This window comes from Apteryx mantelli, chromosome 2 (assembly GCF_036417845.1).
Source record: "Apteryx mantelli isolate bAptMan1 chromosome 2, bAptMan1.hap1, whole genome shotgun sequence".
In the NCBI taxonomy this organism is placed as follows: Eukaryota; Metazoa; Chordata; class Aves; order Apterygiformes; family Apterygidae; genus Apteryx; species Apteryx mantelli.
The window spans coordinates 44808778-44880866 of record NC_089979.1 but is presented as its reverse complement, the minus strand read 5'-3'; the positions used below and the strand labels follow the sequence as shown (position 1 = coordinate 44880866).

The 72089-nt window shown below is 35.1% G+C and overlaps 1 long non-coding RNA gene across 1 annotated transcript; it reads right to left on the bottom strand.

The window, feature by feature from the left end:
• Positions 1 to 30530: 30530 nt before the first annotated feature.
• On the bottom strand, positions 30531 to 42180 carry LOC106484614 (uncharacterized). Its single transcript, XR_001292596.2, has 4 exons — positions 41980 to 42180; positions 32198 to 32306; positions 31066 to 31160; positions 30531 to 30785 (listed from the first exon to the last, which is right to left on the bottom strand). It is a non-coding gene; the product is annotated as an uncharacterized lncRNA (long non-coding RNA).
• Positions 42181 to 72089: the final 29909 nt, after the last annotated feature.

The window sequence follows — 72089 nt, the reverse complement described above, 5'->3', positions numbered from 1 at the left end:
GCAAAGGATTTTGATTACCTAGGTAAACTTTTTTTATTATTATTAATGCAAGACTACAGTTAATTTGTACCTAGACTCAAAAAGAGCAGGCCAAGGAATGTAACTTTATCAGCCTGAGTCTTCTAGTCCTCTGTAAAATTGTAAATGTAGTCTGACAACAGTCTTGGAAAAAATTAAAAAAAAGGGGGGGGGGAGTGTGGGAAACAAGTTTAGGACTCAGTCAATAGAGAAGCAAGTAAGCTATCAGTAATGCCAGTCAATATTTATAGAACAAACTTAATTTCATTCTCAGAGGAGATCCTACATTCAGTTATAAAATCTGATAAAGATAAGTGCTTTTCTCTGATTTTGTTCTCTTTTAGAGAAATCTTAAGCAGATTGATAATATTTTTTCCCTTCCATGTGATTGTTCTGGAAGGGAATAATTCTTGGCTCCACTGTTATTCCTGTTACTTAATTTTTATAGAAGAACTTTTCAGATACTTGATAAGACACTAAAGAGTTTGAAGAAACCACATATTAATACAGGAAGAATTGGACAAATAACAAACCTAATAAACAAAAACCAATGGAGATATTTCTACCAGCATTTCCTTTAGGATAAATGCTAGATCTTTCATTAAGAAAGCAAATATAACATCATATGATCTGTAATGTGGTGATATAATCTATTAATAGAGCTACTGGATAAGACAGAAATCAGTGGAGGTAAAAGCTTCACTTCCCAGGGAAAGCCCTGTTTCCTACTTCTCTGATGTCATTTTGGGACCTCAGGTTTTCCCAGAAGAACATAACATCTCTCTGTCTCAATCATGCTAGCAATAGATGTTGGAGAGCAAATTCATTTTTTTAAGAGTAATGTTAGTTTAAGTTGCCTTTGCCTGACTGATCTTGCCCTTATACTACTCTCTCCATTTTGCCAATCCAAATGTTTCTATGGCCATGTAATGAACTGGATGGGAAAACTGATCTGGTTAACAAAATAACTTTCCTTCTATGATGTGGGGTTCTTATTTGGTGAACTAGCTTCCCGGTTCAAGTCCAATACAGAGGTAGCACTGAAGAGGCATGAACAAGTAGCTGAGGTCTGTGGAGGTAAGGCAAGCGGAGGAAAAAAGAAAGAGGAGGCGTAAACAAAACCCCCATCATTTGGAAAGCCAACATTTGTGGTTGTCCCTTTCTGCAGCCACATACTGAAGATCTACTTCATCAAATGATCTGGTGCGGGCCTTCTTGTTTGGCTGAAACTTGACTGAAATGTTGGCATGGAAATTATTTAGCCCACCAGTTGTATTGGTTCTCTTTCTGTCATGTTGTAAAGTTCTGCAGTGATAGGTATTGTTAAGCACAGACAAAAATAGTATAATCTGTGTTACCTGGTAATTTATCTTATTCAAGCAACCAAACATAAACGATGAGTATAGAAAGAAGTAATGCAGGTGGTGGAGGAGTTAATTTAACAGTGAAGGTAAATACGAATCAGAACAAACAAGTGCTGGATCCCCTCTCTCTTCATGTCTTCATGACAAAACCATATGCATTTCAGGATCTCAAGATTTTCATTGCCCATCAGAAGCAGAACACCAACCTATCTGTTTGTAACCATGTGCTAGTCACATAACTGTGCATACAGTAAGTATGGTCAGGGAGATCAAAGGCTTCCAGGTATTTCAAAGGCTGGTTTGATTCAAAATTTCCATATCCATATTAAAAAGTATAGGCTAAGATACTAGAGAATTGATATCTGCATTATCATTTTGAGGCACAGTTAACCAAGCTTGTACAACTCTTTACTTAAAAATTATACCTTTAGTCTGCTCTGAGAAAGGTATTTATGTTAAAAAAAAAAAAAAAGCTAAGTTTATTACCCATTGATCTGAAAGTACAGTACACTTTGTTTATGCCAGGGAGCAAAACTGGTTGAAACTAAAATGAGAAAAGAATAATAAAAAAATAGTAATAACAATAATAGAATTAGGACCAAGTAGGTCAAAATAGCATAACCAACTGGAAAAATCTGCAAGTTGTAGAAGCAGGTATTCTAGATTGGAAGCTTTGGATGGAAGTATCTACTATATTGATAAATATTATATATAATATCACATATGATAACTACTGTATCAAAAAATGAAATGGAGGCAGCTGAAAGTTGTGACATACTACAATAACACTTTGAAGATACTGAATGTATAATACAACTCTTCTACTGAATGTATCTCTCTCATAGCATAGGCAATATCTTTGTGAATTTCATCACACTTAGCAAATTAAAGCAAGATGATAGTGAGGCTTTTGAATCATTATACTGTGCCCCAATATGCAGTAATGATTTTGATATCTTAAAATATAACTATGACAACACAAACATTAATTCAGAAGCATTAAAGTTCTATTAAATCACTTCCAAAAGCCATTTGGGGAAAAAAATTGAGACTTGCTTGGTTTTAAAGTAAGTGATTTTGGCCTGTGGATGTTAATAACATATCTGAAATTCTCCTTAAACATCTACTTATTTTGTACTTAAGTTTGGCAATATCAGCTTAAGGAAAAATGTATGTGTGTTTTTTAATTGGAATGAAGAATCACAACGGAAATACCAAGCTATGTTTTACTGAACACACTTTAACCATTTTTCCTCACAAAATCTGTTATCTAGCTTTTAATATAGCCATTTTATATAGTTGATCAAAATTGTAGAAGATTATTGCTGTCAGAACAGTATAACATTACTACAATCCTTAGAAAAACAAATTTTCAAACTGTAGTTTAAAAAAAAAAGACTCTATCTTTTAGTGATTTTTAATTCCTTTTCAATACCATTTTACTTCAAAACGAAGTTTATGTATCATTATTTCTTCCCTAAATTGCTTTTTTTTTGATGAGGATTAATTTAAAGGAGATTTTATTGCTATTAAGAATATCTCTGATAGGTACATTTCTTCTCTCCCAGCACCATTTCCATTCAAACCCCTCCACAGAGTAGCAGGCTGCAATTTCTGCATCTGTGCTGTAACTCTATTGTAATTCTTGCACAGAAGCATCATAAGCCAACCCCATCCTTCCTGTGCTAGCCAACTGTCCCTTTAATACAGCAATAGAATTCAATATGAATTGAATGAATAGAATTGCAGTGAAGGGGGACAGTCAGCTACAACAGAGAGATGGGACTGATTGACATTAAAGCATCTGTGGAAGAGTTATGGAAGAATTACAGCAGAGTCACTGAAACTGCAGCCTCCACACCTCATGAGAGGGAAGGGGAACTACAAGAGATACCATTAATAAATAAATCTGCCTTCCAACTAAACCTGCATCAAAAATCTTTTTTTTGTATCCGCAACTTCATTTCACGAGCAGCTTTTATTAACTATGTGAAAATTGGTTGTGACTTCAATTCTATAATGGTTACAGTTCTAGGACAGTTTTAATTCAAAGTAATATGGCATTTTTTAAAACCAGGATGTAGCTTTCCCAGTTCATTCTTCATATTCCTCCCTATTGATACAGCTGGAAGAATATGGGACTTACACATATTGCATTTTTCCTTTTTTTTTAGTATCAGAACAAGAATATATGTAATACCATTGCAAGAGAATTTTCAATAAGCACAGTTTCTTTTTTCAGTGGTAAAAATCTACATGATTGTATAGATATGTCACTTCATATTCAAATTATCTGATTATATTTTGCTTTAATCAGAAGAAGAACATGAATAGTTTGTATTTAACTACATACTAGCTCTTTCTCTGCAGTCAATCCTGCTCCGGATTTTGCAAATAAAGACCATCATGAAGTTAAATGTAATGAATACAGACTTTAATCTTTAATTCCAGTCTGTGTATAGATTTTTAAGAAGCACTGATACAAGAGTCTTATTAAGATGACATAGTTAGGTGTGCCTTGTTAGCTTTATATTGAAGTTCTCCCAAGTTTTGCCTACAGACAAAATTCTTCCTAGTGGGACAACAAAATAAGATGCCACTAGCAATACGTGGTGAAGTTCGGAGTATGAGCATGTGTGCTTTTTTTTGTTCTCTTTTCTGTTCTTTTTTTGTTTTCAGATATATTTGTTGCCTTTGTCTTGCCTTTTCTGCCATCCCCCATCAAAACTTTCATGACGTAATCCTGTGATACATGTTACGACTCAGAAAGTTAACAGTGTTTGCGTACACATACTGTGTCTTTAAGTATTGGGTTATCAGGCCCTGAAAGGGACAAAGAAGCTCACATTTCTCTGAACTATTGTTTCAAGGTCTTTATAGACTCAGGATGACATAATGGGATGAGTTTTTCCAGAGTCAACTCTGCATTTGTAAGTTCTAGAAACATTTTTAAATTTAGCTGGCATATTTTGGAAAAAAAAAAAGTGGAATTTTGGTTGTACTATGAAGGCTGATTCCAATATCCCATCCAACTTAAGCCACATGAAGAGAATGTTTAGGTTCATTTTTATTTTTTATCATTTCTCTAATTATCTTTAATGTTAAATCTTAACAAAGTAAGTTTGAACTAATATAACATTTTGAATTATCTTACAATAAATCTAGTTAACAGTTTTGCAGTATTCAAGACAAAATAGGTACAGAAGCTGCTTTTCTGAAGTAAGATAGTATGGAAAAGGAGAAGAATAAAATCCTTCATGAGATCATACTTTATTGATCTAATCAGCTTAAAACTGTATGGATTTTTATGTGGTTATATTTCTATTTAACCAAAGCAAATGTCTAAAAATGTATGAATTATTAATGCTTAATTTTAACATTGTTTGGGTTTTTTCCTTCCAGTGATCTCAGTGAAACAAATCATCCACTTCAGACACACATATTACATAAATCAAGAGAAAAAAAAATAATTTATATGAATAATGTGACTCAAATATTTCTTTACAGTACTTAAAATAAGTTCTGTGCTGTTCTTGGTACTAATGCAAAAAGAAGTGAACCAGAAAGAGAAAAGTTAAAGTAATCTCCTGGCTTGTAGAGGAAACAGTTTGTTAGAGATCAGAAAACTACTCTCTCCTTGCTATAGTGTCCCCAGAGAGTAGGAATAAGGAAGTTCGCAAGACTGCTCCTATCTGCAATAGAAGAAGGAAGATGATGACGAAACGGCCTGCTGAAGACCAAAGATATCCTTGTGAATGGAAACTATTTCCATTGTTTTTTTCATCCAGTCAAAATGAAAACATTTAGAGCTTCAGGAGGTGGATTTATATGTTATATCTGCCTTCTCAGTCTCCAGGAACAAGAATTGCATTCTGTCCTTGACACAGAGCAGGCAAGGCATTGGCTGGTCTTCAAACTACCATACAGGTTTGCTAGAGAAAAAGATACCGAGTCGAGAAGGAGATGGAAATTACTTGTTAAGGTGAACTTCCTGGTGTAGGGATAGACAGTCATACAGCATACATTCACATCTGTGCTATGTTTGTAAGCCACATCAAGATCTTCAGGCTGAACATATAGGTGCTCTGTAGTAATCTTGTTGTAATGCTGCCTCTGTAATCCTCCCTCTCTCGGTCTCTCTCCCTTGGATAGCTTTCACCACATACAGCAGCTCTGTAAGCAAGATAAACACAAGTTAAAAATACAGTACAACTATTTATTGGCTAATAGATACATAACAAATGACTAGAACAAATACACTACCAGACTAAGCATTAAATTGCTCACCCTGTCTGATGAGACAAACAATGAATCTCTGTGACCTGGTAGTCATCTGTCAGGTGGGGAAGGATCAACCTCCATTGCTCCCAGGAATGCATTAATCACCACTATCCTGTTCTTTGAGGGGATTTTTGAGGTTTTATATTTTTCAGGTCTGTATTTTTCCTCTTGATTCCTTGAGCTGCTAATGAGCACTGTCTCAACAATTATGCTGTTGATTTTTTTTTACATCTTTTTTATCATGCACAGCTTTAGCTCACCTGTTTTCTTATACCATACCAACGTATTTTTCATTAAAACTGAGCCAAGATCCTATTGATGTGCTACACCAAAATATGTATTGAACTACAGGAACTAAACCACTGTGCTGAGGAGTTACAGCTCTTGAAGGGAAGGGGACTGAGGAGCTTTACACTGAAGCAGAAACATTGACATGGAAAGACAAAAAAATATCATTACTTAGGGCTGCTACTCCATGCACAGGTAAAACAAATGAGTCTCTCTTCAAGAAGGCAGGCCTTTGGCCTATTAGCCAAAATAAATCCTCTGTTTAAAGGCCCCATCTCAAGTCAGAAGGGACATAATCATCTCTGTGTACCGATCCCCTCTTGCGACTGGAGCAGGCTGGGGGTGGAAATAAATAAACACGTCTTTGTAAAATGCACAGAAAAATTGTTAAGTATAGACTATAGAAAATATTCTCTACATTTAAGCCTTCTAGTACAGCTTCTGCACTAATTGCTCTGCTGGAGGGTAAGGCTGCCATTCAAAAGGACCTTGACAGGCTGGAGAAATGGGCTAATTAGCCTCATGAAGTTCAGCAAAGGCAAGTGCACAGTCCTGCATCTGAGGAGGACTAATCTAGCTCAGGATAAAAAGTAGTTTTGCAGTAAAGGACCTGGAATTCCTGGTAAACAAAAAGTTGAAGATATGTCATTGTAGCAAAGAAGGCCACAGCATCAAGTTAACGACTGGCTGCGCCGCTGGTGTTGGCAACAGGGTTTTGGTTTCTACGACCATGGGACCCTGTTTGAAGATGTACAACTGATGGTGAGGGATGGGACCCACCTCACGAGGCGGGGCACGCGGGTCTTTGCCAACAGGTTGGCCAACCTGTTGGCAAGGAGGGCTTTAAACTAGGAAAGATGGGGGAAGGGGAGAGTTATAGTGCCAGGGTAGCTGGCAAAAGACAGCTCAAGTCGGGATGCCTCCAGCAGGTGAATGCAGCTGGGGAAGTGCGCGTGGGATGTGGCTATGGAGGACCCTCTTGTATCCCTCCTGGGAAATCTGCATGCTCGATCACCTCTCTGAAATGCCTGTACACCAATGCACGCAGCATGGGGAACAAACAGGAAGAGCTAGAGATCTGTGTGCGGTCACAGGGCCATGATCTCATTGCCATTACAGAGACATGGTGGGATAGCTCGCATGACTGGAGTGCTGTCATGGATGGCTACGTGCTTTTTAGGAAAGACAGGCCAGGAAAGCGAGGTGGTGGAGTTGCTCTTTATGTGAGAGAGCAACTGGAATGTACTGAGCTGTGCCTAGGGGTGGATGAAGAGCGAGTCGAGAGCTTATGGGTAAGGATTAAAGGGCAGGCTAGCATGGGTGACACTGTTGTGGGTGTTTACTACAGGCCACCTGATCAGGATGAGGAAGTCGATGAGGCCTTCTACAGACAGCTGGAAGTAGCCTCACGATCCCAGGCCCTGGTTCTCATGGGGGACTTCAACCACCCTGATATCTGCTGGAAAGACAACACAGCTAGGCACAAACAGTCCTGCAGGTTCCTGCAGAGCATTGGTGACAACTTCTTGACACAGGTGGTGGAGGAGCCAACGAGGAGAGGTGTGCTGCTGCACCTCGTACTAACAAACAGAGAAGGACTGGTTGGAGATGTGAAGGTCGGGGGCAGCCTTGGCTGCAGTGACCATGAGATGGTGGAGTTCAGGATGCTGCGAGGAGGAGGCAGGGCAATAAGCAGGATTGCAACCCTGGACTTCAGCAGAGCAAACTTTGGCCTCTTCAGGGACATACTTGGAGGAATCCCATGGGTTAGGGCCCTAGAGGGAAGGGGGTTTCAAGAGAGCTGGTTAATATTCAAACATCACCTCCTCCAGGCTCAAGAGCGGTGCATCCCTATGAGTAGGAAGTCAAGCAAAGGGGGCAGGAGACCTGTATGGATGAGCAAGGAGCTCCTGGCAAAACTCAACCAGAAGAAGGAAGTATGCAGAAAGTGGAAAGGGGGAGAGGCCACTTGGGAGGATTATAGAAACATTGTCAGAGTATGCAGGGATGTGACAAGGAAGGCTAAGGCCCGTTTGGAGTTAAATCTGGCAAGAGATGTCAAGGACAGCAAGAAGGGCTTCTTCAAATACATCAGTAGCAAGAGGAAGACTAGGGAAAATGTGGGCCCTTTGCTGAATGGGGTGGGTGCCCTGGTGATGAAGGATGCAGAGAAGGCAGAGTTCCTGAATGCCTTCTTTGCTTCAGTCTTTACTGCTCAGGCCAGCCCTCAGGAGTCCCAGACCCTGGAGGCAAGAGAGAAGGTCTGGAGAAAGGAAGACTTTCCCTTGGTGGAGGAGGAGTGGGTTAGAGATCATTTAAGCAAACTTGACACCCACAAATCCATGGGCCCTGATGGGACGCACCCACGAGTGCAGAGGGAGCTGGCGGATGTCATTGCTAAGCCACTCTCCATCATCTTTGAAAGGTCATGAAGAACAGGAGAGGTGCCTGAAGACTGGAAGAAAGCCAGTGTCACCCCAGTCTTCAAAAAGGGCAAGAAGGAGGACCCAGGGAACTACAGGCCAGTCAGCCTCACCTCCATCCCTGGAAAGATGATGGAGCAGCTCATCCTGGAGGCCATCTCCACACATGTGGAGGAAAAGAAGGTGCTCGGGAGTAGTCAGCATGGCTTCACCAGGGGGAAATCATGCTTAACCAATCTGACAGCCTTCTCTGATGGAATGACTGGCTGGGTAGATGAGGGGAGAGCAGTGGATGTTGTCTCCCTTGACTTCAGCAAGGTTTTTGACACTGTCTCCCATAACATCCTCATAGACAAGCTCAGGAAGTGTGGGTTAGATGAGTGGACAGTGAGGTGGATTGAGAACTGGCTGAATGGCAGAACTCAGAGAGTTGTGATCAGCGGCGCAGGGTCTAGTTGGAGGCCTGTAGCTAGCGGTGTCCCCCAGGGGTCAGTACTGGCTCCAGTCTTGTTCAGCTTATTCATTAGTGACCTGGATGAAGGGACAGAGTGCACCCTCAGCAAGTTTGCTGAGGACACAAAACTGGGAGGCGTGGCTGATACACCAGAGGGCTGTGCTGCCATTCAGAGAGACCTGGACAGGCTGGAGAGCTGGGTGAAGAGGAACCTCATGAAGTTCAACAAAGGCAAGTGCAGGGTCCTGCACCTGGGGAGGAATAACCCCATGCACCAGGACAGGTTGGGGGTTGATCTGGTGGAAAGCATCTCTGCGGAGAAGGACCTGGGAGTGCTGGTGGACACCAAGTTAAGCATGAGGCAGCAATGTGCCCTTGTGGCCAAGAAGGCCAATGGTATCCTGGGCTGCATCAGGAAGAGTGTTGCCAGCAGATTGAGAAAGGTGATGCTCCCCCTCTACTCAGCCCTGGTGAGGCCACATCTGGAGTACTGCGTCCAGTTCTGGGCTCCCCAGTACAAGAGGGATGTGGCACTACTGGAGCAAGTCCAGCGAAGGGCTACAAAGATGATTAGGGGACTGGAACATCTCTCTTATGAGGAAAGGCTGAGAGAGCTGGGCCTGTTTAGCCTGGAGAAGAGAAGGCTGAGAGGAGATCTTATTAATGTGTACAAATATCTGAAGGGAGGGTGTCAAGAGGATGGGACCAGACTCTTCTCAGTGGTGCCCAGCGACACGATGCGAGGCAACGGGCACAAACTGAAACACAGTTCCATCTGAACATGAGGAAATACTTTTTCACTGTGAGGGTGACAGAGCACTGGAGCAGGTTGCCCAGAGTGGTTGTGGAGTCTCCTTCTCTGGAGATATTCCAAACCCGCCTGGACACAATCCTGTGCAACGTGTGCTAGGTGACTCATGCTTGAGCAGGGGGGTTGGACTAGATGATCTCCAGAGGTCCCTTCCAACCTCAGCGATTCTGTGATTCTGTGATCCCGGGCTGTGTTAGCAAGAATGCAGCCATCAGGTACAAAGAAGTAGTTCTTCCCCTTTATTCAGCACTTGTGAAACCAATTCTAATGTACTATGCATAGTTTTGAGCTCCCCTATAAAAGAAAGACATTGCCATACTGGAGTGAGTCCAATGAAAGTTCACCAAGATGACCAGGTGTACATGACAGAATAGGATAGGCTGAGACAACCGGCATTGTTCAGACTTAAGAAGAGAAGGCTTATCAGGATGCTTCTTGCTGTCGTCTTAACACGAAGTTACAGACAAGATGGAGCCAAAAGTCTTCTTTAGGGTGCATAGTGATAGGACAATAGGCAACCGATACAAATTGCAACATAGGAAATTTAGCTTAGATGTAAGGAATTTTTTTATTTACCATGAGGATGGTCAGATACAAGAAGAGATTGACCAGAGAGGTAGTGGAATCTCCATCCATGGAGACATTCAGTGTGGGGTAGGGGACTTAGGCTTTCAAGGAGTCTTTTTCAAGGAGTCTTCTCCTCTGTGGAATTGGATGTTGGAGAAAAGTGTCCTACTGCTACCCCAGCTTTGGAAAATGTTCAGACAGAATCAATGATTCCTTCAAACAGACTGCCAGAATTCCTACCTTCCGTGGGCCAGTTTCATTATTCTCTTTGTCACTTTATTTACGTTGCTTTAATTCACTGTTGGCCTAGATTATGGCTGCTTGGGTCTTATTTACACGTGTTTAAACTGTATTAAAAACAAACAAACAGCAGCTTTCCTGGCATAAACTAAAGACATATTCTATAGAAAGAGAAGAATTTTAAGTTGCCCTCATCTCTGTATTGTATTATCCCCATTTAAAGCTAGTGGCGTTTTTGGTCACCCAGCTAAAGGACTGGTGTTTGGTCAGCTATCTAAAGGTTAGTACACATCAGTGAAGTGAAAGACCTGCATTCTATTTGTCTAGTCATGCTTCTGACACTGTATTTCTTCTGAGTTTCTTATGAGGCTGCCCAATGTAGTAAATGGTAGAGAAGAATAGCAGAGCATTAACAGCTACTGATGGTCTTTCAAGTAGGAGCCTGAAACAAGGTAAAGAGGATCAAGAAAATTACTTGCCCCAAGACTGGTACCATACAGTGCATAGGCTAGCTGGTGCTACACAGTCTTTTATAAACTTTAATATAAACCTATAAACAGCACAGACTATTGTTAGAGATAATCAGAAAACTGTTGAATAAGTCAGTCTTGAATCTAGAAACAGTACAACCATATTTGTACAGTCCAGCACCTAACTACACTGACTGAGAATCAAGTTGCGTTAGTCCAGGCACTGCACTGCATCAACACATCTATACAGTCTGTGGGAATCTGAGCTGGTGTCTCTACTCACTACTGGCTCTGGCTCTTTGCTTCAAGCTGCATTGAATTATGTGGATATATCAACATGTTCATAGCAGAACAGATAATACAGAGCTTGTAAATTCCTGTAACAAATAAGAGAATCACCATTCCCTAAAAAGATCATCAAAAAATAATTAGTCCAAAGCATATTGCAGCAAAACCCCAAAGAGTAACAACTGGTATTTTAAGAAAGCATGTATGAGCAGATATTTATTACATGGAGTTAGTAGGAGAACACTTTACCTGTCACAGAACATACTCTAAGCAAACAACAAAAAAGATCAAAAATGAAGAAAAGTCCCTACAGATCTAAGATGACATGACAGAAGAAAAACTTATTAGGGAAACAAGAGAAATAAGGGGTAGTAACCCAAATATTGTAGGCTTATAAATAAGGCATGAGAAGAAATTGGAAGAAAATCATGCACAATTCTATTTCCCAATAATATGTGGAGGTGAAGACAAAGTTCCTATGAACACAAACATCCAGACTCAGCTGAAAATATCAAAGGTATGATATTTTCAGTTTTACATTTAGGATAGCCAGTTCATTTACTATGGCATATCTTACCAATGCTTTGGCCTCCCGCTGCTACTTTCAATGTTCTAATCCTATATTCAGCTTCAAAATAGTTTGATTTGTTTTTAAAACTAGCAGTGAAGGATGTATTTTCTTCTTTTCCTCCAAAAGTATAGCACTCTCAAGAGATACTGGCCTGAAGCCCAGAAGTAATACTACAGCCCTAGACAAATAAATCATTATTAATCAGATTATTTGTATCACTGTAATAGTGTTAATTTCCTTACATCCAGAGAACTCACAGTAGTTGCTTTCAGCATTCAGGTTTTCCCAGTTTTAACTGCTGAATTCAAACTATAAATACATAAAGAAGAATCCACCATATATGCACACTCACAGAAGAAAAATTTGAAGTTCTAAGTACAGAGATTACTATTTGATTATACTTCACACTTATGGATAGCTGCATTCAAGGTAAGTAAGAGCACCCAAAACAGTACATTAAAAATGATTTTTTTATAGATGTTGTATACAAGAAAGCTGCTTCTAATCATCGTTTCTGTTTGTCGTGACATTAATAGTCCTGCATTTCAACTAATGCTGAAAACACCTTTAGACTTTACATCATCTCAGCTCCCTTCCTTTGTTTCTGTTTGTGTGCTTGTATATTTTTAAAATATTTATTGCAATTTTTGCCTTCAGAATATGTACAATGTGTTCAAATAAGTGAACTAGACAACATAAGGGTATATGAAATTGAAAAGATTATATCCTAAAATAAATCAGAATATTTTAAGAATAAAGTAATGAATCCATTTCATTATTTCTTGCAATGAGAACAGCAATCTGAACATTGGGAAGTTCAGAATGTAATGCATCATGGACTTCCATATAGAGAGCAGAAAAGCAATTCTAATAAATAGGCAGATCATATAAAAATGATTTGTATCAATATCTATCAGTCTGAACTCTGACAGTACTGCACCCACTGTTTCCCCCAAAGTAGGCAATAATGAAAAAATGTCTCTTCCATTTATGCATTAATTTCAGGACTGATTGCATCTAACCACATTGAATCTGTCCACATCCTTTTCAAGCATGGCAACTAATGATCACAATTCCTGTCATGTAGATCAGTGCTTCAACATCTGGTTGGAAATTGTCAACTCTGCATACTACATATCTATGTTCTGTCAATATTACAAATGGATAAGTAGGCAGGTGCCATTTCAGAACTTCTCTCATACTGCTTTAAGCCACACTGAGACATTTTTTGTCAAATAAAGCTCAAAAATGTGTTTGCCTGAGCTCAAAAATATGTTTGCCTGCATTTTCTTTTTAATCATAGTATTATATTCATTCATTACTGATTCTATGCTCTGTGTAGATTAAATTCAAAGTTCTAATCATGATCTACCATGCATATAATTGGGCAGACATTTTCCTTACTTTGAAAATACCTACTCAGTCCAGCTTTATAATTTTCAGCATGCGAAAAATTTTAGGTATTATGTTCCAAACTAAAACACTGGGAAGTCTTTTTTTTTTTCTGTACTAGCATTTCAGTTAAGCAATTCATACACATGCGAGGTCTTATGAATTTGGTCAGATCGCATTCAAAAATTGTAATAATTCTTTTTCTTACTCCTCTCATTAATGACATCTTCTAAATTCCAAAACACATTGGAGATATGGGAGTGGGAAAGAAAGTGAAAAATACAAAAAAAAATTATACACCAGGAATAATCCTGTGAGAGAAAACTGACATTTACAGCATGAGCTGTGCTTTAATCATTATAGAGTGCTTAAATACTACAATGAGGTAAAGGATGATCGATAGATTGCATAGTGTTCATCATGTCAAATAAGGGACATTATAGACAATCTAGAAAAGGTCACTGATGATTTACTTATTAATATGAAAATAATACTTGACATTAGAATGATAGCTTTTCTGAAGAAATACACATTCAAAAAGTTAGAGGAGAATGAATGCTGTCAAATTAAACAAGAAGAGCACTTACAAACTTTGAATGGCAAAGGGATAATCATGCTGACATCAAAACATGTGCATAAAATAACATCTACTGTAAAAAAAAAAAAGAAATGTAAAGAGTTTTGTTTGCAATGAATATTTTGACAGATGTGTCATACGGGTTTCACCTCTCCTCCAAATTTCCATTTCATTAACCCAAAAGAACAAATAGAATAGAAACAGTTTGCTGGTAGTATAGAAAATGCATATATATGCAAACATATTTTAAGATACACATATGCACTCAGGGTTTTATTGATGGTTAGGGAGTATGTGGTCTGGCCTTTTGAGCCTTGTTTGACTGGTTTAATTCGTTAATTTCCTACTTCTGATTTTAAGATTTCCCTTTAGGAACCTTCCATTGGATGTTCTATTTCCAAAAGAGGTGGGATATTCTTTAGTTGGATAAAAGTTGAAGATCTAAGCATCATAACCTTAGTGTGAGCAATTGTTCTTCGCAGGTCATGGATTTTTTCATGCAGAGAAGAAAGGTTTGTAAATATATATTTTCTTCCATATTGAAAAGAAGGTGTTCTAATTTCTATGCATTTTAATTTGTCGTATGATTTGCTTTAGGCTATGCCAATGGTGACACATTGCAAAAACTGTATTTAATAAACAGAACTCAATACCAATCCATTTATATATTTTATATGTATATGTATATGTGTGTATATATACCTAAAATACATGTATGTATTTATGTATATACACATATTCACTCTCAGTGCACATCCATTTAAAGTCTCATTTCATACCTCCAAATATGTGGAAAAAGACAAATTGTATCTTTCTCCATCTTTCAAACCATTGCAATTTTATAAACAGTTTTTCTTTAAATTAGAAATCTAGATCAAAAGTAAACCCAAAGATAATACCACACCAAGAAAGAGGTGCCAACTCTAATCAGCTTTCTGAAATAAACTTTGAACTCATTGGTACTGGAAAGCAGAAAAGAACCAGAAACTAGGGGAGAGGTAAGTGTACTAATAAATTTTAACAGAGTAGTAGGACAACCTGATCAAATCTTTCTGTCTAAATGAGCTTAAGATCTCTATCTGGCAGATAGAACCAATAGAACCATAACTACATGAAAACATACATATTTTGAATTATTTTATGTAAATTATACTTTTAACATGTAATTGTTTCATATACGGAGAATATATATCTTTAACAAAACCATGGTCCTGCTGGATATGGTACAGAGTGGCTGGACATTCCATGTTGAAATAAAAGGGTACATAGAGGGGTTTGCAGTAAACCTTCAGTATGGATTTGGGGGCATTTTTACACCATCTGAAGTAGTATCATTATGTATGTCTCGAGTTATGTAATCTTTCAAAAGAAATATTTCCCTTTCATTTAAATTTAACACACTCCTCTATGATTCCAGAAAGATTATAGAATAATTTGAGTAACTCATGGCGTGACCATTACATAAGAATGATCACTATATCGTACAGCATAGAACTGTGCATTTCTAGAATCATATGGGATTCACACATGTAATATCTCAGTCTTGCAATGACAGAATGGGTTTTACTGCATATTTTAATGCCAAAGCATGTAAGATATGACAAAAACTGAGCTTTCTCAACAAATCAGAGATTCATTATCTTCTATCAAATACACCCTTTTACTATACTGCAAAACCATGGTGATTCTGTCCCTTATCACCAAGGCCCACAGCTTAGCAAAGAGCTATCTCAGAAAAAACAAATAAAAAAAAGAATTTTGAGCAATATAGGTAAATGATTGAAAGAGTGATCATTAAGACTACAATACAATATCAATTTATACTTTCCCTTGTGGAAAAATAGAAGTATTCTTTTTCAAATCCCAGCTTAAGATCTATAATGCAGTTGAAGATGTCTTCTGGTGGATTTTTATGATGTAAGAAGTAGTAAATGAGTCTAGCCAGCTATTTAGGCATTTTTGAACAGACCAGATATTAGACAGTATATAAATCAAGTGGATTTTATCACTGTTTAGACTGTTATAACAATAAATATGTTGCAAAATAATAAAAGGAATAAAAAAATACAGACTGATGCAAACTCTTTAAAAACAAGAAAAAACAAGAAAAGAATATTAGAATGCCATTGTAGTCATTTGATATTTAAACCATATTTGCAGAAGGGATTCTGTAATTAAATATAACAGTTTTAAATAAAATTTTCTTTGATGACTTATTTTTCTTTCCCTCAATCCCAGGGAAAGAAAACAAAATAAAATTTCAAGAAAGAGTTCAAGATTTTGTAAGTAGGAATAAAGTAAATTATTCTATTCATGGTTCCCTCTTTTCTTGAACATATAAAAATCAAAACTTGAACCAGAGAAAACAGCTCACCTTCTTCCTCTGAAAGAAAGTAATTAAACATAATAAAACTTGTTCTGTAAACTGTCATGTAAACAAAATAATGGAAATAAGAAGCTTTCCAAGAACAGAAAAAAAGAAACAAGCTTTTCTATTATTAGAATTATATCAAAAATACATAATACACAGTACTTTTAAGTGGAAGAGTCAACATCAGTAGCAAACTTTTTCCACTCACTTTAAATCAGAATCCAAAGTCTATGTAGAAACTTAGTTATAGTGACACTTGGAAGGCCTCTGTAAATCTTTTGTGTGTCATGTGGTCCCCAGTGCACTGATTTCTGTTGTGGGAATGGAGTATGCAGCCAGCTGATTCATTGTCACAGAAGTCTGTAGCTGAGAATTCTAGTGTTATATAAAGAAAAGGGGATAAAATTTATATGTGCAAAGCGAGGAGCTGAGCTTGAGAAGAAAAGAACAAAAGCCATTTGAACATGCAGAAATTCAGGGATCTTTGTTTTACTACAGAAAAACAGATTATCTCTCTCCTTACTTACAGAGACGTTGCAGGTGGTGAAACAATAATTTCTTTGCACAGATGTGAGACATCAGCCTAACAACCAAACTTTCTTGAAACAGAACCAGAGAATTCATAACATTAATTTTTAGGTACATCAACATTACAGATAAAAGAATGTCTCTAGTGTAGCACTGAGGGACGCTTTGTTTAGTTTTACATCAAATTGTTTGGGTTCCAGTCATCGGATGGCTGTTGATGTACAAAGCACAATGCAGGTTAATTTTTTCCTTATTTTGGGCTGCTACTGGACTGAAAATACTCTGCCTAGGCTGCTCTTGGAAATGGAGTAATCTAGTTTAAATTTAACTCAGGTCTCTATATACTATACTGTAGCACTGCCATGTTTTCAGATACAGTCTCAAATACACAGTACAGTGCACATCTGTAGCAGACCTGCTGAAGAAGTAAGGAAGAGCAGGAAAACTATAATTAAGGAACTGCCATCGTACTGTACGTGTAATCGTACTGCCATTTAATTTAACTGACTACAAGGACAACCAACAGGTACATAATACATTCAGAATGGGATGAATAGGCTAAACTTCTTAACGCCTCTCCCATGTTACTCTGTGATGAGAGCAGACATGCCTGGATTCCTCAGAAAAGTTTCAGTCTGACACACTGAGCAGAATAAGGGGAGGGAGATTTTACTTGGAAAGTTGGAACAACTTGAAATCTAAAACTAAATAATCAAATAATAGAAAAACTCACAAGATCTTTTAAAAGAGAAATACAGAAAGGAACATTAATATGGAGAGAAAAAAAAGCATGGAAACTATTGAGAAAAAAAAGGAAAAGAGGTGATATTAGAGCACTAGAATTGCTGGACATATTCTCATTCAATCCAAATGGATTTTCAACTAAAGAAATCAGAATTTTTTTATTTTATCAAAAAGCTAATCATCTTCTAGTGTCCTATCCTCAAATATTTACATTTTAATAATGTAATACCATATATATTCTCCTGGTTTTTTTCCTAGTTGTTCTTTACATTGCAATAAACAAGTTATATCTGATGCAGTCAGTAGTAATTATTTCAAGTTTTTAAAACATTTCAGTTTATAACTATGTGCAACAGTTATTATGAAAAAGATCATACATGCTATGTTATGAAAAAAAATATTACCTTGTCAACATGTCCTTTGTGATTACTATCCAGTAAACTGTTCTCCCCTTTTAAATCCTGAATATTCCTTTCTGAAGATTCAAGACTCTTGGTGTTCTACGTATACTGTCTTTAGACTGGCTCCACATCTTTTGCAGCTTTGCTAATATTTTCTCATAAAACTCAACCTTTGAACAACAGTCTTTGAAGAAGAAGAAGAAAATAATCATTGCTTGCAGCAAATTGTGGTGGCAATTATCTACTCCTCTTGTAGGAAGTCAATTTATTCATTACTAGATGAGTAAAGCAAAAAACCAGCTCTCCAGAATAAAATAAACGTGAGATCATAGTCTGTAATTTCTGATCTAGTATCTTAAATTTACAATAGCTGATGGATACCTAAAGAGGTTTAAATATTACTGTGTGATGTTTCCTTCCTTTCTGATGCTTAACGGAAACAAATTTTAGAAATTTCCATTATTTTGGACATCAAACATGAATACTGATTATACATATATTTCTTTTACAACATCTTAATAATATATATATACACACATATATATATCATTATTCTGATTTCTCTTTTTAAAGATTTTTTCCTAATCCTACCCTGAATGTATTGAATTAGACAAGCTTCAGTTTCTCTCTCCATCACCAAACACTGCATGTAACCACAATGTTTCCTTGATGTAGAATATTTTCTCATCCTCTGCTCTTCCCCATCTGCAAACATGACCAAATATTCCTCCCAAAAATACAAGCACAGAAAATGAAAGACTGTCAAACTCACTGTATCTTTTATTGGGAAATATCTTCAAAGCAAGGAAATGAAAAATCAGATATATGGATTATATATTTGAACATTTAGGGCTTTTTCCCATCTAGTAAAGAGAAACTGGCTGTCTTATATATGTATATTTAATATAGTTGATAAAAATGAAATAGAAATTATATGTTTCAATTCTTTGATTTTTGCAAAGGTTGTAAAACTGCTCCAGCAGCTGTAACCTCAACAGAGTGTGATCTGTACTAAAAGTATCAGTAAAGTGGTACAGAAATGACATTGAAACAGTGAACAAACCCCAATAAAGGGAAGAAGCTACACACCTGTATGCTATTCCCCAATATAAGATGCAAGATACTATTCTTTTCAGAACAGTTTCTCTAGCACTAACATGACTTCCCACATATGAACAGACCAGAATCTTTATCAAAATATTATCTCTAAATTAGCATTACTGGATTGCACTGTTACCCTGGGTGGTGCAAAGACAGTTTAGAGACTCTAAGAGATATCTTTAGCTATATTTGATCTAGCAGACAAACATGATGAAGTGATGCATCATAAAATACATCAGTTATTCTACATCCCAGTTTATGTGAACCTAAGTCCTTATATAGGGGATAAAGTAGATAGTATGTTGGGTGGCTGTAAAATTACATAATGGCTATATTTTTAGAAATTTTATTTTGAAGCAAGGAATTTGCATGTCCCTCTCCACAGATTTCTTTAAGATAATTTGGAAAAGAAAAAGATTCTTTTGGAAAAAAGAAAATAAAGTATTAATGAAAATGTCAATATATAAAGTATTTTTAAGTATGGAAATTAAAATGTTATATAAAGGGAACTGGTAGATTAGCAACAGACACAAATTCTCAAACCCCTCATTCAGGTTGCTGCTAAGTAGTATATATCATATGGGTGCCTTGAATGTCTCATGAGATGATACCAAATTAGGGATAAATTATTCACTGGCATGCATTTTAGAGAATGATCTCACATGACTCACAAGCAATACTCCTGATTAAAGAATAATAAAGAGAAATGAAAGAAGGGGGCTTCACAGACATGACTCTCAGACTCTTTGGACTCATTTTTTGAAACTCATGTATTTTTCTTTTTTGCACTTACTCATGGGTGGCCTTATTACACCCTATTTTCTAACAGTGCTAAGGACTCAATGAAGGAAATGTGGACAACGTAGCCTTAGTTCCACTTCATATAGAAATTAATATTGACCTTATTTAAATATATTTGAATCAACAGTCAGCTTACTGGTGAAACTGAAGTATACTGTATTTTCCTTTTAAAAGACAAGCTATACTTGAAAAAGTGATGTATACAATAGCTATAGTAGTTAGAAGATGTTTAAAGCAGATACCCCTATAACAACAAAAGGGTTACAATATAATAGATATCAATGCAACAACAGTAACAGTAAACAGCAAGAAAACAACTGAAACTTGTTTTCTCAGGCATTTTCATATTGTGTATTAAAATGATATATTAACCAACAGCCAGTTTTTGTTTTGTTTTGTTTTGTTTTTTTTCACTCTGGAAAATTCAGCTCTTTATTTGACCTTTATGACTTACTGTTGTTTTTTACTGTATTGATTGCTAACAACAACCACCATACAATATGCAAAAATGCAGAAATTAAGAAGTCAAAATGAAGAGAGGTTTAACTTTGGGACAGTTAAACAATGATTACTATAACTGTCAGCTAAAGTTTTACTTACACCAGCAAAAGCCTAGGCAAATATGATTTTATAAAATTTAATATATGACACAAGTAAATGGAGTATGCCATTCAACACATCTTCTAAGCACCTGTCTCTACCTATTTTACAATAAAATGCTGAAATTGGTCACTTGTAAAACCACAAAAAGAAATAAGAAAAATGAAAGGAAATTTCATTTACATACTATTAAAGAATGAAAGCAATTTTTCAACTTCAAATTAGCAGCTATTTTTTCAAGGGAAACGAAAGCAAAAGGACCATCTGATAGATATTGTTTTTTAGACAAATCTAATCAGAACTGTTTAATATCTAACTTATGTATTAAGGTTTCTTTGAGTAACATATACACAAAGAGTTTTATTGATAGCACTACTAATAGAAAAATACATACAAGTTGGGATGAAATATGAATGTTATGAAATCCTGTTCTGACAATCACTATACCAGTTAATCACTGCTATCAGAAATATAACTAGCCATTTAAGTAATCTTACCTAATCAGAATCATTTGATAACATGATGCTGTAGATTTCTAAATCACTATGCAACAATGTTCTCAATAAATATGAGGAACAAAATCTGAACCAATGTCAGTTAAGTTATTTCAGGTTACCAGACTTCTAAACATCTAAAATTAACTTTTCAAAGACTTCCAGAAAAAGGGATTTTGAAGACTAGACTCAGAAGGGAAAAACTGAGTTTTCCTCAGACTTCAAACAGAATTGATGTATTGGAGCTGTTATGCTACTCTTATCAAAGTATCCCTGAAATTTTAAAAATTATAAATTGCATCTCCATAGATAAATATTACTAATAAAAAGTGTTTAATTCAAAAAAATCCTGGGGAATTCTATTTTGGATATCAATTTAAAACACGTAAGTATGAATTAATTTCATAACTAAAAGTTAATTGTTCTTCATATGAAAGTAATCCTGACCAAGTCATATTTTTTGGTGTAAACAACCCTAAATATTTTTTTAAGTTTTGCATAATATCTGCATACATACATACACACCCATGGTCATTGATGTACACGCACATACTAATTTGCAAATGTGCACACATACACAAGAAGTGTGTTAAAAGAGGAAAATTCCCAACATTGAAATAATGGGAACAAATTCAGTTGAGAAAAAGAATTTAAACATAAAAGTATGATGTTATCTGTAATTCATTTAATAATGTTATATTAGATTCCCTAAAAACACAAGAGAGAAAGAAATTTACAGAATAAAGAGTAACAGGAGAGTACACATTATCTTTGTTTAGGACAAAAGTTATTGCAAACATAGAAGCATAGATATATTTTAATTGACAGGCCTAGGTACCTAAGAGTTTTGAAGTGTTACTTGAAAAATTTTCTAGACCATTACTACAGTGTTTGGTTTTGGAAAACTTGAGGAGTTCTAAGATAGTAGAAATTAAAATTCTTTTAATGCTTTCCTGGGGTTAACATGATGATTTAAACAATTCAGGCAGGGCAGTTACACATCTATTCCAGTGAAACTATCAGAACAGCTGATAACACAAATCCACAGTAATTTGCATTAATTTTATTTACAGAGAACAAATGTATATTAATATAATCAATGCAAATTACTGTGGATTTATGGCAAACATGTCTTGTCAAACTATCTGCTGTCTTTGTTTTATGATATTTCAAAGGTTATTGATAAAGATGATAATATTAATATAATATACTTTTGCTGTGTATTTGACTTCATACTACAATTTGAGTAAGAAACAAAAATGATATAGAATCAACATAGTGCATGATTTTAAAAGGTAGATTATCAAGTATTGGGACACCTTGTACAAGATTGCCTTTAATTCTCTTCCACTAGATATCTAAAGTCAAGAATGGATTAAAAATATATGCTCTATTTCAACATGCTCTATTTCAATCACAATTACTGAAGTATTACTTATTTCAGTGAAGTCCTGTCGCCTGCATTGTGTCACACAGCAGACTAGATTACAGTGTTTCTTCTGGCTTTATGGTATATGAATCCATTAATATCTGCAGAATTAAGCAGTTTTATGTCCGGTAGTTGAAGATTCGCATGATGGCATTAAAGTAGGCTAAAAATGTTACCATATTTCAATGTAGAATTCTTTCTAATGAACTCTGCCTAAGTAAAGCTGATAATCTTCAGAAAGATGAAACCTTCAGTGTACTTTTCTAAGATACTTTGATTCAGAAAATGGGAAATGATTAGTTAAGAAGCTTAATGGAACCAGTTGTTCTCAGTAGCAATTTGTCTTTATTGGGGAAGAATCAACATTCATAAAGCAATCTGTGTTATGATATATTCATAATCCTATCTTTATCATGAATAACCATCGTATCCAATTGTTTGATTTTCATTGCATACTTTTTTTACATGAAATCTTTGTATACCCTTCAATCACCTTATTTATTAAAAAAAACAACAAACTTTCATACTTATTAAAGAAATTAACTATGAATTTATTAGAAATTTCTTTTTACCCTAATAACATTATATGTTAAAAGTACTGGAAGTGTAACAGTTTTTAGTCATAAAACTAAGTGAAAAATAGCATGCACCCAAATCTTGTGCAGTTTTTCTTCATTAATATAGCCAGAGGACTTTTATGCAATGAATCCTTGACAAAATAGAACTTTAGTTTATCTTCTTCAACTGGCATCTCATTTTTTTACTGAAGGTTCAAAGATATGATATGGAAACACTTTGTTACTACACAGCCCACAAGTGATAACAAATTTCAGTTGCATAAACATTTTATATTCTGTATAAGGCTCAGTCAAGCTCCAAAATTAACACAATGCTGTAGTGAAATAATACAGCAGACAATCCTGTCACCATTGGTCCCCTTCTGATTACAGTAGAGTGGGAAAGAGTATTAGTCTGAAGCTCAAGATCCCCACAGACATGGAAACGTCAGAGACTTATGCTTTAGACTAGCGATGGTGACTTCCCTTGCACAAGAAGTGGCAGAATAGGAGGCAACTCAAAACTTCCAGCTTTCACATTGTCTCTACTTTATCTTCACAAAGCACTTGGGAATATCAGTGATTCAGAAGCTGCCATAAGGGAAAGGAAAAAGAAAGCTCTGAGGTGTCCTTTACAGTCCAGACTCTGAAGCGTGTACTGGCTCTGGCTCCCACAGCAGAGAGCACTGTAGCATTGTCTGGGTATCATCAGACATCTTTGAGACACAGACTGTGGACTTATCTCATCTACATGTTGATTAATCAACTGCTCTCTCCCAGCATCTTTCAGATTCTCCAAATGTATTTTTGACAGACCTTATTCCCTCAAGTCAGTGTGCTTCTCATTTAACATTTTTAAGTACCATTTTCCTCTTTTGTATCTTTTTAGCCTTCAATTTCTATCATATTTCCTTCTCTTCAGTCATTCTCTAATTCTCATGGTTTTCCCACTTTCTCATCTACTCACATTCTCTTAGTCTTTTTTTTTCTATCAAATAAAAGAACAAAGCACCTGAAGTATAAATAATAGAAAAAAGTTAAAAAAAAAAAAAAAACACAACAAACCTACTACTCATACATAGGGGAAAACAGGTATTATTTTAACTTTTCCTTCTCTCTCCCATAACTCATTCCCTTTTTACACCTCATCTTTATGTATATTGTACATTGTTCAGAGCAAGGACCAGGCTTCTTTTTATGCCTGTAAAATACCTAGTACACTTATGAATAATAAAAATAGATAAATAAAATAATTCTGTATGAATTGTTGTAATAACTAACTCATCAGATTGAATTATTCTTACTTAAATTTCATTGTCCGTGTTTAGATGATTATGTGTGAATGCTTCAACTTCCATTATGTTCATTGGAGTTCTGGTCATATGATCATTGGAATCTGGAGAGATTTTCAGCCCATCTGAAAATAGACTCTAACATTTGATCAGCCAAATATTTATTCAGTCCTAAATTCCAGTCATGAAATTGATTAAGTCTCCAATGACTAAAATGGGAATTTAGATACCTACCTCAAATATTCCCATCTATACTGTAGACACCTAAAATTATCTAAGATGAATCCCACCACAACACCATTTTAAAAAGAAGGAATGTTTTTTTATATTGACCCTAGATATTTACAGCAGTGTTTCTGTTGTTCATATTGAAAGTGAATTTTACAGTAAATGTTATTTAAATCATATTTCTTTATCCAGTGGAAAAATCCTCTAAGAACATTCACTGTATTACTTCAAACACTAAGTTTCCATTTCATTTATTGTACCAAGGCTATTACCTGAGTACTGTGGTATTTTATCAGTTTTTCCACTGCAGCACAGTCCAGCTGGAGAATTTCGAGCTAAGACTGCTCTCCTAAAAGCTCCTCCTGTACATGGCAGTGTTTTTTCTGTGTCTGGCCAATCTCTTCTTCCAGTTTTTCTATGTGATTTTCATGCTTTTTAAGCTTAAAAAGTAAAACAGTTTAGATTACATGGTATAATTTAGATGGAAAAGCTCTCATTCCTGCCAAATCCTAGAAGTATGCAGTTTAAACAAACATTTTCTTATATTGTTCCACTGATCTTAATCCCTTTCATCCCTCCTTATTAATTGCAGGGATGAAAATTATGAGCAATCAAACTATATTATTTTTTATACAGCTGTGTCAAGTTAAAAGTAAGAATACATAAATAAATAAACAAAAGGACATTCCTTTCTCTAAATATATTTGTAAGAGAGAGAGGCTGAGACAGAACTAGTTTTCTTACAGCTTATTTGGCCTTAACAATAGAAAATGAATCTAACTCAAATTTCAGGAATGGGCAAAGAAATTATCGTGGAGTAAAACTGAATGCAAATGTTGCCAGATTGTATGTTTTTATCCCATTGTACACATGGGGTAACCTATTCCATTTTTACTGAGAAAAAATGCAACTCATTGCATTTTTTTCCCATTGACTTTCCATCCATACACACAGAGAGTTACCTCAGAGTAGCTGTCCACTGTGAGTTCACATGCTCCTTAACTGTGTATTTGGTCTTCTTCACATGCTTTTATCAAATGAATATTAATTTTTATATTTTTGCTGAAACCTAAGACAAGACTCTTCAATATCCAGTGCTTTGAAATCTCTATTAAAAAAATGCATAAAATATGTATATACACTTATATATAAAACCACAAACATATATAAAATCACAGTAATTTGTAAAATTAAATTAAATTAGATATTCTTTGTGAAATGTGAACTGTCTAAATGTAAAGTGCTAGATAAGAGTTAGATGTTACTACCACCACAATTATTATTCACACATTCTTTAAAATGTGTGGCTTTTTTTCCCCAGAAATATTGTCAGGAATTAAATACTGCAGCCGTATGTCTCAGTCCAAACTGAAGGTAAACACAAAGTCCAGTGAAAACATCATATAACGTCTTGAAGCATTACAGAATCACAGAATCACAGAATCGCTGAGGTTGGAAGGGACCTCTGGAGATCATCTAGTCCAACCCCCCTGCTCAAGCACGGTCACCTACAGCACATTGCACAGGATTGCATCCAGGCGCGTTTTGAATATCTCCAGAGAAGGAGACTCCACAACCTCTCTGGGCAACCTGTTCCAGTGCTCTGTCACCCTCACAGTGAAAAAGTTTTTCCTCATGTTCAGATGGAAGTGTCTGTGTTTCAGTTTGTGCCCGTTGCCTCGCGTCCTGTCACTCGGCACCACTGAGAAGAGTCTGGTCCCATCCTCTCGACACCCTCCCTTCAGATACTTGTACACATTGATAAGATCTCCTCTCAGCCTTCTCTTCTCCAAGTTAAACAGGCCAAGCTCTCTCAGCCTTTCCTCATAAGAGAGATGTTCCAGTCCCCTAATCATCTTTGTAGCCCTTCGCTGGACTTGCTCCAGTAGTGCCACATCCCTCTTGTACTGGGGAGCCCAGAACTGGATGCAGTACTCCAGATGTGGCCTCCCCAGGGCTGAGTAGAGGCGGAGAATAACCTCCCTCGACCTGCTGGCAACACTCTTCCTGATACACCCCAGAATTTTCTTTCTACAGACGGAAGAAAAGATAGCATAAATGAGAACGATAATTTCAAGAATGTAATTGCAAATCTCTGATAGCTTATTGTTTCCTTAACTAAAAATAATACTTCCTGTAAGTATTTTTCTTTTGGAATTTTTATATCATTGTTTTGTTTTTTTGAACATTACTAAACATTAAAAACTATTAGCATTACATACTGGGCAGACAGAGAACTTTACAGGAGTGAGGGTTTTAAAGACTAATTTGTCACATTCTTGAAGAGTTTTCTGAAAGAAAGTCTGAGTAGAATAACAATTAGGAACTTAAAAAAATTCACTTTTCTAGTTATAAATTTGTGATTTCAACATACTATCTGGTACAAATTTGAAAAGGGATGATGACAATCCCTTTTCCAGCAGTAATAAGAAAAAGATTTTTCCAGCTGTTTGTATACTATTTGTTATGCGTTATGTGATCTGGAGGGTGTATTTTATAATTATGAGTGTTGATGTCTACCATCAGTTGATTGGTATTAGAAACAATTGTTGTTATTTCCATAGAGTCATGACTAAATAAAACAAAATCTTGCTTTTTTTTTTTTTTAACTTTCCATGGAAATGTGCTGCTCTCATAGCGTCTTAAGTTCACAGATTTAGAAAACTTTTTTTTTTTATCCCCATGTTCTACTGACTTTGCATAGGATAAGAACAAGACATTAAATGATCTACTTCTTCATTAACAAAAGCTACTTCTCCACCTAAAACAGCCTTGCAGCCCAAGTAAGCAAGATAAGCAGGTCTGGATGGCCATAAAATTCAGCATGGCTTGTTGTAGAAAAACATTCTTTTTTGGACAGTATGGGGGGCATTAAAGATCTGAAGAAGAAGCTAAAAGATAAGGAATTCAATTCAGACTTATGATCCCTATAAATCTAGAGAGCTTCTCTTTAGACTTTTTAAACAAAACTTCAAGCCAGAGTCACTTCCAGGTTACTCTGGTTAGCTTCTGTAACAAAGTGCTGTTTTGGTAGTTAAATACATAGGCAAAAGACATACCATAGGACTTCAAACTTGGGTTGTATTCTGCAAGATTGTAGCTGAACACAGCTGAACTTTGTTCAGTATTTTTTTCTGACAGATTGTGTGCTCATCTCACATTTCCCATCAGCTTTGCTTTTCTGGCAAAGACTACTTCAAAATAATCTCCAAAACTTCTTCTTCCACAAGTTTAAAGGTTTACCAGTTCCTAAATGTGGGGTTCAGCATCAATTTCTTGTTCTCCCCAAACAAAGAGGGGCAGGGTAATCAGATAAAATATCTCAATTCTTCTTCTGGAAGAGTTATGTCTTCCTCATTAAACTATTTTAATAATAAAGAACTGTCTTAATCAGAGACCAGACAGTGACTGCATTTTCTTTTCTTACAGTGACATAATAAACTGCTGGTAAAAGACAACAAATATTAGGTATATGAGTGAATATTTTTAATTATTCTGTAAAATTGGATAACTACGTTTTATGATAGTTTTACTGAGGTGTTTTCTGTCTTACAATATATTGTTTTAGCTCAGTATCTGAAAATGCAAACAGAAAAGAAAAAAGGAGAAGAGAAGAGAAGAGAAGAGAAGAGAAGAGAAGAGAAGAGAAGAGAAGAGCAGAACAGAGCAGAGCAGAGCTATGGAAAGTTACTTCTCTGCAAATACTTAATAGCTATTAAACAAACATGCCTAAAGAAACAGTTACCTATTGCATAACTAATATGAGTTCCCTGACATGCTTATAGTCATGTAGATCTGGCTGTTAGAGAGCATGTATGTGCAAGCTCAGGATTATCTGACTATCAACCTGCATGTCTTTATATAACCACTCACCTCATTTCTCAGAGTATTCAGTTCCTCTTTAGAGTCCCACACACTGGACAACATCAGGTGTATTGGAATGAGAGAATAATCATTTGATCTATATGGGAAAAAGTTTCTTAAAGAAGTTATGGTAAAGAAAAGAAGCATTTCATATTCTTTGTTACTCACTGGCAACTGCCAAAGACTCTCTAGAGGGGCAGGAAAATTTTGTCAAATTATGCATTTGTTTTAGAAGCTGCTATAATGGAGTACTGATCATCATGTCTGAAAGCATTCCAAATGTCTGTTCCTAAGCATACCTGGAACAGGAACTCTTCACAAGCATGTTTCAGGGGTTGGCTGAGTCTTATTAGAATATTTCGTAGCCTCTGAAGACATAGATAATTTGTACAACTTGTAAGAACAACAATATAATTTAAAACATACTTTGGAATTCTCTAGGAAGAAATAGCATGTCTCCAAATATCACAAAGTCAACATCTACATGACAAACTGTAGTTCTGTTAAAAAGTCAGCTTTGATACCAGAAAAGGTTTAATTATTTCTCTACGAGCTGTATTAATTAGTGTAAGATACTGTGACTGTACTTCTTGTAGAACCTAGGCAACCACAGTACCTGTGTGACACACCACTCTGTAATATGGAAATACTATGTCACTTTTGGTAAACAACTGATGTAGTCTGCCTGTAAATCTGTCCTTATGAAATATGGTGAATGTAGGTTTAGCTATTATGACAAATATTGCTTACGCTGTGCAGTGATGCAATAGTCACACAAACAAAAAAAGTTGTCACAAATGGAAAGGTTGAATAGCAAACATGTTCAAACTTACATTCCATGAATAGCAAAAAATACTAGATATAGATGTCAGGAAAGAACTTCTGAATGATCATAGTGCACAGGCAAACTTTTAGAAGCACTGAAACAACATGAGGAAAATGAGGAAAAAACAAATGATCTCTGGCAGATCAATGAGATACCTGCTAGATGTGCTCTGATTAAAATAATAGTCACACTTTTTTCAGCAAAAAATATTAGAGGCATGAAGGGTGCCACAGTAAAATATGCTTCCATATTAAAAATGCTTTCCCTGAAGCAAGAGAACAGGTGAGGTAGTGACTATGAGCTATTGTGGTCTCCCTTTTCAGTGCTTGGGCAGTAAATGGGCTTTATCACTTCACAGTGAGCCACTACTACTAAAAAAACTTCTGGTAAGCATACCTAAATCTGGCAACAGGCAAAGCTGAAGGACTATGAACTGCTATTTTTTTCTCCAAGTATGAAAAAAAAGAAAATTTATTGTGATATGGGTGTATCAAGACATGGGCAATCAACGTTGTTAGCCAAGTGTCAAGAGTCCATTAGGGTGAGGGATACAGGTAAAAGGGGTTCTCATTCAGAATTGTAAGTGATAGATGAACATTGCGGCAGCAGTGGTCAAACATAATCAGAAGTGAAGAGTAATATTTTAAAATAAAAATTAAAAAAAGATATTTTTCCTTTAAGAAATCTGTCTGTCAGAATTTTTGCTTAACCAGACCTTTGGTCAGATGTAATATGGCAAATCTTATGATCTTTTCCAAAAGTATTCCAAATATAGATACACAGTGGTATAAAGGAGTATCCTTGCACAAGAAATTCTTTGGTTATAAGATCCACTGATCAACTTTTGCTTTGTAGTTGCAAAGAAGCCACTCAAATTCTATTCATACTTGGTAGGAACTGCAGACCTATTAACAGTAGTTAACAATACTGTCTACCACGGAACATTGAAGTCTCCTGAGAAATCCATAATGAAAGGGTGGACTTACTATTATCACATCCTATGATAAAAATTTCTACTCCAAACTGACTATGAAAATTTCCCTGACCTGGAAGAATCAGGAAGCCAAGTAGCTACCTACCTATATTCTGCAAAACAGGATGTTAAAACAGATCCCCAGAAATTCTGAAAATATTAAATGATAACTTCTAGTGGTTTTCAGAGGACTTAAAGCAGATGCTTGAAGGGTCCCAATGTAATCACTGGGGCTACCAGACTCAGAAACAGAACATGTATTGCCACTGTGAGTTCTGACAACTAAAATATGTAGCTTAAAGGGAACCTCAAATGAACTGAATATCAATTAACTTCAGATTGAAAATTAAAATCAAACAGAACCGTGGCCTCTTCTTAGGAAGAACCACCCTTGCAAAAACAAAACAAAACAAAAACAAATCACCCACCCACCTCCAAAAAACAAATTGAATACCTCTTGTTTTTTGACAAGAAGGTGCTGTTACAACTTTTATTGATGATAATTATAGATAACAATTTAAAGTCTTATAAATATGAGTACAATTTTCAAATAATTAAAGAACAAGATGGTTTCCATAGTTTAAAAAAAAAATCTCTTGAATTTTTCAAGCTCTTGATAACTCTTATCCTTAAAGGAGTAACATGCAATACACCACTGAAAATTACACACAAGGGAATATTAGGATTTATGTCCAGTTTAAGTTTGTTCCATCAGGATTTTACCTGTTATTTTCAAAATTTCACTTGGTGCTGTGAGCCAAAAAGCCTCTGTATATTCTCATCAGCTTCAGTGAGATGGTATCATCAAGAAATTCAGTTGCTCTGTCTTCATCTATTGGCAGGATGGTACTATCATGGTATATCATTTTGCTGCCTACCATTAAGTTTTCTATTATAAGACAGATTTCAGTTGCTTAGAACTTTGCCAAAATTCATCTGCTTGGATTGAAATTTGTCTTGCTGAGTTTTTGCTCAAGCCCAAATTGTCTAGGAAAGTTCCTATGAAAATGACATGGTCATTTCCAAGAATGAGATTAATAAATGTGTGTGTATATGTGTGTGTGCATATTTGTGAGCATGTGCATGCGTACTGAGAAAGAAAGACTGTTTACCTTGAAGTCTAATATCCATTTTATTGAAAAGTTCTGATGCCTTAGAAAAGGGTGGTGTCTTGCTATGGCGTTTAATTATCTTGTCTTTCTTCTGACTTGGGAAAAAAAAAGAAAAACAATTAAGAGAATTTTTCAGATAACCCTATGTGGTTGTAGCACACATTATCTTGGTTGGCATAAGGTGGCCAACAGGTATAGCTTGACATACACAACGAAAATGACATCCCTGCTAGTGAAGGTGACTGGTTGCCAAAACTTAATCTGCTCCTCTTCAGGTCAGACAGCATCCTACAACAAGTAAGGAATTCCTTTACAGTAGCTCTTTTTGCAAAGAGTCCTGATGAAAGGTGCTAATTCAGTTTTACTCCTTTTTGGGCTGGGTACCTCCTGAAATCTACTCAACTTGGGATCAGGCCCTGAGGCGGATTCCAGCTCTTGCGCCTAGTTTTCTTGCAGAGCAGTCCCAGCAAAAGGTGAATAGACTATGATATAAACTGGCAATGCATAATTTTTGATAACATTGATGCTGTGGTGCTTGGCACCAGACTCTCTTCTGTGTTATCTGTATTCTACTGTCAATGTTCACACAACATAGAAAAGGAAACATTTTGGTTTTTAATATACAAAGAGTGCAAGATGCTAATCTTGGGGAGCCGAGTCTCAGACTGCAAATACCTGTGTAAAACAATTGAGACTAAGAGATGGGGTGGAAGCAGTATAGTAGACTACCATAGCAGTGACTGGTTCAGAGAAACAATAGAATAACAGCCTAAAATTACCAGTTACAGGGTCTTTGCAGGAGAAGTCTTTCTATGTAAATTTTTCAGTCCTGGCTATGATCTGGGTGTTTTAATATGATTCTAGTAGGGGGATTTTCATGATGTAATGTCTCTGTTTTCTGTTTCCTTTTTTTGGGGGGGGAGGGGGTGGAAGGGGAGGAAGAAAGGAGATTACATAAAATTACTTTAAAACTATTATCATTGCAAAGTCAAACCTTCAGAATTCACAATACATCAGAATTAAGGATGCCAGGCAATCTTAATTTCTGCTTCATATATGTATTCATATTTGCATGGTTTGTAGCTATTCATTACCACTTGTTATTACCACTTTCTTAAAACATTCAACTTACTTGATGGCTGTGCCCACTTATGGAGCAAATAATTCAGTATTTTGGTTTATCATCATTGATGTTATCCTCATTTTTGTCTCAGTGTTCATAGTGCAATATTCAAGTGTTGCTGTGAATACAAAATTATTCATTATCTCATAAGCTTCTCTATGAGAGTTTCCAAACCTTTAAATTAATTCACACATAATTCATTTTAAATCCCCTAATCATCCACACTGCACACATTAGTTAGCTCCAAAACAAGAACTTGGAGCAAACTTCTAGTCCATTCAGTGGCAAAACATGGAACACAAGGAAAATTTACGTCTGAGTCTGCATCCTACAGACAATGTCAATATGAGCCAGTTCATATGATCTGAATTAAGAAACAGGGCTCTGACACAAATAAAAAGAAAGTATAAATATAGCCATTGAGTGTTAGCACTATGGTATCTGAGTGTTTCATAAATATCAGCATCCTGTGACAAGAGAAGATAGTTTTGTTAACATTTTACAGGTAGAGCATTGAAGCAAACAGAGATTTAGAGGATTGGGTTAACAGAAAGAAAATAAGGAGGCTCACATAAAGCAAAAACACAACGGGAAATCCCATTCTTCCCAGTCATCACAATGCTCACTTGGGAGTGAGCCATGAGTACATGGCTTAATTTCTCTTTCATTTTGAAGTAATTTGAATCAACATCATTCCATATTATTTTAAGATGGATTGCTCTCGCAGTCTTTCTTCCAAATTTCCACTTTGCATGGCCAATTTTAACATTTATCAAATCAAAGAGAGACAGAAAAACTCATATTTGCTCAGGGACTATTGTCCTCCCCTGAAACATGGATGACATTGGCTCAAATCCCCTGTCAGACAAATGGCAGAACTGAACCCTGTTTTCTCACATTTTGTGTTAATATTTCTTAAGACCTTAAAGATCTTCAGGTGTTCAAAGCAAATTATCATTGACTTCAGTTTTATCTGGGAAAGCTCAGACTGCTACAAATCAGATGACAGAATCTAAGACTGGGTATTCAAAAAAGTTTAGATGAGGTAGTTTGCCTGACTTCTATGGGAGACACCAGGAAAATATCTAGTTGTCCAGCTCAGTATTCAACTGTCTTCCTCACACAACCATTTTTTTTCTTAAACAAACTATACAGCTTCCTACTTCAACAACACAGGAGGAAAGAGTCCTGCAGAAAACAACCTACATCACTGTACATCCTTGACTGAGTCCTTGATCACTACCTTTCTTGAACTGCTATAGCAAGGACTCAGGTAAATCATAGCCGGTTGATGTACAAAGACACTGACATGAAGTTTAAAAAAAACTGCTGATCTGAAATGGCAAAGGGTTGGGGTTTTTTTTTTTTTTTTTTGATCTAGCAATCAGGGAGGGTGAAGAGAAAAGATTAACTTAAGAAAAAAATATTTTATTTTTAGCTATACAACAGATTGGCTGTGTAAAATTTTAGAAATGTTGTCCAAGTTAAAAAAAAAACAAAAACAAATCAAAACAAAACCTAGGCTACTTGACAGTTTGTATGAATCACACCCGCAGAACCACAGGCTTAAAAACTTTTTCAGTATTCTTAAGGCAGTCGTAACTTATTTTTTTTTCTTCATATGCTGCATCTTTTAAATATATGCTTCACTTCTTTGTCATCTGGCTCTGTCCCATGTTGGGATTGCTCCCTGTGGTTAATTAGAGGTGACTAGGATTTGATTAATCTCAAACATGTGTTATATATGCACAATATGGAAAACTGCATGCTATATTTTTCTACTTAAAACACGCTTGAATGTAATGGAAATAAGCCAAACTTTTTTTAATCACTCAGGACCTAATCTTATCACAATGAACAATATGGATATGATCAAAATAAGACATTCTAATCCATCTGAAGTGTTAAAAGTTCACAGAAGTATGCACTAATCATGTACAGTATTTCTCAATATAATACTAGCAGGATTTCAAATACATGAATGCATACCATCTGAGCATCATTGCTATGTGTAAGTCTGAAGTTCTCCACCTCTCTTTCTGTTTCCACAAAGTGTTGTCTCAGCCTGACAATTTTCCTTTGTCCCACATTTTTGGCATGGCTCCTGTTTTAACTTTTTTGAAGATACTACCCACATTTTTCAGACTTAAGGAGCTAGCAGACAACAATGACTATAACACATTTCCATTCTTTTTTATATAGCTCTTGGTCTTGAAAGGTCTTTAAGAACTAAAGTACCACTGTAATCATGTAAATAAGCTCATTTATTATTCATATGTTTAAACAAAAGTTTCAAATTAATAATCATGCATGTTATAAGAGGAAAGTTCCTTATATAAGGAAAGTTAAGCATATGATTAAATGCTTTCTGGGTTTATAAGCATTTTAAAGATCAGTCCTAGACGGAAAAGTTATGAATACTTTATGTCAGATTAATGTAAAAGCCTATGCACTTTCGTGCAAATAAAAGTATGGTGAGTCTTAACAAAAGTTCTGTAAAAGATTTCCTCAGGCCATTCAAAAGAGATTATTCTAAATAAGTTAAATATAACAATTTTAATTTGAAAAATGACAATTATTTAATTTGCTGACTCTTATTTTTTGATGTAGAACTTTGCTGTTATTACTATAATTATTATTATACAGCCTCCAGTGCTAATTGAAATATAATTCTAATTAATTTTTCCTATAGCTGTACACAAATCAATAACTGTAAGCATCCCAAAGGAAAAGCATGCTGTATAGCCCTCCAAGTTCCTAATGAATGCAAATAAGCTGACCTTTCTCTGACAACTATGAATATTATTTCACAATTTTACCATTGAAATTGCTGTAATCAGCAATTCATATTGCAAATATGGAGCCAATACTAGCTGAAAATAACTATGCATTACAAGAAAGTATATTATATAGTTACTATAGCGAACAAACTTTATGCTTTTGGGACTCAATTCCTCTAATATATGTTGCTGAATAACACCTTCAAAGAATATTTGAATGCTTTCTTATTTATCACAAAAAATATATACTATTTTGTATATCTTTGGTTTTAATTCTTCTACTTTTTATTGTTCAATATACAAATACCTTCAAACCTTGAATTATTATTTTTTGACAGTAACTCTTTTTTTTATAAATTAAGGCAATGAACCTGAAATGGAAAGATTACATTCAAAAATAAAAAAGCAGGATTCTGCTTTTTAAAAGATGCAATATGCATACAGAAATACAGTATTTCTCATGCAATGATATAATAAAACTGTGAATGAACACAACAGGTATGAAACAATGAGCTACTTTCACATAAATGCTTTTCAAATAGTGCCAGAAAAAATAAAGTATAAATGAAAGCTAGAATACACTTTTAACATCATCTTTATAATGAAAGGCCTACAAAGGTTTAGAAGGAATTGGAATTCTGAGTACTTGCAATAGATCATTCTAGTTTCTACAAAACATTAAAAATGTCTATGAAATTGTTATTTAGTACAGGTTTGCAAGAATAATACCTACACTAAACATACTAATTACAGATGCACGTTGAAGTCAGAAAAAGTACTAGGATCCAAAAAGAGATAAAACTTTCTATTTTAGCCCTTCTCTTCAACATATCTTCTTGAAATACATAATGTTGGAAAGTACCATCATCAACTGAATACTGTATTAATTAATATATTAGAAAGTCTCACTATTTGGCAGACAGAAGTTATTAAATTCCTATAAGTAATTTCCCTAATATTATTAGTTCTTTTTGTCCTATTTTCGTGTTTTACAATAACTAAATATCTGATTTAATAAGCTTTCAATGCTCAAAGAACATAACAGAATTTCAACTAATGTCATGCTAATATAATACGCATGATATTTTAAAAGAATAGTCCTTTCTTGATGACATTTCTTCAAGATCTGTAGGTTCATACTTGTAATTCTTTCATGTTCAGAGTGAATCCCTGCTACATCTCCCTCATTATTGATCTTCAAGGCATTTCTCCCAATCCTTTTCCCAGTGTGGTCACTGAACAGTATAAAAGTTCAATAGGAAGATCAGCTGCTCATCCACTTTTTGCTAAAGCAATTTGTATTATGGATTTATTTTAGCCGTCTACAGTGGCAGTTGCTGTTTTTACTATTTAAATGCTTTGATTATCTGACCTTGCTTACTTTATCTTTTTAAGTGCTGTGCATGGGCTTTAAAGTTGATCAATAAATGGGGATTCCTCCACCACATTATGTTGAAATCAATCCTGATTCAGACTATTTGTATTTTACTCTTATGAGTCAATCTGTCTTTCTTAATTTTATATTCTCTTTTCTTAAATAATTTTTCCTGCCACTGCAAATGCTTACTGTCAGGTAGATTTCCATTACAATCAATTCAGCTTTTCCCAATAGTAACTATGGTGTCTGGGAAGACACAAATGTTTTCAGGATAACATGATGACCAGGACAGTCTTCTCATACATTTTAATTATTATTTTATTAAATTATTTAATTTTGTGTCAGAAGTACTGTGAAATATGATAAATACAAATTTTCACTTACTTCTGATCTTCATTTTTCCAGTAATATTCAGAAAACTACGGGTTCATGAACATTTTTTTTTTTTCTTAACTGTAGTTTTATACAGCCATTTAGAAACAGATAAAATAATGGAGCCACCTGATCTTCAGCTATGTCATGGTAAACCTTAAAATACTCCAATGCAATTGAAGAACTAAAACTAGTCCTGAATTTGTGTAGTGTAAATAATTGCACTCTCTAAGAGACATTTCCCTCTTAGATGGCATCTTATTTATTTTAGATAAACATTTTTATTTGTTCAAGTTTTTTAACTTCTTAAAAATTGTAAAGTTTATATTGCTTAATTCATGATGAAAGTCTTATAACAGCAATAAGGAGCGTTAACATGGATATTTCAAAATAGAAAAGGAAAAGGAGACTAAATCTAACAATAAAGTTAACATACTATTCATCTAGTCCTGAGCATTTAGTGGATTATCTACCTAGAGCATATAAACTTACTGAACTACAACTTTCGACCTCATCTGAATATGTCCACAGAGATTCAGAAAAGGGAAGCCCTTTTTCCCCCTCTTTAACTAAATCACAGAAGAAAACATTTTGGGGGATTTCCACTCTGAATTAGAATACAAACAATCACTTCATGTATTTCCTGTAATGTTTAAATCATAATTCAAAAGTTCTATAAGAAAGCTTCATAGCTATAAAATAAAATAATGATCAATACTTAATATTACGACAATTGTCATCTTCTGTCTTGCAAACGTGAACATCTTTTCACAATTTCATAGTGTAATTGGCTTCACAAGACTACTGATATTCATAAATATTTGCAAGACTGTGGTCTAAAATGGCATTAAGATGTGAGGTTATTTTGCTCAGCTTACTAGATAAAAAACTATTTTTTTCCTTGCATAAAAGAAAACTTACCTACTCTTCAATTTATCTTGTTCTTCAACTGATTGAGAGTATTTCTGCCTGAAGCTTATTCCAAGTCCAGTGGACACTGGGACCTTGAGAAGCTGTTATTGTCTCTATTTCTTTGATGCTATTATCCTTACCTTAAATTTCTCTATACTTTTTCTGAATCTTTAAGAGAAAATAGGAATTTTTCTATATTAGGCTAGAACATGATATATAAGATGAACCTTTCATAATGACTGGGAGTATTTCTGCCTCAGTTGTAGCAACATGCAGTGCACACAGTGCTGACTCTGATGAGAGAGGGAGGACAAAAGCAGACATGACACAATATCTTAAATATTTATATACTTACGAGATATTAATATTAAAATAACTTAAGAAAAAATAATGTGATGAAAGAGGTTTAAATCATATTAGATCCAGTGATGATGCTGGTGAATATTCAACCTATTTTGTATAAATTACTATTAAACTTATGTTACAAGCATGGTCAAAATGAAAGTTAGCATGTAAAGTAGCTAATAATAAACATTCATTAAATGACGAGAAACAGATTAGGATTTTCATTGCAAGTGTATTAAAGTAATTGTGTATGTGTATGAAAGGGAAATGGCTTAGGCATCTAATGTAGAATGTATCCCACACTGAAAAAAACAGCAAACATGCAATAATTCTTTAGATGGGGCACAATACCATATTTTTTCTGGAAATTATTAGTTTAAGAAGTGCAAAATAATAATCTCTAAGATTTTCTTGTTTGAGACTTCAGTATATATACATGCACATTTTTTAAATAATTGCTAAATAATTGCACTGAAATCCTGGCCTCTCAGTATTTTTACAGGTAACCTTAGTTAATGCAGAATGTCACTCCTGAAAAAAAGATCATTTTTTATTGGTAATTCACTTCAGATTTTCAGTGTAATAGTTTCTTCCTTTCTTTTTAAAATTCCACTAACTTATAAAAATATCTATTTCATTATGGGGTAAATTACTTTAAGCACTTCTGGAATTTTTGGGTGTGGGGAGGGGTGTTGCTTTTGCCAAAATCTTAGCCACTTAAAAAATAAAAATAAAAATACAAAGGAGGATAAAAATTGCTAGCAACCATTACACAATAGCTTCTAGTACATGGTGGGAGGAGGGTTCAACTTATTATGTAATGCTTATTAACATTACTTCTGAAGATTTTTCATTTCATTGTGACAGCAGAGGGGAAATTTAGAAAAATTCACTGTGCCAAATACTATGCATTTCTGCAGAGCACAGCTTAAAAGAGACAAGTCCATACTGTTTCCCTCAAGTGGGTAAATGTTAAGAGAGAAGAATCCAAGTTTCATGATGCAGCAGCACAAAGCTGGGAAGTGAAAATTATGTTGCAGCAGAGTCTTGAAAATATGACTGTAAAAGTTAATCAATAAAATGTCTATTCCTGTCTATTCACTAGAGGCCCCAGCTGCATAACTTCACACAATCGATACTACAAATTATTACGATTTCCAGGTTCCCACTGGACATTCCGAACAAATCTTTCAAGTGTAACAGGCTTATATGGGGTGGAGGGGGTGTGTGGGGGGGTGGGTGTTACTTTAGGTTTATTTCATTCAGAATAAATATAAAGAAAAACAAAAGCTTTTGACTTCTTAAAACTTTCAGTTGTTTTTTCTCTGAAACATATATATTCTGGGCATCCAATGAAATTAGCAGAAAATTTTTTTACTGTTCCTTATTTTTACTCTGGTAAACTGATGAAAATAATGGACCTTTTATTATTTTTAAATCCTATTCAATCATTTCCTTTTTTTACCACTTCCAGGAAAAATAACTTTTAACGCACGTTTTTACAACAAGGAAATAAAAGCATACAGAAATGGACTTTTCCCCTCAAAGGCACCACAACAGCTATAGCAGAATATTAGCTCTCTGTGTAGTTTTAATGCACCAATTTATGCTGCACTGCATTTTTCTTCCTATGGTCCTATGCTCTCGCCTTGATACCAGCTACTTTTGCCATATTCACTAAGCAGGAAGGTAGGTAAACTCCAGGACTGCATGACTTTGAATAAGTCAGCACCGAAGGGATGCTACTTTACAAGATGTGCAGTACCCTTCATAGAGGCTGAACATAACCTCTGTGACACCCCCAGTCCCAGAGGACCCAGGGGAAAGAGAGCCATTGTTCTTGCTGTCTCCCAAGGAACAGAACGCAGGAGAAACCGACTTGAACAGCAGGGCTGTTTTTCAGGTCTACAGTAAAATTTTATTTTAACGGGGAACTTCAAAATATAAACTCTTTGAATTTTTGTTTAGTTTTTAACTTTATCAGCTTGACTTTATTATAACTATTGTTTTAACTGTAGCTTTAATTTTTCCAGATTCAACAAAAACTTCTCTGACTCTACTCCTGCCATAATGAGATATAATACTTTTTAAAAGCAATGATGTCACAAATATAAGGTTGAAATTTAACCTAAGAGTCGAGAAAAAAATTATTGAGATAATCTATAGAGCTAACAAAAGATTACTCTAAGCCAAAGCTTATTATGCTTGTGTACTAATGTAACAAACTTTTAAACTCTGAACTACTATAGAAAACAGCATAGAAAAGGGTAGGTTAGTTAATAATTAATGTTAACAGACTCGGTTCAAGTTTTGATTTGTTCACAGAATGTACAATATAAAATTGTAATAAAGTCTCCCTGAAAGTGTTCCAGTGATTATAATTTGGCCTTCTATTTTAACATTAGTAAAACTCATTTCACTCAACCGTCGAGAAATTCCTGCTCTCTCAGAAGTTGTGTTTCACCACACAGTCGATCAGACACAGCTGGGAGTTTCAATCCCCTCCTTCTACCGATATCTCACACTAAGTTACTCACAACCAGTAGTCTCAGAAGTTTGTAACCTTTTTACTCTCAAAGAAGCATCTACAGAGATTGGCATAACATGGGGTTTTGGCAACTGAGAGGAATCTCTTGAAAATGGTTAAGAAAACCTATTGTGGCAAAAGATTCAAGTTAGGTTAGGAAAGCAAATCAGTGACACTACTCTCCCTAGAGGAGTACTAGTAATGTCTTTAGAGAAATAACTACAGGTTGAAAACCACCAAGCTATTTTATTTAAAGAAATGAAGACATATTACTGAACACAATGTTTTTTCCATGGAGCTTTTCCCAGTCTTCAGCAGATAAATTAACTTAAAACATTTGAACTACAGAAAGGCTGAAGTTTGAGTGCAAAAGTCACTTACACTGAGCATACAAATTATAACATTATCATATTTTGATTTTAGAAGCATGATGTTTATTGCCTCTAAACTTAACAAACCTGCTCTCAGAGGAGATTTGTTGATACAGTCTTTGATGCTTGCCACAAATCTAAGATAAACATTTAGCTTTAAATGTTCAGTCCATCACCAAACGAACAGACTTCTTTTTGCAGCCAAGCTATCTTGCATAAAGTACTCATCTGTGTTCTGTGACATTACAAAACAGCTTGAAATTCTATCCGTATATTTAGTGACTGAGTAAAATAACTTAACTTGAGTAAGGAAAAAGTAACTGTTTACATACAATAAGGCAAAAAGAATCAACTGAAGTGAGTCATTTTTACCATACTCTAAATCTTAAAAAATAGGAATAATGAATCAGTTTGTGGCTCAATATAAAAATACGTTAAAAGTTTGCTAATTTATCTAAAAACACAGTTGTTGAAGGTTAGCACTTTTTAATTAAATTTGCAGAGTTAATATTTAATCAAATAGACACTAAATTGGTCTCATAAGAACAGAGGTACTTTTATCAGTGTAAACTTTTCTGAAGTACAGTATGCATTTTTTCTTCTAGTTTATGTTAGCAACCTCATATGTGCCTTGCTGTTGTGGCTAAAAGTTCAAACACCAAATTTCCTTTAATTTGGTAGTGTCTTGCTTAGAAGCAGCCTCTTTAACAAAAAAGAAAGACAATAAGACCCATATGTAACCTTTGGTCTCTAAAAAGAGGAAGATGAGAATACCATTAATATATAGGTAATAAATAAATTCCATATATTATTTTACTGGAACACTAGAGAATCTTTTTAATTTCTACAGTAAAATAGATCACTAATAATAGTATTTTTCCAACATCCAAAATTTTTAAGTGCTCAAAATATTTTACAGTGTACAAAAATCAATCATTTAGATTTAACAGTTTATTCACTAGAGTTATAGAACACATTTACACTATATCTACACATTTACACTATATATTACCTGAGATAATTGTTTATTACAATACATATTAAAAGGATTTACTGTTAACTTTAATGTCTTCTGTTTCTCAAATACTAAAAAAGCAGTAACTCACTTGTAATCACTAATTTCTTCTTCAGAAGCTATAATACGTTCTCTCAGGGTCTTCAGCTGTGTCTGTGATTTTCTACTGTTCTGTTCTTGGCGAACTGTTTCTGCTATTTGCTCACTTAGCTGCTCTTGAGCTGCTTTCAAGCTGGATTCCATTAGAAGAAGTTTTTCATCTTGACTGGCAAGTTCTTGGGCTGAAAGATAAAAAAAGCATTACATTTTAAACCCAAGCTGAGTGATATTTTTGTTTTAAATGTAATGCAATGCAACCCCCCTGTAAGAGCTAGACAAATACTGTTTTCAGGAGAAGAGCTTCTTTCAGTTCCCAAATCTTGACAGGAAAATATGCCACAAATATATTAACAGCTGTCTTAAGTCTCTTTCAATGTATTTTAGTAAACTTAAAGAAACTTGGGTTCAATATTGAGCGAACATTTAAACTGCTACCAAATCCTACTGTATATACAGACATTCTGTATTTAGTTCATTCTAAAACAAACACTTATTGCCTTCATATTTTGAAATGTAAGTCAATCTAAATTTAGGATCACAGTTTTGAAAAGATCTTCTAAGATGGCACAATCATAATGTATACAATTTAAACTGAAAATCTTCTATTTCATTATGATTCTTCATGAATTACAGAGTAGATGCATAGCAAAAAGCCATTCTTTTCCAAGGTCATCCAACAGATGGCAATCTTTCCTTAGACCAAGATAAACCATAACTATACGCTGCCAGCTCCCTCAGAAAAATAAGTGATTTAAGACAAAGACATTTTTCCTTTGTTCTTTGTTGACCATTTTCCTAAAAGATATATGTACATAGGTTTTAATTTAAATATTTGACCCTGAGTATGCGCATGTATGGGTGTGCACGGGTTTGTGCTTGTGTGTGCATATGCACACACACACATCCATACATATGTTGTTTTTCTACTTTTCCATAAATATATGGCTTCAGGTACATAGGCACATTTAGTTACCAATTTAAGATATCATGGAGTTAAACTGATCATTAGAACAAGTGCTTCACATGAAATGATTTATAGGAAGCATTCCCTTCACTACCTCATAGTCAAATGATTTTGAAATTTGACACCGGAGAATTTAAAAAATGAAGAAGCTTTCAAAGATAGCAGCTCAGTAAGTATCATAACAGAGGTATTCACATGATCATAAATAAAAAAGCTTTTTTTACTGTGCTGTAGTATAATATTAAATAGTGATAAGTATATCAGGCTTCAATGAAGTTTGAAATCAATATTTTCTAGATTAAATGGATAGAATCCTTTAAAGAAAAACACTTGTGCTCTGCTAAAATGATTCTGCATTTATTATCCTTAAAGTCCAACAATGTTCACCATACGCACAGTATCTAAATTCAACTATCATATCTGTATTATGTGTTCTGAACATCCAGAAGATCAGTTTCCTTAAAAAAATTGCTTTGTTCTTTTCTCATTGACAATAACAGATCCCCACTTTTCACAAAAACACGACAACAGTCACCATTTCTGTAAGTAAAAAGCGGTACATATAAGCTGTTTGAATTGGTGCCTCAGGAAGAAACACAGCTACCGTAAACAGCTGAACTTTAACTAGGAGCACATATCACCCACAGGTCATTTTACTAAAATTCAAGTGCATCTGAATCTCTGTGAATTAACGAGTTAAATGCTTAGTAATGTCAACACATGTTAAAATGACAACATAATCTAATAAACAAATTATACGAGGTTTGTTTTCACATCTAAAAATGAGCTGTAGGCTACAACAAATTTAGTATAGACAAGCTTAAGCTGCCATCATTCAGTAAGAAATACAATATATGACAAAACTCCATTTGTCAGTGTAAATCATTTTGGACCCATTTCTGTCAATATATGTGTAAGCAACTTCCCTGGTAGATGATCTCATTGAAATCAATATGACTACTTATTTGAGTAAAGTTAATTACCTATAGGTTCCTAAGACTGGGTGTGAGTTTTCAATCAAAAGAAACAAATATTTTACATGCAATACTTACCTCTTCCCTTCAAAGTTTTTCAGCTGTTGATTTACATATGTAAGAGATAAAACTTTGTATGTCAATTGAAGTTTATTCAAATTTCATAATTTATAAAGTCCCTGCCATTTTTTTTTAAATATCATCATTGCATTATTCAGAAATGCATCTTTAAAAAAGGTTTTAAAAGTTCTTAGAAGTAGTTTAGAGATGTGATCTACTGCCTGGGGACAAAAGTATTTTCCAAAATTTATTTTATTTATAACAGTCTTGATTTGTAGACATATCCAACTATGCATATTTTGTAATTGGCATCCCGATTTAAACATACAACAAGTTGTTTAGTCACAATTCTTTAATTCTTGGTTTTAATTCACAATGTCCTGGTAAAAAAGGGTTAAATTATTTTAAGTTTACCTATGCCTTGGACTTGAGCCTTGGTTGATCCCAAGCCAGAGGCGCTAGCAGCTGCATGCTTTATTTACAATCCCTTTGTCAGACTTACAACTGCCCCAGGCTATAACATAGTGTACCTAATGTTCAAACTGGCAGGTAATCTTATGTCAAACATACTTCTTTGATTTAAAGTGATCAATAGATTCTTGTAAAGAGGTAATTTCTCTGATGTTTCCACCTTGCCTTTCTTACAGGTGATTCACACAAAAGCCTGCTTATATGATGTACGAACAATAAACAGAAAGCTATAATCATGTTTTTTCAGATGTTTCCGGTGCACAACGATTTTGGATCAATACCCTGTGTAATACAATTATCTGCAATGATCTGGTTGTATTGAAAAAGAATTTGCAGCAGACCTCTAGGGGGTTTTATCCAGAAACACGTATCTGGCAATGTTGTGAATAGTGGAAGAGAAAATTAAGGGGTTGACACAGGCTGTCTATTATGTTCCAAATGACTTCATTAATATTTTATTTAGTAAAAGTAGTATATTTCAAACTTTACTATACTGTGACTTCAAAAATATAATAATGCTATTTCCTTATTGCATTTGCTTATCTGGAAAACTAGTTCCTACACAGATGTTCATTGTAAAAGCCCAGAGTACCAAGCAAAAATTATTTAAAGTTGTTTATTGGTCATAATCAAATGATTGCTTGTATTTTGTATCTTATTTTGCTTTTGTGGTTACTATTCTCTTGCAAAAAAAAAAATCTATATTCATTAGTGTGCCACTGCTAAAGCTGTTAGTTTATCTATATGTTGGGAATTAATCATACCAGTTTAAAAAGTCACCTAAAATATTAACAATGATATCAAACTTGTTAAGATCAAATTATACTGTGAATTGCCAGTGAATGAGCAGGTGTTCTGAGACAGAAATAGATGTTTTTTCCGAATTAATACAAAGACCATATAGCAGAAATAGAAATAAAAAAATCACTTGTGTTTATTTAGTTCTGACAAAGTCACAGTGTATAGCTGTAAATTTACCCTAAAGCAATACAGGGAACCTTTTATATTCATTTGATTACAGCAATCATATGTCCATATGATTGAAAATTCTATTCCATTAGACTGTGCCAAATTCACATTTCTATAATATTACTATTTTTGTACATTATTACCTGTCTTTCTGCACTGCTTATGCACACCCTGCAGTTCCTGATTTAGCTGCTGAATCTCAGTTCTCAGTATGACGGTTTTTCCCTCTGTCTGATTCTTTTCTTTCTGTGTGTCCTGGATACTTGCTTTCAGTTTCTTGACCACACTGTCAAGGTGCTCCACCTCAGCCACTTTTGCTTTGATACCTTCCCTTGCCTGCAGGAAGTCAGCTTACAACTTTCTCAGAAGGTCATCTCTTTTGCGTATTGCCTGTGAAGACAAAAAGCATTCCAATAGTGCCTTTTATGATGTACTTTTTATACTGCATCCTGCTATTTTGAGCTATAGGATACATGATATTATACAGCACCTCATTAGCAACTGGGTCAAGTACCCACATCTCCTCTAGGATCAAAAAGTTACAGGGACTTTAATTTTAAAAAGTCTGTTGAAGAAAAGATTCACTATTACAATAAATACATCATTAATCAATACTTATAAGTTCAAAGGCAAGAAGAAATATTCCATGTGATTCTGAGAGAAAAGCAGGAAATGTAGTTTGATCTAAATGAATACTTCTCCTTTAAAAAAAAAGGAAAAAGATTTGATGAATAAAAGAAAAAGGAGGGGGGATATTTAACCTCTTGGTGCCAACTGCTATGGAGCTCTTTCATTTGGCACTCAGGCATAGGAGGTAGGTTAATGTGGCCACAGGGATATCCCAGAGTCACAAGAAAAAAAGATACCATACTACTTTTTTCCTCATTGTTTAAACCTATTATCTGTACAAAACTACAATATTTAAACTTTGTTTATTATTATTTGAAGATGCCACGTATAAGCTTGACTTTTCCCTTAAGACACAGTACTGTGATTTTAAATTTTATACATATGGTTCTTAAGCACTGACTACAAGTTTATGGGTGTAAGTTTCATATCAATCACTATTGAGTATTCATGAGTGACTGTGCTCTATTGGCTTCATGCCACGCCTTGATTCTCTATCCTGCTCCATCATGCTTCTTTTAATCTGAATATTTAGCACTCTTTCATGTCTTAATTACAGCAAATTGCGCACAGTTGGCACCATTTCTTGAAATTAATCCCAGAGTACTTTGTTTCTGTCAAGCACAGTCAAAGCCTTAGAGAATAATAGTAAATGTTATTGCAGATCTAAATTTAAATGACTGTCTATGTATTTAACTTAAGCCTTTAATTATTCGTGCTGTACTGTTTTCGGTTCAAATGTTAAACATTCTTTATTGAGGATGTAAAATTGTTTCAGACAGCTTGAAACCTGCAATGTTAACATGACAACAATTATTTGTATTAACATATTTTTTCAGGTGTGTAAAACTTAATAGACAGCATATAATATCCTGCCACTGTTATATTTCCATTTCATTCAGTTGCCTCACTAAATAATAGAGAGGTTCTGATTACTAGAAACAGATTGTTGGGGTGATAATTTCTTTATGTTATTTTTTTTAGTAAAAAAAAAAAAAATATATATATATATATATTCAAACAGTTAACACTTCTTCCTCATAAGCAGATTTTTAAGTTGTCTGCAGACAGCCTATACCTTGTACAACTCTTTCTGAAACCCCCTCAGGAAATGGAGGCAGGGGGAGAAAGAGATTTGCTGGGTTTTTTTCTAGACAAAAACAATTTTAAAAGTGCAGAAACACAGAAACAGTTAGAGTATCCTAAATGTTTTCATTGCTAGATGAAACTATATATTTGTAAAGTTCCCAAATAAGTATAAATGATTTCTGTTTATTGTATAGTTTCTGCTTATTGTATAGCTTAGCACTGTGGATATTATATAATTAATAAAAACAAACCTTTTCACCTATGAATATTTTTATATAGGTAGCATTTACAGTGCAAGGTAAAAAGAGTAAATAAAAGCCCCTAGGCCTATGTACCTTTTATCCCAAGAAAAAGTACCACAAAGTAAATTTCTGCCATTGAAAATGAGTATAAATGGGATTTAGAGTTAAAACTGGCAAATTCATTTTACAAAATATCTACAAACATAACAGAAAAAGTCTTATTACTGTATTCATTTTATTTTATCAATATGCATTTTGACAGAATTGCTATCACAAACTCTAACATATCTTGAATTTAGAGACAAACACCAGAGGAATATGTACTTACAAAATTTGTGATAAAGGTTTTTTTTTTCTGAATAGAATTTATAACAAATATGTATGAAGTAGTGTATGCCCAACTCTTTCATATTCTATTTTGCAATGTGGGTTTTAAAGAGATAGCTGTTTTGCTCATTCTCATAGCAAAAGCATACCTGATCTTTTTGACTACAAAGTTTCCTGCCTTCTGTAAGGTCTCTTTCAAGCAGTGTTATCTGCTGTTGTAGATGAGCAAGTTCCACATTGTGTTTCTGCTGGGAAGCTATTACATCCACTTGCAATGACTCTAAGGTCTTGTCTAGTTTTTCAATTTCAAGAGTAGATTTTTTTTTCTGTTGGTCAAGTATATTAGCAGCTTCGTTTTTTTGTTCCTGTATGATCTGCTCACATTTTTCAACTTTGGAAGACTTTTCATGGTATTGGTTTTTCAACATCACAAACTCATGTTTAAAAGTAGAAATTATTGTATATTATACCAGAAGTCCTGATTCACTTATCTACTACTTAAGAAAAATAACATATAGCTCCATTTCCAGATTTCAGATGCTGAACATGTTGCTACTTGTGATTTGTAGATTTTCATTTAACAGAAATATTTGAAAATATTTATTAAATTTATATGTAAGAGAAAATTCTCATTTCTAATCTTAAGAAGCAAGGTTGTATTTTCATTATCTATAAACACACAATTAGATAATATTGCTGTTATTCAAGCTCAAAGTTCAGTTTCCCACAGCTTAAGACTTAAATAGATTTCAACTAGACTTAAATAGATTTCAACTAGAAATAGTCAACTACTTAAATAGATTTTTTAAGTAGTTGACTAATTCTAGTTAATTCTAGTTGAGGTAGCTAATTACTGTGATTCTGCAACATACTTATTTATCTTTTGTAAGGGTTCAAGGACATAAAACTTTACATTGCAATGTGCACAACGGGATTGATATTCTGTCAAATCAGACTGCAGCTGAAATATGACACCCTCTTTTTCAGCAGTCTTTAAGAAGAACAGAACATATTCTCATATGCATGCTATCTAAGACAAACCATTATGAAAAATTGATTAAAATCACAGTGTAGGCTTCTGATTTGCCAAATATTTACCTCATTTTGAAGACAGATAGTTTTGTACTTGAGCCCTTGAATTTTTATACATCATGTTCATAGTCTTTGGGGATTTTTCTGTTTCTTAGGGCTTTTTTAAAGATCCTTCTGTGATAAAGGCAGCTCTTCTGTTAGCTGTTCAATCATGTTTTCATGATTGTCTGGTTTTTATTTTTACTTATTCTAATGTAGTTATTTGTAACTTCAGTTCTAAGGATATAAACATTATTCACTTTTAGGGGCTGGGTTGTCAACAATATGTCCAGCCAGTGTCATATAATAGCAATATATGAAAAATACTTATGTTAGACAGAAAAGATCCTCTAAATAAGCACATATATAAGCATATTTTCGGGTCTTTCATTGTCATATTTAACCTTGCTCCTAATCAAACTCTTCAGGTAATATGAATATACATGAAACTTTTAAAGTCCAAGCTGTGGGGCTCCTTACATACGAAATAATTTTTATTTCTCTAAATGTTTGGTGATTAAATATTTAGAAGCACAAGTTTTATTTATTCTGCTTGCTTTTTGGTTTTAATATTAGTATTTTTTCTCCTTAAGATAAGCGTAAGGTTCCTGTTTTGTGTATTAAACATAGAAGCAAAAATATTAACCAAATATGTAAACATTATACCTGTGTTAAGAGTTGCTCTGTCACAACTTTATAGTTAAGACTGAGTTCCTGATAAAAAAGATGACATTAAAGGTAACTCAGCCAATCACCCATCCTAGATGGCTAACTTGTATGAAATCTAAAGAAGATAACGTGTGCAAATATCACTATAAATAACTCTCAGGGTGTCTCCCTAAATTCTGTAATGGATTTTATGGAAAATGTACAGACACTTCTACTGTGGGAGATCTCGTCAGGTCTATTCTTCAGACCTCAGCATCACAGACTTTCTAACAACGCAAAAGTACCCACGTTCTTTATGACCGCATCCTAAGACAAATATCTAGACTCTTCTAAAGCCTCTTCTGGGCTCCGCTGTTTTCTAAGTAGTTATTCAGACACTTCTCCAACAAACTGTGTCACAAACGTACCTCAACAAGCAGTTTTATTTTTTTTTTAATAGTTCCCAGGTATTTGATCATTTCTTTGAGATGTGGTTCCTCGAGTTCTTTTGAAATCTAATTGGCTGAATTCCCTTTGTTCAAAGAACACAGACAGCTCTGCTAAAGACAGTTAAAAAAATAAATAATTTTTAAGACTAATGCCCATTTATTGCTTATTCTTCAGAAGTGAAAACTTACTGTGAACTAAGACAGCACGGGGTACCCATTTACCCCTAAAGGTGATTTGAACTTGCTTTTAATAGCTTAAAAAATAACATCACTCATCACTATCTAGAAAATGTCCAGGCATGTAAGAGTAAAATGTGGTTATTCATATCAAAATCATAAACTAATATTTTTAAGGCTAGAATTCCAATCTTTCCTGTTGTCCTGCATAGAACAAGAAACAGAACAGAATTTCTTCAAATAGTTCTTCTGTCCTATATCTTCTATCTAGCTGATGTTCATGACATAGAAATACATTTAATTTAGAAGTAAATACTTGAAGTGCATCAAGAATTTATGTCCCTTCATAAGTTGTTCCACTGTTCAGTAAAATGCTGAAAATCACTGTTAAAAGAAAATGCCTGATTTCTCATATGAACTTTTCTAGCTTTCTCTTTTGACCTCATCATCGGAACTCTTAAATCTTAATTTTCTACTTTTTTATTTACCAGAGATTGTGAAAAAATACACTCTTCTTATATTTTTACTAAGACAAATGCACTCAGATTTTCTTGTGTCCTGCTATGTGTTAGGTTTCTGGCCTCAGATCTCTTCAATAATTCTTCTAAAACAATTACTGTTTGCTAAACTGATTTTCAAAGTATCAGGTAACAATATTGAAGTAGCAGCATCATCTCTCTTTATATAAAAAGCAGTAATACCTCTGTATCTCTATTCAAAATTTCCATGGTTTTAGATCAAAAAAACTTTCTGGTCCTGTATCTTAATGAAAGTACATATTAAGTTGATCTTCCAAGATGATTCCTAGGTCATTTTCCCATCATTATTTGCTAAAATTAGTCTCTCACCCTTTAAGCATGATATTTTGGAGATCTTAACACAAAACCCACTGTACTTTCCTGTAAAAAAAGAGGTGGTTCAAATACATCCACCTTTCTGTAAGATTTGAATCAGTCAGTGAAACTAACTTGAGTATGTCATTTTCCACTTCCGCATTTTTGTGTGAGCTACACACTTTATGAGCAATAATTTTGTCTTCCTCTAGACCACTGATAATGAACAAAAGCAGATCCCTTTGCAATTTCACTAGAAAAGCCCCATTAGGTTATATTTGCAAATTTATCATATTTGATCTCTCAGCTCACTGTTACTCTATTTAATGCATGCCACACTGACTATCTATAGTCTTCATTTTAATCAGAAGGCACATGGCACTAAATAGGATTCCTTACTGAAATCCATATAAATTGTCAATATAGTCACTTTAATTGACCAAAATAGTAATTCCATACAAGATAATGTAATTTTTTTGACAATAACTATTTTCCATTAAATGTTGTTGCTTGGCTTTTAATTGTTCTTCCTTAATTTAGATCATCTACTGAAAATAAGCGGGTTTTTTTTGTTTTTTTGTTTTTTGCTTTTTCTATTTGACATGTCTTAGGATTGTTGTCAAGCTAAATGATGAACAGTTTCATTGGTCATATTAAACACAACACTGGATTTCATTTAGTCATTCAGAACTTCCCCAGTGCTACTAGATTTGCTAAGTCTATTTTACATATTTAGCTTTTACTCATCAGCTGTTTGCAGTTTCCTGTCTTCTGTCGTTAATGTCCATGTTTTTCATCTCCAACCAAGGTGCCTTTTAAACTAACAAATCTTTCTTTCATGAATGTAAGAGTGTGAGTTTGGGGCACAGTAAAATCTTCTTAAACAATTCCTAGTTACTATTTACAGTACTAGTCATCCCATAACACAGAAGAATTCAGTGATCAGATAGAAAATGGAGAAAAAATGTCATTCCGGTTTCTAAAATTATTATAACCAATAGCTAATAATTATTGTGCTAAATGTAGTTTATGCTGTACACACAAACAAAACTAAAGAGGTTCTGTAATATTTCAAATTGTAGGCTCATAAGAAAGACATAAAACATGAGAAAGTGACATGCTAAATGTTGTTACATGAAAAAAGAAAGGAAAAAAAAAAGGTATCTTCTGCAGACAAAATCAAGAAAAAATCAAGAAAATTACCCTGGTTGTTTTGGTCTATTGTACAGGAGCATCTATGCTCACCATCCAAGATGAAAATCTGGTGAAGCCTAATTTTCCATGCAGACCACTAAATACAAAATCATAGGAAAAATGAAGAAATCATCTCAGCAGAATACTCAAATTAATTTCCATCTAATCTGTCTTGAACTCAAAATTAAGCTATTCTTTTAAATCCTTGCCCTATAGTTTATGTCAATGAATCAAGTTGAACTATAACTATGGTTTCTGTATACATTCAATTTTAATCAATTGTTTTTATCACTTTTTTGAAGGTGTTCCACTGGTTAATCTGAGATTGGATCTTGTGATCACTTCATTTGAAACTGAATAATAACCCTGCATTTGTAGAAGCCTAATACTTTTGGATTATTGCATCAAAATAATGGTAGTAGTTAAGCGAGAAGATTTCTAACAGACTCTGGAAAACACCTTCTCATTTTCTAGTTTTGGAGTATTTGGGGAAGAAGTTGCCATCAGACAGGTTTTATCATAAATTTTCCATAGGAAGCTTCTGCTAGGCAAATGTTCTGAAGACCTGTCTTTCCTATATGTGAGTTTTGTGCAGTGTTCTTACTTGCTTTATGCAATGTTTTCTATTCCTCATTGACAGCATCCTCAGAGGACTGCCCTAACAGATAGTAGAGAGTTCCAATTTCTAACCCTACAGAGACATAAAATATTAGGCTTGAAAGTAATGAAAAATTTTTGATATAGGAAAACTTTTATTAGTGCAGCGCTAAATCTTTCCCATTCTAGGCCTCAGGAGAGCAAGAAAACATTTCTGAAGAATGTACCATGGAATACCAAATACAAAATACTAAGGCAATAAAGGTCATAAAAATATATTTATAAATTGTATATTGATTTTTAAAAATTGTAATGATTAGAAAGTGCTGGAAAAACTGGAATATTACACTATGCCCCAGAGATGGCAATTTAGCATTCAGAATAAACACCACAGGTTTGTAGTTCTTAAACTTATTTATCAGCTCAGTGGAAATATGTTTAGTAAAAAATTCTAAGCTTATATTCTTGTAAAGAAGATGTAGATGTATAGGTACACAAATGTAAAAGCATCAAAGTGTGCACACTGCATAATAAATGACTGGACATTTATCAAACACAGCTGAGTCACCACAACCTAACAAATTACTACTATCAACCGATAAATCACAGCTACTTGTAGATATGGTCTTTGCTTGCCCCAACTGGAAGTACTATGTATTTGCTTCAGCCATCTTCACTGAAGTTAAAACATTTTAACTGACAGACAATTCCCACAACTGAGTTGAAATGCAGCAACACTTTTGGTGACATGTCCATAACATGTATGAAGGTGTGCACCTACATTTTAAATAGTACCTTCCCAGTACTGTTTAAATGTTGTGATACATAAATATATTTCTATAGTGACACAAATATACACAAATATGCATATATAAAAGAACTACTTTAATAATAATAAACCATAAGCATTTAATTCACCAATTTTGTGAGAAACACTAGCATTTTTTTGGTCTGTGAGAATTACTACACAACCAAATATTGCTGAAATATTTTGAAATTCTCACATTCTAGTCTTTCCCATGTAAATGAATAAAGAGACGGATGCTGAGTAAGAAGCAATCAACCCACTCGTTCAAAGGCTACTGTGACGGCCACCTGTGTACAGAGAGGAAGATTTACAGAAACTGAACTTAAAAATCATTGTCACAAAGTGTTCAAGCAAGTCAGAGCCCAGTCTAAAAAGGGAGTAGGTCTAACCAGCACCACCTGTTAGTAACTACCTGCCAAGTGGCAGCAGAAACCAGCAACGTCCTCACAGAAAGCTGCTGGCTGAGTTGGTGAAGACTGATACCAGGTTTAGAAATTAAGTTGCAAGATACCTGCAGTGCTACGTTCAAGTCTAAGGGACCCCATGAGGATGGACTGTATGCATTTACACCACCAGAGGATCATTTCCTACAGCAGATGAGCAGCATATATCTTCCTGAAACCATACAAACTATCAGCCACTCTGTTACGGTTCTGGGTTCTTAAGCTAAACCACCAGAGATCCTCAAACAGTTTTACAGCATCACTAGAAAAAATAAATTATTTCCTCTAGCTATATGGTCCACTGCACTAACATAGATATTTAATCTCGAAGTACCTCTCTCTTCACTGACTACTGAGTTAGGGGGTTATGGTTAGGATTATGCTGATGCTCCATTTTTTGAGTTGCTGAAATTAAGTGAAAATAATCTGATACAGGAGAATGAAATTCTCCACTGGGGCATCCGGTGAACACATTTTTCAATTGTCTTTTCCTTGAAACTCCCTAGGAGGTTTCCAAGTTCCTCTGAAAATACTTAAATGTTTCTATGTCTTTCTAGACAAAAACATTCCCTTCCACAACACTTTAGATTCTCAAGAAAAAAAATCACAGGAACTATATGGAAAAGAAATTTATCAACTATGCAAATCTTCATTCCTTCAAAGAAAATTTGAAAAGGAGAATTAACAGTAGCCAAAATGTCTTCTCTCCAAAGTCTAAAGAGCTTCATTCAGTCTCTTAACAAATTTACAAAGAAACCAATAATGCAATAAAACAGTGCTACAAAGCTTAGAAGGCTCAAAACAGGTGATATCTGGAATTTCCATTCTCTGTTACCATTTGCATTTCCTATAACAAAAATGAGAAAACTTCAGAATACTCACAAGTAAGGATCATAAAAATCAGGGATTCATTTTCTTTTTGACAAATTAAGCTGAAATGCCAGCACTGAGATTACTTCAAGTACCCTTCTCAACATCTAATTATCGAAACTGGAATCAAGTTTAATACTAAACAGACAAAGATAATGGCTGACTTTTGGAAGGTATTGTTCATCTTTTTTCTCCAGGTCTACTGGGCAGTAATTCTGCTCTTTCATTGAATCTTGACTTCCTTTTTGCAGAGTGACACAGCTCACATTTAATGGCTGTGTAGCTTACCCTCCTTCTACCCCAGTACCTCTGCAAAAAGCAACTTATCAGGGCACTATCCTAGAGTATATAACTCCAAACCCTCTTCAGGAGACCACTGAACCAGGATCTCCGATAATTTGCAAAAGTTTAGTCACTAAGATTTAACAGAAAGAAAAGCCTTCTTCTCATCCCTCCCACCATACTTCAAAAGTATGACCAGTGAAATGCCCACGAGGGATATCTATAGACCACTCCTTTTCCTAACATTCCCTATTTACCAGCTTAGACATCTTTATCTTTTATTTAGCTTGATACCAGTTGCAAACCCTGTTCTGAGGCACGTGATTCTCTCCACAGAGGATTTAGGGAAGTTGGACACCTAGTTCAAAGCTTCTACTTTGGAAGCTGGCTTCCTAAATGTTAGCTGTTACCAAAAATGAGTATCGTAATTCTAAGTGTCTGTGGATCTAATTCTCAGCATTTTGAAAAGTTTGGCAATAGTTTTTAAGTTAAGGAGCATTTTCTTTACATACAGTGTGCACAGCTATACTGGGAATCTGAGAGATCATGAGCTACTGTGTGAAAGGAAAATCCTGCCCATACCCTAATACCATACCTGCACAAGACCTACCAGCTATGCGTGTACTAGGCTCCCCCACTTTGTGCCCTTGCTTTCCATGGAAAAGAAGCATGGCAGGAGGAAGCCAGGCATGTTTGAAGCAAGAAACTGGTCTAACTTCTCAGGAAATGAGGATCTTATGGCATGACTCAGATGGGAGTCAGTTTAGTAGAACTCATTATTAACTACATTAACTAAACAAGTCCAATGTATGCAGTCAGTATGCATACAGTGGTATGCAAGTGTGACCTACTAACAGATTTCACTCGTATTCTTTTGCTGAGGCTTCCTGTCCACCTAGCTGTATTGAAAACTCACATATTCTGTGTCACAAGCAAATCACATTACACTAAAGACATGTATTGTCTCTTGCAAACAGCATTACAGTATCTTTATGAGCAAACTACGCAGAACTTTTAATAATTATATGTTTTTCCTAGAACAAAGTATTTGTGGAATTACAGACCAGTGTGCCATTCTAGAGCATCAGGAGAAAAGATTTTTGAATGTTTCAGTGTACCTATTTAGAAATAAAATATATTTCAAATTCTAACAATTGAATAACAGAACATATGCTCAGGTTTTGTTGCCAGCACTTGTTATTTCCAAGAGTTTATTTTTGCTTTGTATTTAAGATAGGTGGTTTCACGGCTAACCAAACATTTCACTAGAGTATCCCATTTCTTGATTTTTTGTCTTCTTCCTCTAGATTTTATGTTTCTTTTGTCCTTGAATTGCATCTATATGAATATGACATTTCTGTTAGAAGGTAGCAATAGTGCAGGCAAAAGCTTTTGCCAAATGGTCATCCTCCCTTAACTTTTTCTTTGAGAACCCCAACAAGCTGTTGTAAACGTACAACTTCCAAGTTTAGCTTTCTGAAAGTTTCTTCATTTTGCTCAATCTACAGGAAAACAGTATAGAGCTTAATTAGCAGACCTGCAAGGTAAGGGAGCATGCCCAATACAATAAATATCTCCTGCGGTGTTAATAAGCTATTTTTGGGGGTGGGGAGGAGGGAATCGTTGCCAATTAAACAATTTACCATGATGTGGAGGTAGGTGCTGTGTTGGAAACAACAGTTCATCTAGGACCAATTTTTCAGCAAAGATTTGGTACTTACCCTACCATAACCATGTTGTCTTCATCAGTGTGCACAATTTAATTCCTATTTCAGTACATTAAAAAAGAAAAAAAAAGGAGGGAACAGTGTTTCTGCCTCAGTTCCCCTGCAGATCAAAGCTTTGAAAGCAAGATCAATGAACATGTAACATAATCTATGCTGACAATATCTAAGAGGACTACAATTTCAGAATAAGCAGCTATTCATTCTCTTTCAAGTGGGTCAATGTAGGTCCCACTCTAAGTGCCTAGCAAGAAGTATCACATAAGAACGCTAAAACTGAGGAATATCAGTAATGATAGTAAGCTAGAGATTTGAGGACTGTTTTCTGAGTGTCTGTTCTGGTAAGTCTAATGCATAGTAACACAAAAACATGGGAAGGTTACTACAAATAGCTGCCTTTGAACAATGCCTTCTGGGAATGAGGCTGGGTAATAAGGGCACATTTACTGCAATGGCTCCCCTGGCACCTGCACAGAACCTTCCAGAGGGTTCGGGGGTGAGCACCCTCCCGGCGACAGCCAATCACCAGGCGCCGCGGGAACCGGAGCCAATCAGAACGAGGCAGCCTCTGCCAACGCTGTAACTGACCGGGTCTGGTGTCGCCAGGGCGCCCTGGCAAAGACCCGCCAGGGCTCAAGGTGGCGGCAGGGGGAATGGTGGTGGGGGGCCCTCAGCCCACACGCCACACCGCTGGGACTGCTGCACTGGCCCGCCTGGTGTCCTCCTGGGCCACGGCGTCTGTGTTCTTAATCAATGAGGAAAAACGCTTTCCACAAGGCAGAAGACATTTGTGCAGTATGTTTGTTAGATACCTACCATACTGCAAAGATGCAGAGTTTATACTTTGTGGGTTTTGAGACCTTGGGGCTTCCTTCCATCCTGTGCAGAGGATGCACCCTTCATTTCCCTATTCATTGTTTGCAGTGTCTGAGAAATGATAAAAAGAACAAATAAAAGAGAAATTCTTCTGCAGAAGAATGAATTTTGAACCCCAGTTTTTCTTTCTCCCATGTACACAAAAAGAAGCTGAGGTATGGTCATGATCCTTCTGTCCTATCTGCCTTTTCGTAGGAACATGAAAAGCACAGTATAGATGCAGGGCTCTGACCACAGAAAAATCTAAGCTCAGGTGCAAGGGGTGAGTGTGTGCGTACTGTGGCACACATACACTCCCAGATGAACACCATAATAGCAATCCCTGAAATCAATAAGATGTATGAACTCGTTGTTTTCTTAAGAGTATAGTGATACTACTGAGAGGGATAAGATATTAAATAACATTGAAAAAGGTAATAAACTACTGGGCATGAGATGCATGAATATGCCAGTTGTGCCAAAGAATGATTTTTTTTTTTTTTTTTGAGTTGTATGTCTGGCATTATTATAGTGAAAATGACATTTCTAGATGATCTGTCAATATTTGTGCGCGCACATGCTGAATACTATTCTCTCTCAGTACAGTAAATACCCTTAAAAATGTCATGTTTTTCTTAAAAAACATAGATGTTTATGTAAGTAGATTCAGAATTTCCTGTAATCAGAAAGACTGTTAGCATGGACAACAGATTTTTAAAGACCAATGAACATGTTGGCAAGACATATGCTTGATATCAAGCATGTATTATGATAAAAATGTCACATCTAAAGAAGATGAAGGATTTGGGTTGGGGTCAATGAATGTAGGATAATCCATCCTATGAATGGAGTTTCTCATCAGTGACAGACCTTTCTTATAAGAGGCCATCATCAATAACAACCCCCACAACAACACTTTTGAGTACAGAAAGCAATTATTCAAAACGGCTTTGAAGAGAGTATGTGGGTAAAATACCCCCAAACTCAGTATTGTGCAGGTATAGTTTCAAACTATAAACTAGCAGTTAATATTACTCTAAAGTGTATGGAGAACTGGAATAAAATTAGCATAATTGGTTGTGACTGTGTGGTATTTTGTATAATGCATTTCTGGGACATCCAGAAATCTGGATTTCAAGCCCATACAAGAAAAATGCTATGACAATCTGTATTCATAGTCTCTTAGGAGTGTTGAACTATATAATTTAGGTTGGAGTCATGTCTCATGAAGAAAGAATTTTGAATTTGGGGATGCCAAAATAGTGATTTTCCTTTAACATAGATTAATTTATTATACTTTTGTCCACAAACTACAGGCCTTAGCTACTAAAAGAAATTTCAGGTTAGCAGAACATTTAACAGTATCACAGGATGTTGGGGAAAAGAGTTGAATGAGTAGCATGGCTAGGAACAAGTCTTCAGCTGATTTGTTCCACTACAGCTACTGAGCTATGAAACTTTGAAGACCTGGCTCATTTGAATCAATACTTTCAGCCTTTCACATTCACAAGCATTAAAGCTTGTAAAAGAAATAATCACTCATTAACCTTTTTCTAATACTGATGTTTTTCAAAACTACAGCTTGTATGCTTAAAATTTTTAGGATCAAATACAGAGCATCTGAACTTCTTGGAAAAATCCCCAATAACTACAGAAGCTTTGGGATTGGCCTGTCTTGAATATGAAACTGAATAGTAAGTATTCAAATACAATACATACATTTAATATATATACTTAATAGATTTAATGTATATGCTTCAAGTATATCTTTTATATATATGTGTTTTATTTATCTTTTGAATATCTTTGTCTTCAAAAGAATAGATACAAAACACTCAATGTTTTATTTAGGGCAACCATTTACAGCATGAAATAACACTATTCTACCCAATACACAAGTGCTTATTTCCCCCCCCACACACACTAATTGTATTTGAAAATTAAAATACATTTTATCACAATTATACATCTGTAATATGAATAATGAAACAACCCCAACGTTTTTAGGTGAACAATATACTTCTGCTTCTTGTTCAGTAATTCCAGTTTTCAACTCATTGCAGATGTTTTTCATACTTCTGTGATGAAGGGGGCTCTTTGTTTTTGTTAGTTGTTTTGGGGCTTGGGTGTTTTGGGCTTCTCATGTTGAGGATTTTGCCTGTGTAACTTCAGAAACTGATTTTAGATTTCTTTTTTCAGAAAGCTTATTTCTTTTTGTGGAAATAATGCTTTATCATCCACCATTCTGAAGTACTGTTTTGCAAGACCCAAGTCAAAATGTAAGTCTAATATGGTTATAAATCTTAAATACAAATGTGTGTGTGTGTGCATGCATCCATATTTTAACTGAGGAATGACTACTTTTATAACTTTTCTATTCCCCTGATATTAGGTTGATAGTCCAAATTCTGTTTCCGTATCCTTAAACTCTGTAACCAATGTGTAAATCTGTGGTGGACCTCCAAGGAGCATCACTTACAACTTGGGTTTTATCATTTCTCTTCTCCAGCTGTTAACCTCTGAGATACTCATGCCAACTGTTACAAAGATGTCTTTTCATTAATAACCATGTTTTCCTTATTTGAAGTTACCTGCCTCAATGAAATGATGTCCTGTATCTCTGGGGTAGTTTGGGACAACACATAACATATTTCAAGCTGTTTCAGATGAGTTTTAATGTCTTGAAGGTTATTTTATTTTTTTTTAAGATATTAAAAAGTATAGCTGTCTTGAAAAATAAATAATGTGTGGTCACGTTTGCTTGTCTGTGAGCTAAATACTCTTGCTGCATGTTCAAATCTGTCATAGGTTTGCAACCCTCATCTTTATTTGAGCAGCTATCAGTCTGGGATATCATTTATTAGGTGCATTTATTAAAACACGCAACAGATAATTTCAGATAAATTCAATTACATGAACAGCTATGCCAGGGTTAGTATCTTCAGTATATTTTACAACAGCATTGGCAGAGCCTTTAGTTTTAACAGGCATCTAAACAACAGTATGTAGTAGTAACAAACCCTATTACAGTCTGAGCTATTTGCTCTTGAAGTACTTAAGAAGACTTTCCTGAAGGTACCAAAAAATGGGCCCAGGAACAATAATGATGCCATCAGCCACTTCCAAGTAAAGACATTGTAATGATTAAATTATTATCCAGATTTTAATACATACAATCATCAGTTTTCCGAAGATCTCTTTTCCTTTCCCTTGCGCTCCAAATGTCATTGTGCTGCAAGTAAAATTTACCTATCCATTGAAACAGAATGAAAAATGTTTGACAATTTAGGAGCAAGAAGTTCCTTCGTTAGAAGACTATGTCAATTGGGGGGAAAAAAAACAAAAAATATCCAAAATTAAACTTGGGGGCTATTCTCTTGACTCTGAAGTTTTCAAATTCTTTCTATGATAAATATAATACCTATATGTACCTTTTTATGAGGAACAAAATGTCATATATAAAGACCAAAATAAATTAGTGCAGTACTTTTGTCAACTTCAGAAAGCACTGTTTAACAATGGAAATTTTGGGCTGGTCTTTCTGATTTAAGAATATGTATCACTATGTCTTACTATGATTAAAAAAGAGTAAAAGTATTAAAATAATAATGCCTTATTGAAATATATAATACCTGTCCTGTATGGATCTCCTGTTCATGCTCTAATTGCTGGATCACTTTCTCAGCTTGATTTAGTTGATTTTCCTGTTCATTGCATTTATCATGCTGCTTATGTACCTAACATGTATCGTGTATCATGTAGTGGATTTTTCCACTTCTGGTTCAGTTTACTGACCTTTGTCTTTTTAAATATTCAGCTATTAAAAATGAATATATTTAATTAGTGAGTTCTATATGAGCAATAGGTCTATGCTTTAGAGATTTTTCATTACCCTTAAATAGCTATTCATTGAGACTCTTAATTTTTTTTCAAGGTAAAATAAATAAGTGGCATCTGAAAAAAAAAAAATTCTAATTAGAAACCTTTATGTTCCTCAGCCTTTCAATTATTTGGGAAATTTTCCCATGAAAAGAAATTTTTATATTAAGCATTTATCTGCTGCTTCCATTTGCTTAAAATACAAAGACATATTGCTAGAACACAGTGAGCTGCTTTAGAAATTACAGTGAAATAAAAATTACCTTTGGTGAGAAATAAACTACAAGAGTAAGTAGATTTTTCAGCAAATATCCTGATGTCATGCAACTGTCCTGTGTATCAGTAGTAATAGGTATTAGCGCATGTAGTTGTATACAGAAAAAAAAAATAGAAAAATAAATGTCTGTATACTTTCACAAAAGCCCCAAAGGCTATGAAAAAAGACAATGATGAGTTAATAAAAGTATATGGAAATGTAAACAGAATCAAAAAAGGTGATTCTTACAAAAGGTGAAGCAAAGATACACTTAACACAAATTTAAATAGTAGAAAATTGATTATGAGGTTTCTGAATTATGTGACTAACAATTATGTGTTTGAAAGAGCTTGTGTTGTATGTTGGAAATTCTGCCCAAACCCCGTGTTTATCAAAGGTGTAAAACCTTCTGGAGGAGCTAAGCAGAGAATCCCTAGTTTAACTGCATAATTCAACTGAAGTGTTTTGCTCAGAAACTATTTTTGTTCTTTCCAGGAATCCAGTATTTCACCAATTCTTCAAAAATTATCAAAGTTAACTGTTATCAAATCTAAGATTTCATCAGAGAGTACTTTAAGTACTCCAAGCAAGGCTAAACTCTTACTTTTTTGCATTAAAACTACTGCAATTTCCAGCATCTTTTGGTATTACTTTTCTCATTCCACTAAGTAAACTATCACCTTTCCTCTTGAACTTTTGACCATGAATAAACTTATAGTCAGGTTCCTTGTCTTTCATATCCCCTTGCTAACTTTCTTCACTGGATTTCTGATTTTGTCCTTGCTTGCTTATACTACAGTTTTATATGATTCCTTAGTAATCTGATGTTTTTTCTACTTTGTCTCTTGTGTTTGAGATCCATGATGTGTTCATGTTTTAGCGAGACTTGTCAAAACACAGAAAACTAATTTAATCTCTTTCTATGATAAGGTAAAAGGACTGGTGGTAGAGAAGAAAATGTACCTTCACCCTAGTAAGGCTTGTGACATTGCACTCCACGACATGCCTGTGTAAACACAAGTATGATAAGAATACCAAGAGGTATGGAAGGCCATTAAGGAGCAAGTAGGTAAACTAAGAGTCTTCACTTTGGTAAGGAGTGCACTGACCAGGGAGATGATGGAGACTATAATCATGGGATGCACTGAAAATAAATAAATAAATAAGAGGAAGTGATTGTTTTTGCAAGAAAAGAATTTTTGGTGAGATTTCAGTAATGAAGTCTTTGCATAAGAGTTTCTCTGTACAATTATTCATCTGCTCTAAAATTTAAATGGGTTTGCATTCTTAGTTCAACAACACCGAAGTTCAAGTTAGCAGTCATTGCATCATTGCTTTTTAGAGCCTGTGCTTCTTACTACTACCCAGCAAGTGATTTCTGTAAGAATTTATAGTACTGTGCCACTATACTTTCACAATAGTGATGCTCTTGATAATTCATGTTTTTCATATATTTAAAACTTCCTGGAAAAAATAAATCTCCAGATTGTAATTTCTTTTGTTTTAAAGTTTAAAAGATTATTTATATGGATTTTCTTTTAATCTAGAAATAGCTTTTAGCTAAAATAATCTCAATTGTTCTTGCCTTTAAGACAGTATCATAAAGAGCCCAGCAGTTTTCAGCTCTTATCCTGAAAACTTTTTGTGTCTAAAGACTGTACCACACAGTGTATAAGATGCATGAAAAATTTGATTTTCACTACTCAATCTGAGAGATAATGCTTCAAACATCACTTTTGAGAAATAACAAAGGAAATTCTTATTTTTTTAACTTTCATCTAATACAATATAAATAATGGAATTTTACAAGCAGAGAAGTGAGAAAAGACAAGGTTATTTCCTTCTGAGTCCTTACAATTAATTATTTTTGTGGAAGGAATCATCTGGGAGTTCATCTAATTATAAACCTTTAAAATGTCTTCTTGTAAACCTTACTAAAAAGTACAGCTAGTTTCTAACAATGGAAGTTTCCCTCAGTAAAGTCTAAGAGAAAATATCCCAAAGAATAATAAGTTCAGAAAATGGCTCAAGTGATTAAAAATTTTTGAAAGTGATGCCTCTAAAGATTTACACTGAAGAGTTCTGTGCAAGGTCTCATGAAACAGAACTTTGGTGAGAGTAGCAAAGTTACTAGTTTTGTAATCCCCAGACGTGAGCTGGGAAATTACGGAGCTGAGCATTTTCTGTCTGGATCTGACCATATCAAGGGGTCCTGAAAGCCTCCTTCTCTATAGCTTTTCTTACAATGATTTTTAAAGAGAGAAATTGACTATATATACATGTATACACCAATTTCAAATATTTATTCATGAGTTCAGTTTAACATTGAGGAGTGCTTTAATGATCATTAATGATCAAAATATTGTGAGAGACTTACCTCTCCCTTGGAATACAAATATTTTTCCCTTTTAAATTTTTGCATCAGCCTGAATCTGTAAAATGACTTTTTTTTTTAAATCTAAAATTAGAAATGCCATTACAGTGAAATATGCATGATAAGAAGTTAAATTATCTGTTGCATTTTTCTTTGAGACTTGACTTAAAATTGCTCGAGTGACAAAGCAGATGAATTTGAAGAACCACTGCTCAATTGCTCAGCTGATGGGTGGTAGCTCAATGGCTTCTGATTGTATGCCTAGATCCATAAATACATTTTGTTACATTTGGATTATCCAGTGTGACTTAATTAAATACCAGAAATAGTTTACTTGCACATACTCATTTTAGTTCAGGTTTGCATATACCCTGACTGAACATTGTGTGTGAATTCAGTATGTGTCGCTGGGAAAAACTGCTCAGTTCATGTAGTTTAAATCAGATCAGGATCAAAGTGGTTTATTGATTTATTAAAGACACAAAATTAACTTGCAATTGGTGAACTGTACATTCAGGATCAATATCAGCAACACAACAGATACACCACAATACTAAACACTTACAAAATGTAAATATACATGAACAAATTTCTAAACACCCTTCCATAAGTTCTGATGCCCCTACTCCCTGCACTCCAGCAGGTGCCCTTGGTGCGCCCCTGCTGACCATGGGTGAGCTGGACATCGTGCCCACACAGGCTGTGCTGCCAGGTCCAGGCAAAGCCCCGATGCCACAGGGCTGCCGCTGGCCCTGCCTCTGCTCTGCTGCCCTCTCCTTGCAACCCCACTGCACATCTTCCAGTTTCAGACAGTTTTCTTGCACAGTTTTGGGTGTCCTGCTCATGCACACTGTTACACTCACATTTCTATCTTGTCAGCTGCTGTTATCTAGGCCATTTTGTCAAGGGTAGGCAGTGCAGGCACCCCACTAGCATGCTGTGCCCCCAGGTAATAATTTTGTTGAACAGCCCACCCCAAATAGAGTAGTTTTCAGCTAAAGTTGGCAGCATATGCTGTGATTGCTAATTGCACATTTGGGCTGTAATGGTATCAGACAGCAGAATTGAAAATTAAACACTGAAGAGAAACTGCTTCTGTCTTTACTGTTTGGCACCTAGACAAAAATGAGAATGGAAACTGTCTGATTGAACACAGAGGAAAAATGAGAAGAAAGAAAATTATTAAGAATGAGAGTTAAAGTGGCTACTAATAAAACATCATTAGTGTTTCTAAAAAATATAGCTACTGCCTAATGCCATTCTAATCAAAGGTGTTTTGGCCCTCATTGCGAAAGAAAAAGACCAATTAATTTCTGAGCTGGAAACTGATGGTTACCTAAGGATCCATGATTGTTAAGCAGTTACTTTCAATATGGTAAGAGAAAAAAGAGAATCACAATGAATAATAAATATAATTAGTACTTCAAAAAGATGCATTTCTAAAAGCTATAGGACAATTGCAAATTAAAAATATGGAAAGAAAAATTAAGTTGGAAAAGTATGTGTAAAGAGTTGGAAATGAGAGTATAGACAGCCAGACATTTTTTAGGATTCCACAATCACGGAAGAGTAGAACACTGGACATACCCATGTCTGTAACTGAATGGTGTTTTTATTTGTTAAGAAATACAATAGGTAGACAGTTCTTCAGGTTAGCCAACAATGCCATTTCCAATTCTAGATGCCTTAGGCAAAAATTGATGGGGGGAAGTGGAGAACAGATAAGCTGGTAGCATATGAATTCCCTGATGACCAACTTGCTTGGTTCCCATAGCTAGAAGATTCAGACGTAAATACTCATCTGACTTAAGAGCAGGACTAGTAGATATGCTTCTATCCCTATGCAAGTTGACTGCGGGTGAGATGACTAGAAGTGATTGCTCTAAGTGAGAGGGGAGAAAAATGATTCTTGATTCTCCATTCTCAAGTGACAAAGGAAAAAATGAAGACTTGGACCCCTCACAGGGAGATCAGAGCATGAGGGTGTCTTAGAAAGCACTGTAAGAGGTTGCTCCTATGCTGCAGGAGTCTTTGCTATATGTTTTAGGAGAGCAAATATTTTTGGACATTATGTAAATTTATGCAATACTGCCTAGGATGGTGAGTAGAGAGCCAGTGTGAGAAGTGGTGAGAAAGACTAATCATAGATGCAGAGCCAGAGACAAGGCAGAAGTGGCAGAAGAGAAATTATAGTCCAGGTGGGAACACAGGACAGAACCTTATTTCCAAATCAACCTCTGTAAGCCTGTAGCTTTTCCACAGGACAGCCCTAGGAAAACAGGAAGGAAGATAATGTATGCAGTACAACTTGGTAGACTGCAGGCTTTCTGAGGTCTTTAAAGCTAATATGCAAGAATTAGGAACCATGCAGAAGCAAGCAATCTACATTTTAATAGTAACAGATGAAGAAAAAGCACAAAACAAAACATGAATGATAGATCTCTAGGAGGCTTGTCAGCGTGTGTGCTAGAAGTCATTATCTAGGCAAATCTCCACACTGAGACTGATGACAAAAATTGATCAGGGAAATCTGTGATACACTGTTTGGCCAACCTCAGTGGACAATAACAATGACCAATAGTTCCATTAGATACTTGATTGGGCTCTGGCACTGCTCAGAATCTGTAGTCCTGTTGTACTCCTGGCAAAAATGTGACGTGTCTTTTACCCGTTGCCAGTTCAATCTTGAGCTTGGACTGTTAAGTTTTAGGTTCAAAACTAAGACGAGTACAGCCATTGCGCAGTTCAGCAGAGGGCTAGGATAATTCCTGGTTCGTGAATTAGAGATGCCTCAGATAACCCACCACCCCAGGGCTTCCTATTCATGTACCTGTCAGGGAATAGTGATTATAACAGGGATCTAGTTTCATTCAAAGTTACCAGGGGAAACTTGTTAGTAACATTAGGTTAGGGGAAGTCCAGAAACATAACACCGAAGTGCATATCTGAAACCTGAACTGGCTTTGGCTTCCTCAGATCTGAAGAATTTGAGTGAGACTGTGAAGCAGGAAGGGCCAGATGGGGCCAGGTCATGGCAGTATGGAAAGTCTAGGTGGGGAAGCCACCGTATGTCTTTACGCTTTGATTCAGTGGGGCAAAACCAAATTCAGGAAAAAAAAACTAGAGAAATATTAAGCTGCTATGTCAGGTAAGACTAGCCACATGCTTTACCAGGCCAAAAATGCTACTTAGATACTAATATCATGAAATCCCCAAGGGCATGGAACATCAAAGTGGCCATATTGGTGGGAAGCATGGGGGGAGTAACATAATTATGCATTATGTGCCCATAAGAATTAGTTCAAGGATAATGATATATGATTCCTAATAGAGAATTTTATATTTAACTGAATAAAGTAAGAAACTGGATGTAGGCCATCTAGACATAATACTTTTGGGATGGTTTACCAAGCACACCTGCCACCTCTGACTGTAGTTTAGAGAAGTCAAATGGCCAAGGTAAAGGTAAAAGATATGATAGCAATTCTATAGACTATGAAACTTATCCGTGAATTAAGCTGCAACAGGCCATAGTCACGTGGGTGTTTAGCCACAAGCAAATGCCATACCGTAACACGATGTAGGCTGGTGGACCCTGAGCTCTGTGAAAAGGAAGCAGAAGCCTTTGGATGAAGTCGACTGGGTCTCCTAGTTCTTTGCTCAAACAGCCCCTAAATATACCAGAAGGTTATTGTAAGCCCTTACTATTAGGCAAAGGGGAGTGTTTTATACTATATATATACTATATATACTTATATATATAAGTATATATAAGTATATATACTTTTTTTAATATACACTATGTATGACAGAATTCAAACCCACTATTTATTTCCATATCACATATCTATGTCTTTCTTGTTTCTGTGTCCAATCCAATCCACTCAGATTGGTCCAATGGCAAAGTGAAATGACGCGCAATGCTAAGTAGCTAATACCAACCATTATTTTCCCCCTCCTATCTTAACAAAAGGCCGTCAGTGCAATTACTAATGATGTCAAATCAGGGCAACTTTCTAAGGTGTTATGCAATACAGTAATCTTCATTGCTAAAAAGAGGCTTAGCATGATGATAAATATTTAGCAGACAGTGAAAAACATTGCCTCTCAAAAAGGCAGAAATGGTGCTGTTCAGCTAGTATGTTGCATCTATGAGAGGCAGAAACTCCCATTTATTATTCAGTTCTGAGTTAAGAGAACACCAGAAGATGGGAGGCATTGCTTCTCATAGATCTCTCTCTCTCAAGCTGACATTACTCACAGCTCTTCCAGCTTTTGCACGTATGCCATAAGATAGGAACATAAAAAATTGTCTCCAGGGTCACACCATCAAGTCCAGTATTCTGTATCCAGCGGTGATAAAAGGAGAAGCTGCACAGGGAGAACACATGAGACTGGACACTATCTTTGGAACATCTACTTCACCAGCATCCTCAATTACTGTGTTAGAGATGTAAGAGGTTACATCCCTGCTCAGTGCTTTTAGTATCTGTTTGTGGACCTGTTGTCCATGAATTAGTCTAAATCCCTTTTTGAACCTACTGATAATCTCTGCCTCTACAAATTCCCCTCGTGACAAATTCCAGAAGTTCACTATCTAGTTCCTTTTAACTGTTTTAAACTGGCCACCTGCTAGTTTCATTGAATACCTCCTACTTGTACTGCAGGAGTTCATGAATAACAGTTCTGCATTCAGTTTATTCACTACCTATAGACTGTGTAAAACTCAGTTATAACCCTCCTCCCCCCGCCTCCCCGGGTCTTCTCTCCAAAATTAAGAGCCAAGCCTTCTTAGTGTCTCTTCGTAAGGTAGCTGCTCCATCCACTTAATCATTTTAGTTGTCCTTCCCTGTACTTTCTCTAATTCCACTATATTCTTCTTGAGACGTTGAGACCAGAACTGCACATAGTACTGTCTGACCTACAGTACTAAAAGGTTTTCTTTTATAAAGATTGTTTCCAGCAAAGGAAAAGAAAATCAGGAAATTGTTAACATAAAAGCATTTTTCAGTACTTCATTTTTAAAATGCTTTACTGTCATTTTTTCTCCATCTTTAGAAATAATTCAAAAAGGCTTTACTCAATGGTGATCCAGCAATTTCAGTGAGGCAGGCCAAAGTTTCTTTGTACTCAAAATCCCAGACCTTGTTTAATTGCTTATTATCCAGAGATGGGATCATGTTAACATCTTGGACTTGCATCATCCATTTACTGAACTGAACTGAACACATCCCACTTCAGAGTGCCTGACGTGATGTTTACAAGAGAGAAGGAAAAAAAAGAAAAAAAAGGTGAAAGAGGAAGTAGTTTTTTTCTTTCCTCAAATGGCCCTCCTGAAATGTGGAAGATAAATATTTCATTCTCTCCTTTGCTAATGAACTTTCATTAAGGTGCCCCAGTAACAATGCAGTTGGCTAATTAAGAAGAATCAGCATCTCCTATTGGAGCTGTTTTCATGTTCCACATTTTATAATGTCCCATTGAGAAAAACAGCCAGCAGTTCAGATCCATTATATCAAGCTTGGGTTTCATAACCCAGAGAACTGTTCAACCATTGGTCTACAGGATAAAAGAAGAAACTACACATCCAGCAAGTAATATATCAAATATTGAAGAATATATTCCTAAGGAAAATATTTGGTGAATTCAGACTGACTCCACTGATAGTTGGGATTCACATTTTTTGGCAGGTGAATTATTTCCTAGGGGAAAAATATCTCATTCAGCTCTAATAATTTGCCTCTAGAAGGTTAAACTATGAGAAATGTGGTGAAATATCTATCCTTTGATAGCTTCCAACCAAAACCGAAAACTTTACGATGAACTGAACTTTAGAAATGTTCCAGCTCTATGCAGAGGGAAGGAACGCCAGACCAATTGCTTTCTTGGCTCCTTAGAGGGAGAAACATGCAGGTTGTGGCAAGAGAAATAGAGAAAAAAAAAGGAAGAAGGCTGGGATGGAGAGAAGAAGGATCTTTAGCACAATGTCTTATAAAACCTGGAATACAGCCTGGTATTCTTTAGGTCACACACACACACCCTTTATGATTTAAGAAATGATTATGAAATCTGGTGTTAGAGTGGTCCTATAACACTATATTATAGGGTCCAGTACCCCTACACTGTTCAAACTATATAAGGTGTCAAACTTTATATTATTCTAGAACTTCATTAGCTGAAACACTTCATTAGCTCTAACGATTCCAGTCCTGCTAATGATATTCACATGAGTCATTAAGGTTCTAGCCTTCTTTTGTTCATATGTTTGCTGCTTTAAAAGTTAGGGAATAGCATAAAACCTATGATAGAAGAATATCAGGTCAATCAATCTGAGACTAAGAAATGTAGCAGCTGGATTTGGCTGTGCAATATTAATCTGCCTATATGTGTATTTTTGTAGTCTCTAAGTACATGATTAACTTTCACACAGGACCTCTGCCTACCTGTTCCATGAGTAGCATTGAACCTTTGCACTGACTTAATTCTTTTGAATATGTCTTCTTTTCGCTTCTTATATGAAATTAAATTAGAAACTATATAAAAAAAACCCTACTCTGCATGTATTTAAATATTTCCACAGAAAAAATCTCAAGTTTTTAGGTTTTTTTTAAATAATTATATACTTTTAGAAGAAGGTATTCATATACTATACTATTACTATACCATACTATACGTTTTACATTTCTTTATACATTACTATACTATATATAATACTTGGTAATAATAAAACTATTAACAGGTATTGCTACAATACCTATTTTAGATGCAGATGCAGATACAGCTCCAGTCTACACAGAAGTCTACACAGTCAGTCATACAACTGTACCATGTGATGCTGCAACAGGCAGTCCAACTAGTTGGTTTCCACCCCAGTAAATTTCTATTAGTTGAAGAGCGTAAGACCCAGATTTTGATTAAGCTGTTGGGTGGTTGCATTGTAACCAAAAAACACTGCAGTAACAGTGGTGTATGAAATCTGAACTGTGTAAAATAAAAGTTTTAGACTTCTAAAAATGCTTAAAACAGCTAATTCAAAATAATTATTTCTGTAATATGAGTAGTACAAAATACAATGTTGCAAAATGATAACTTTTCCTGTAGTATTCAATTCACTTTGCAGCAAGAACTGAGAAAAGTTATGTTTTGGGGGAAAAGTGTGCAACTTGATATTAAAGCAGTTACTTTACTTTTATATTTTAATATCACAATAGTCAAGCACTTCCACCCTTGTCTACTTGGATACTCTTTGGTGAGTCAGAATACTGCTAAAGCTGAGTGAACACAAAGAGAAACATCTGTTAGAAAGCATGATGACGATTGATCATAGAACAAAAGACTAAAATCTGCTAAGAAAGTGAGGAAATGCTAAATAAGCATCTGTGAAACACTAAAAAGTTTTTTTTCTTCCTTTTAAAGGGCAATGTACAATACAAAATGCAGTTTTAACTTAGACAAATAGTAGACAAATAGTAGTAGCTGATAATATGAAAATCTAGAGTTTTCCATTTAACCCCTTCAGAGTTAATCTTGATGAATTGATAAGATTATTGCCTATGTAACATTTGATTCTACAAAGTGCTAAGCACTATGATCACCAGAGTTCTTGTATGCATAGCTAATTTTAAGCATGCGAGTAGTCTACACCAAACCATCAGCATGCTTTTCCTAAGCACATGATGAATCACATTATTGAATCTAGGCAAGGATGTTCAGAACCTTGTACAATCAAGTTAAGGGCTTTACATGAAGTGAAAAGACAATGAAGACACCCTGAATAGTTTATAACTATCAATTTAAGGAATATCAATATTTTTATTCTAAACATTCCCCATGAATGTCTGTGAGCACATTTTCTTCAGTTCATCTTCTTTTACTAATTCTTTGGTTACTTTAGTGCTGTTATATATCTGACTTGCTCT